Source organism: Castor canadensis, chromosome 5, assembly GCF_047511655.1.
Source record: "Castor canadensis chromosome 5, mCasCan1.hap1v2, whole genome shotgun sequence".
In the NCBI taxonomy this organism is placed as follows: domain Eukaryota; kingdom Metazoa; phylum Chordata; class Mammalia; order Rodentia; family Castoridae; genus Castor; species Castor canadensis.
The window spans coordinates 66,079,814-66,151,902 of NC_133390.1; positions in this window are offsets into that span (position 1 = coordinate 66,079,814).

The following is a 72,089-nucleotide window of genomic DNA, read 5'->3' on the forward strand; positions in this document are numbered from 1 at the left end:
ACCATGAAAAATTCTAAGAAAATATGAATGGAACATTCAAAAACTCTGGGACACCATCCAAAGGCCAAATATATGAATCATGGGTATAGAATAAGGAAAAGAGATACAAACTAATGGCATAGATAACTTATTCAATAACATAATACCTGAAATTTCCCTAACCTTGAGAAAAAGATGGACATCCAAGTTCAGGAGGTTTACAGTACACCAAACTGTCAGAAAAAGAAAAGAAACACTGCAATCATAATCAAAACACTCAATATACAGAACAAAGAAAGAATTGTGAAAGCTGCAAAAGAGAAAAGACTGGTCACATACAAAGGCAAACTCATCAGAACAGCAATAGATTTCTCAACACAAACTCCAAATGCAAGAAGGTCAGGGAAAGACATATTTCAAGCCCTGAAAGAAAATAACTGTCAACCATACCTAGTCCATCCGGCAAAACTATACTTCCTAATTGAAGGAGAACTGAAAACCTTCCACAACAAGCAAAAAACTAAAGGAATTCATGACCACCAAACCACCATTGCAGAAAATACTAAAAGGAATTTACACACAGAAGAAGAAATTACAGCAAACAGGAAGATGCAATAAAGAATAAACCCTTTTGACCAAGTAGACTAGTAAATAATGATTAGAGGAAAAGTAAGCATCAGCAAAATAAAAATGACTGGAAATACTATACGCCTCTTAATACTAATACTGAGTATTAATGCTTCAATGGCCAAATCAAAAGACATAGAATAGCAGACTGGGTTAAACAGTAAGAACTCACCATATGTTGCTTATAAGAGACTTATCTCACCAAAATAAACAACAACAACAAAAAAAAAACCACTGGCTTATAATTAAAGAGTGGAAAAAGGTTTTTCAAAAAAACGGACCATTTAAACAAGCAGGGGTAGCTTTACTCATATATGACAAAGTACCCTTCAGACTAAAATCAGTCAGAAAAGACAATGAAGATAATTTCATATTAATTAAAGGAACAATTCATCAAGAGGAAATATCAGTTCTTAACATATACATACCAAATATAGGGGCACTCAACTACATTACAAACATTAAAAAAAACTAACAGACTTTAAAAAGAGATAGAACCCCGCACAGTGATTGAGGGAGACCTGAATACCCCACTGTCACCAATAGATAGGTGATCCAGGCAAAAAAATCAACAAATAAACGTCAAAACTATTCCACACATTTAGAACAAATGCACATAATAGACATATACAGAGTATTTAATCTAACCACCAGGGAATACACTTTCTTTTAACCACCTCATGGAACTTTCTCCAAAACAGATCATATTTTAGGACACAAAGTAAATCTGAACAAATTTAAGAAAACTGAAATAACTCCCTGTAGCATATCAGATCACAATGGAATAAAACCAGAACTCAATAACAAAAAAAAAAACACAGAAAATATTCAAACACATGAAAACTGAACAACGTATTGCTGAATGACCAGAGGGTGACCAAAGAAATAAGGGAAGAAATTAAAAAGTTCCCAGAATCTTATGAAAATGAAAATACACTTACCAGAATCTGTGTGACGTAGCAAAGGTTATGCTAAGGAGAAAGTTTATAGCTATAAGTGCCTACATTTAAGAAAAAACAAAACAAAAACAGAGACTTCTCAAATAAACAACCTCATGATACACCTTATGCTTCTAGAAAAACAAGGACAAACAAAACCCCAAACTAGCAGATGGAGAGAAATGATGAAGATCAGGGCCAAGATCAATGAGATCAAGACCAAAAACAAAAACACTATACAAAAAATCAATGAAACAAAAAGATGGTTCTTCGAAAAGATTGACAAGATCACAAACCCTTAGCCAGCATGACAAAACAGAGGAGGGAAAATACCCAAATTAATAAAATAAAAGATGAAAAAGAGGACATAACCACAAATATTAAGGAAATTCAGAGGACCATTATAAAATACTTTGAAAACTTGTATTCAAATAATCTGAAAAATTTAGAAGTGGATAAATTTCTAGATGCATATAACCAACCAAAATTGAACCAAGGAGATATTAACCACCTAAATAGACCAAAACAAGCAATGAAAGTGAAGCAGTAATGAAGAGCCTCTCTAAAAAGAAGAGCCCAGTACTTGATGGATTCATGGCGGAATTCTACCAGACCTTTAAAGAAGAACTAGTACTAATACTCCTCAAACTTTTTCAAGAAATAGGAAAGGAAGGAACACAATCAAATTCATTCTATGAAGCCAGTATTACACTCATTCCAAAACTCATTAAAAATGCAACAAAAAGGAGAATTACAGAACAATATCTATAATGACTATAGATGCAAAGATTTTCATCAAACACTGGCAAACAGAATTTAACAACATATCAAAAGGATCATACACTATGACCAATTTGGTTTCAGTTTGGGGATGCAAGAATGGTTCAACATATGCAAATCTATAAATGTAATACAACAAACAGAGGCAAGGTCAAAAACCACAAAGATCCTCTCAATAGATGTAGAAAAGCTTTTGACAAAATTCAGCAACCTTTCTTGATAAAAGCTCTGAGGAAACTAGAAATAGAAGGAATGTTTCTCAATGTAATAAAGACTATACTTTATTGCCAACATTATACTAAATGGATAACAACTGAAACCATCTCCAGTAAAGTCAGGAATGAGACAGGGATGCCCACTTTCCTCACTCCTATTAAATATAGTTTTGGAATTCCCAGCCAGAGCAATAAAACAAGAGTAAGAAATAAATGTATTTGAATGAGGAAGGAAGAAGCCAAACTATCTCTATTGGCAGATGACATGATCCCATACCTTAAAAAGCCTAAAAACTACACTAGAAAACTATTAGAAATCATAAACTCTTTTTTCAAAATAGCAGGATACAAAATTAATATATAGAAATCAGTTACCTTCCTATATAACAATAATGAACAGACTGAGAAAGAAATCGGAGAAACAATTCCATTTATAATAGCCTCAAAAAACAGAATACCTTGGAACAAATTTAATGACTGAAACCAAACACCTTTTCATTGAAAACTAGAAACCACTGAAAGGACAAACTGAAGAAGACACCAGAAGATGGAAAGATCTCCCATGCTCATGGATTGGAAGAATCAACATTGTGAAAATGACTATACTACCAAAAGCAATCTACCTAGTCAATGCTATCCTTTTCAAAATCCCAGTGACATTCTTCACAGAGATAGAAAAATCATTCCTAAAATACATATGGAAACACAAAGACCCTGAATAGCTAAATAATTTTGAGAAAAAAAAAGTCCAATGCTGCAGGTTTCACAATTGTTGACTTCAAACTATGCTTATAGAGCCATAACAATAAAAACAGCATGGTACTGGCAGAAAAACAGACATGAAAGTCCAATGGATTAGGTAGAAGACTCAGACATAAACCCAAGCAGCTACAGCCAAATGATCTTTGATACAGAAGACCGAAACACATGATAGAGAAAAGAGAGCCTCCTCAAAAAATGTTGCTGGAAAACTGGATAACTACATGTAGAAAATTGAAACTAGATCCCTATACCAATATCAGCTCAAAGTGGATCAAACTTTCACATACGGCCTAAAACTTTGAAACAACTATAGGAAGTAGTAGGAAATACACTGGAATATACAGGCATAGGGAATGACTTCCTAAATAGAATTCATACCTGAATAGAATTCAAAATGATCAGCATGTAATAGAAATAATGAACAAATAGGACTACATCAAACTAAAAAGTTCCTGCACAGCAAAAAACAAAAAAAAATACTCGCTAGACTTAAGAGACTGCCCACAGAATGGGATAAAGTTTTTGCCAGTAATTCTTCCAATAAAGGACTAGTACCAGAATCTACAGGGAACTCAAAAAACTCAATCCCTAGATAATCAACATAATAAATAAATGGGCACAAGAATTATACAGGGAATTCTCAAAGGAAGAGGTACAAATGGCCAATAAATACATGAAGAAGTGTTCAACTTCCCTGGCTATAAAAGAGATGTAAATCAAAACTGCACTAAGATTTCATCTCACCCCAGTTAGAATGGCCATATTCAGGGGCAAACACAACAACAAATGCTGGTGAGGATGCAGCAAAACAGGCACCCTTATGCATTATTGGCAGGAAAACAAATTAGTAGAACCATAATAGAAAGCCATATGGAGATTCCTCCAAAAGCTAAAGATAGAACTACCCTATGACCTGTGATACTGCTCATGGGCCCATACCCAAATGAACATAAGTCAAGATACAATAGAGACACTTGTATACCAATGTTCATCACAGCACTATTCACAATAGCTGTGGAAACAACACAGATGTCCTACAAGATGCCTTGATGAATAGATCATGCGAATGAATTGTGGAATGTATACACAATGGAGTTTTACTCAGTCACAAGGAATAATGACACCATGTGGTTTGAAGGTAAATGGATGCTATTGGAAGACATCATGTTAAGCGAAGTATCCCAGGCTCAGAAAGACAAAGGCCATATCTTTTCTCTCATATGTGGAAAACAGATCCAAAAGATAAACATATACAAAAAACAAATGTGATCATGTACAAACTCATATGTAAAATATGTTTGTAATAGTGGACCTTAGGGAAGGAAGGAAAGGAAAAGAGAGTGATGGAGCATCAACAATGTACCCAATATACATAACAACATTCAACAATATATATAACATCTGTGAAGGTAGAGGATATAAGGATATGTATTGAAAGCTGTTGGAAAATGGGGATGGGAGGTAAAGAGATGATGGAGAGTAATGGAAGGGGTTGAACAGACCAAAGTAAAGTATATCCACAGTGGGGATACATTGAGAAACCCCTTTGAACATCAACTTAGATATTAATAATGAAAGACAGGACTATAAAAGAGGTACAGTGTGTGGAGGGGGTATTTGCAAGAGGGTGAGGGTGAATGAAGGAGATTAAGGTGAGGGAATATAGTTGATGGCTTCAAATAAGAAATAGAACAGCAAAACCTCTTAAAATAGTTTTTTTGTTGGGTGGGGAGGAGGTCAAGGGGGAGAGACTGTGGGGTGATCTAACCAATGTTCAATATAAGCCTATTTGGAATTGTCACAATGAGTCCCCCTATACAATGACTATATCCTAATAAAAATTAATAAAAACAAGAATAAAGAGCTAATTGAAAATTTTTGCATATCTTTAAGAACTAATGATCTAATGGAAAGATAGACTTATGAAAGAGGGAAATACTGTGACATTAAGTTCCATTAGGTATTTTAACATCATGTTGAGCAAGCACAGAGGACAAACTAATTTCTTAGAAGCCACTTCACAGTTTTATTGGGAGATAATATTTGATTCAAATCCAGACATCCTGGCCTTGATGTAAACAAGAGGCAATGTGCTTATTTGGTCAAAATATTAGAACATACATCTCATGTTAGCCTAATCCATGTAATTGGACTGCTTCTTTGGCTTTCTGGAGGAACTGAAGATACAACTGGAACCCAGATGAACTATATGGCTCCCCTGATACCTTTCCTCTCCCTTATATCCACCTTATTCTGTTATTTTAGTTCTTGGCTAGGTTCTTCCATTGAGATAATGACTCTCTTGTCCTTCTTTGGAAAAAAAAATATTTTCCAGTTGTCATCAGTATGACTTCAGTAGTGATTAGAATGTGTTCTGTGTTTCTCCCATGGATGAACAGCCAGATTGACCTTTCTTAAAAGACATATATAGACGCTGACTCCAAGGCATGTATACTGGCTATATGACCTGGCTTGAATTCATTATCCATTTTCCATGTTCTATATATCATATTGCAAAGTACCTTAATACCCACTCTGACTTTCACCATGGGAAATATCTACATATTCTATTTAGTTTTCTATTGGGTTCCATATGATCTAAGTTCCTTCATTCCACCCTGGTAGTCGCACTCTTAAGATACAGCACTTTTGATTGATCACACATGATGCAAAATATACCTAAAATATCATGAACACCTATTTATAAAGGAACACCACACATAAAACATCAAGGTGGGAAAAAGGCTTAGGAAACAACAGAGGCCCAGACAGAGTGTTCCTTTTCCAAGTTTGCACACATATCTTGATATGTTGCAATCCATATCTTCTAATGCAAAATTTGGCTGTCTTTTCTTTCCTGACAGTGGTTGTAGGATATGAAGCAGGAAGAGAGGCCAAATTTTAGGATGTGTAATGGAGTTCAGCTTGTTCACATTATAATCCTAGATTATAAAACAAAAATTTAACAATAGAAAGCAACATAATAATCAAGAACAAAATTAAAAGCAAAGGCAAAAAGCAGAATTTAAGATCAGAAACCAGAATAAGCAAGAGAACAATTTAGAAGTAAAGAACATAGCACATGATGAAAATCACAGTACTGAAGACCAAATGTTTAAAGCAGCCCTAAAAGGTCAACTAACAGTCCCACCTGAGAGTATCAAATACTAAGCTATGCTTGACCACCCCTCTAAAAGTGACCATTCTAACCAGATACAGATGAGATAAAATGATAGAATTTCTACTTACTAGCCATGAATAAAGGTGGTCAAGAACTCAAAGCAAAAAACTATGTGTGTGTTAGAAATTTAGTACATGAAATAATAGAATCTATGATTGGTTTGAATTTCATTTTAATTTGCATAAGCAGAAACAATAAATAGCATTTCATATGTAGGGAAATAAATGGACAAAGCTCTGTTTTGTAACAGTTAAATATAATAGAGTATAATTATATATGCAGGTGCCTATCCCAGTCTGGGATAATATCCCCTAAGTCAGAAATAATTATTAGTATATTTGTGAAATATGCCTCCATTGTCAACTAAAAACATCTGTTTATTAAAATGACGTAGCATTTGTTTATTAAAGTCATCACTGACTATCCAAAAGGAAATATGACACTTGAACATACTCGAATATCTACAAATTGTATATATATTACCTAGCAGAAATTCACCTTTAATTAATATTTTCTCAGAATGCTATTTCTTAGGAAGGAAGCAAGTCTTAGTTAAGATAACAAATTACTATACTTCTCAAGAGAACTTTAGACAGGACCCTTATTAATGAATTGGGTAATAGCAGTTCTTTGGTTGTAAGTCACAGCATCCATACAGTTACAAACAGTAGGAAACAGTCATTCAAGGAACAGCCTTAGGAAGTGGGTGTAAAGACAAGAGAGTAAAAAATGAAGCTAGACAAAAGGGAATAGTTATATCAAAGTTATGGCAAGGAAACAGCCCAAGAGGCTTGATGTCATATGGTAGGGCTGTGCTCACACTGTATAAAAGGAAAGCAATTCAAAGAAAAGAAAACCTTTTTTCTTGTAATCATGAATACCATTTTTGGCTGCTTTGATTCATTTCATGGTCTTAAGGACAATTATTTGGCTTTCATTGCTAAAGGTTCTCCTTAAGACAAAATACTTAAGAGTAAAGAATTCATTTATTTCCTAGCAACACTATATATTAATTTGGAGTGTGCTTTGTTCTGTTAGGTGTAATTTCAAATTACTTCCAATCCACAATAATGCCATTTTTGCAATTGATAATGCAAGTTTCAATTCATTTTTTGCTACTTTGCCAAATAAATTCATCATTGCTATGTCTTGGTCATATATAATGATAGTGCTGCTTGGGAAAATAATTAAATGATACCATAGCTACTATTTAATTATACTGGCTCTGCTAGACTTATTAAGATTAAGTTACTTTCCTTTTTCACAATTCATTTCTGTATTGCTGTCATTAATTCCATCAGTTCAGGTTTTTTCACAACACTTTGTATTCTCTTTCTCTATACCCCATAGAGAAAGCATTTGACTACAATTGATAGCCAGTTTCCAAGAATTATAGACTAAAAAAATAATGAAAACTATACACTCTGACTTGGACCATTTGGATATAGCATCTGATGCTAATATTAGTGATTATAGGTTATGGGATATTACTTATTTATTTACTAAATTAGGAAAGAGCAAAAATAGTCTCTGAATTTTGTCTGAATTTAGCCAGTGATTCTCTCAGACAGACACAACCTTTCTCTTGCCTGAATTTAAGTGATTTTGAGAAACTCATGGAGTTGTATAGGAAGGCCTTTCCAAATGGCACAAAGACCAGGTCAAAGAAATCACCATTTTAAATGTTAATGTCAAATTCCACTCTCCACTCCGTATTCAATTATATTTCTAGAGGATCTTAGTTTCTCTTTAAGATTTGAAGTTAAGAAAGGTCCATATATTGCTTCAAATCTTGGAGAAACTACATTGTGGAAGATTAGGAGATTATAAATATTCACCATGACTAGCTATTGATCATTTAATTCACCCACGTCACCCATAAGTATTTTGGAGCAGGTACTTTTTTTTCTGAATTTCTTTTCTATAAGTCACATTGATCAAAGAATTGGAACAGGTTATCTTAGTTACCAATTCCAGTTTATATCGAAAAATAGACAACGGAATGGCTCAGATATACTTAGTATCAGCTATTATAGAAATACCTAGGATAATATATGTATAACATATATGTTTTTAAGTATATACAACATGTAATAGTACAGTTAAATCACTAAGTGTATATGATTTATGAGAAAACACTTTAGATCTAACTTCTTGTTGCACTGGCTCTAGATAAAATATTCTTTCAGATGGACCTTTCACAAGAAAGAACACAACTTCTGGAAAATAACTTGTTACTAAAATAAACTCTAAAAATTTATTCTGTGCATACGTGTGTTAAGGGGTAGGGAAGAAGTAGAAAGATGGGAGTTTTCTACCTCACATGCTCTCAAAATATTTTGTATTCCTACTGGCACCAATATTACAAGAAAACTCTATGATAGAAATATTGGCAACTGGTGATGCTGAATTTATAGCAACTGTCTAGTAGAAAGAGTTCCTTTGTATTCTTTGGTGTTCTTCTGAGACCAGTCAATAGAGCATAGTCTCTTTATGTACACAGAAGTTTACCTGAAAATGATTCAGCTTCCTAATTTCTGCTTAAATAAAATTCATTATCAAACTTAGCAAATAATTTTAATACAGGAGTATTAGTTTCAGCAAGCCTACTTCAATTCTATTTCAGGCTTCTATGAACCTAAACTGTAAGAGTTCTGTTATCAGAGTTCTTTCTAATTCAAATGAGCTCTTTGGTGGATTATTGCTAAATATTACCCCAGTTCACTCACTGTAGCTCTTCTTTTATCTTCATATAACTTTGAAGTTCTTTTTGGAAATAAAAGTTTATCTTCTCATGAAACTCAGAAAGATTTTTTTTATAGATGTGAAACAAAGAACTTGAGATTTTAACCATTTATTTTAGAACCTCTAAATTTCTATTCAGAAAGCTCTCCCTGACTTTTTAAAAATGAAAGTGATAAGGTTATATCTTGTACAGAATAAACAATAAATATTTATTGAAAAAGTGAAAGAAAAATGATTGGATGAAAAAATAAGGAATTTTTAACTCTCAGTATGTTTGTTTTTGATAAGTTCCTGGGTTTGAGAAGCCCATTCATATTATTTATTTCAAAAGTACAAAATTTGATATATGTTATAGAGTAGGGTTTTCTCAGACAACATTTTTCAGGACCATATTCTGCAATAGCTAAGCGGAAAATTTTTTCCTAGTTAAATATCTAGGAAACTGTTTAGCATGTATTTGCCTACTTCTCTTTAATTTTTTTTCTCTTCTTTCTTTTTTTTTTTTTCTAGTACTGGGGTTTGAACTTAGAGCCTATACCTTAAACCAACCTACCAGCCCTTTTTTGTGTTTATTTATTTTTTTTTTTCAAAATAGGATATCTTGAACTATTTGCTTGGGCTGGCTTCCAACTGTGATCCTCCTGATGTCTGCCTCCTAAGTACCTAGGATTACAAGTGTGAGTCACTGGTGCCTGGCCCATTTTTAGTTTCTAAAATAAGGAAACCCATTTAATTTTATTTTACACATCATTTCTCAAAAAAAAATCTTACTAACTAAATCCTATTCATATCCTTTAATATATAGTCATCCATACAATGTTGCCTAGGAAAAAATTCTATATGAGATTTACTCCAATCATAAGCATTGAGCTTTTCTAAATAATGTACCTTACCCCAATTGTTTAAAGAATGTTTTAAGGAAGGTTCTTTAGAAAATTTCTTTTTTTTTTTTTTTCATTTTTCTTTTATTAGTCATATGTGCATACAAGGCTTGGTTCATTTCTCCCCCCTGCCCCCACCCCCTCCCTTACCACCCACTCCACCCCCTCCCGCTCCCCCCCTCAATACCCAGCAGAAACTATTTTGCCCTTATCTCTAATTTTGTTGTAGAGAGAGTATAAGCAATAATAGGAAGGAACAAGGGGTTTTGCTGGTTGAGATAAGGATAGCTATACAGGGCATTGACTCACATTGATTTCCTGTGCGTGGGTGTTACCTTCTAGGTTAATTCTTTTTGATCTAACCTTTTCTCTAGTTCCTGGTCCCCTTCTCCTATTGGCCTCAGTTGCTTTAAGGTACCTGCTTTAGTTTCTCTGCATTAAGGGCAACGAATGCTAGCTAGTTTTTTAGGTGTCTTACCTATCCTCACCCCTCCCTTGTGTGCTCTCGCTTTTATCATGTGCTCATAGTCCAATCCCCTTGTTGTGTTTGCCCTTGATCTAATGTCCACATATGAGGGAGAACATACGATTTTTGGTCTTTTGAGCCAGGCTAACCTCACTCAGAATGATGTTCTCCAATTCCATCCATTTACCAGCGAATGATAACATTTCGTTCTTCTTCATGGCTGCATAAAATTCCATTGTGTATAGATACCACATTTTCTTAATCCATTCGTCAGTGCTGGGGCATCTTGGCTGTTTCCATAACTTGGCTATTGTGAATAGTGCCGCAATAAACATGGATGTGCAGGTGCCTCTGGAGTAACAGTCTTTTGGGTATATCCCCAAGAGTGGTATTGCTGGATCAAATGGTAGATCGATGTCCAGCTTTTTAAGTAGCCTCCAAATTTTTTTCCAGAGTGGTTGTACTAGTCTACATTCCCACCAACAGTGTAAGAGGGTTCCTTTTTCCCCCGCATCCTCGCCAACACCTGTTGTTGGTGGTGTTGCTGATGATGGCTATTCTAACAGGGGTGAGGTGGAATCTTAGTGTGGTTTTAATTTGCATTTCCTTTATTGCTAGAGATGGTGAACATTTTTTCATGTGTTTTCTGGCCATTTGAATTTCTTCTTTTGAGAAAGTTCTGTTTAGTTCACATGCCCATTTCTTTATTGGTTCATTAGTTTTGGGAGAATTTAGTTTTTTAAGTTCCCTGTATATTCTGGTTATCAGTCCTTTGTCTGATGTATAATTGGCAAATATTTTCTCCCACTCTGTGGGTGTTCTCTTCAGTTTAGAGAGCATTTCTTTTGATGAACAGAAGCTTTTTAGTTTTATGAGGTCCCATTTCTCTATGCTATCTCTTAGTTGCTGTGCTGCTGGGGTTTCATTGAGAAAGTTCTTACCTATACCTACTAACTCCAGAGTATTTCCTACTCTTTCTTGTATCAGCTTAAGTGTTTGGGGTCTGATATTAAGATCCTTGATCCATTTTGAGTTAATCTTGGTATAGGGTGATATACATGGATCTAGTTTCAGTTTTTTGCAGACTGCTAACCAGTTTTCCCAGCAGTTTTTGTTGAAGAGGCTGCTATTTCTCCATCGTATATTTTTAGCTCCTTTGTCAAAGATAAGTTGCTCATAGTTGTGTGGCTTCATATCTGGATCCTCTATTCTGTTCCACTGGTCTTCATGTCTGTTTTTGTGCCAGTACCATGCTGTTTTTATTGTTATTGCTTTGTAATATAGTTTGAAGTCAGGTATTGTGATACCTTAAAGACCCAAAAAACTCTACTCAGAAGCTTCTAGACATCATCAATAGCTATAGCAAGGTAGCAGGATATAAAATCAACATAGAAAAATCATTAGCATTTCTATACACTAACAATGAGCAAACGGAAAAAGAATGTATGAAAACAATTCCATTTACAATAGCCTCAAACAAAATCAAATACCTAGGTGTAAACCTAACAAAAGATGTGAAAGACCTCTACAAGGAAAACTATACACTTCTGAAGAAAGAGATTGAGGAAGAATATAGAAAGTGGAGAGATCTCCCATGCTCATGGATTGGTAGAATCAACATAGTAAAAATGTCGATACTCCCAAAAGTAATCTACATGTTTAATGCAATTCCCATCAAAATTCCAATGACATTCATTAAAGAGATTGAAAAATCTACTGTGAAATTTATATGGAAACACAAGAGGCCACGAATAGCCAAGGCAATACTCAGTCAATAGAAAATTTCTAATTGTGTAAGTAGCATTACCTTTTATATCTGGGATATTAATAGGAGATGTTAAATGATTTTGTGAATAAGCAGATGATATGTGAGTTGTAAAGCATTCAGTGGTGAGGTTGAGAGGATAACACTCACCCAGCCATGTTCGTTCCTTGATTTCTTGACTGATTGATTGACTCAACACATTTGTTCAATATTTCCTATGCAATATAAGTTGTTCCAGGTAATTTTCTATATCTAGTTTGTTTATGAGCACTGTCAGTGTACTCTGTTGCTTTGGATGATGGGTTGGCTAAGTATCACCAATAAGGAAAACATGCACAATCATCTGTTCTTATAAAGTTTTATTGTAATACACCCATGGAAGTTTACATATTGCTTATGACTGTTCTTGCCCTATAATGGCAGGATTGAATATTTGCAACAAAAACCATCTAGCTTATAAAACCCAAAACATTTACTATTTGGCTTTTTATGTAAAAGGTTTACTGATTTCTGTTCAAGACAATCTGCATATTATTAAATCATAGAATCTTTACAACAAATCTTGAAGCATATTCTGTTCTTTTTATTGCATAAATTTGGAAGTTAAATTTTAGCCTTGGTGGATAAGTGGTTAGCTTTGTGTTACTGATGCAATAAGTAGTGCACTTGGGATTCAATTCTACTTGATCAACAATGAATTCCATGAAGTTTCATCTATACCATAGGCATCATATGGCACTAAGCCCATTAACTTTGTTGAGAGTAGAATTAAAACATTTTAAATATCTATTATCTATTTGATAGCCAAGGTGAATTATATTTACAAATTGCATAGTCTTCTATTTGCATGTATTTTATTGTCATATTTCAAAAGAACATTCTGTGTTCACTCTTGAACATCTGTCTCTCCATCACAGGCATTGCTGTAGGTAAGTAGCACCTCTGCTTCAAAGCACACTGACACGCTTGCTCTCCCTCTCTTGATTCTTTCTCATGCAGACAACATTTCAGAAATCTTGTCATGCTATGCAAAAATAAAACATCTCTATTTTTCACATATGGTTCAATTTTTCATTCTTGTTAAAGATCTGAAAAACTGCTTCTCTTTGATGGCCTTTCATTTAACTTAGCACTTGATTTATTTATTTGATTAAATATCTTGGTCTTTAGAGTACTGTTTTTGTTGATTCATCTAAAAAGAGATATTTCATTTTTTCATCTTTATAGATTTGGTTCATTTTAATTTGTTTATATTCCTATTTTTCAATATTAAAGGTAGAAAATGTGTTTTTGAAACATTGGGTATACATTTTAGTCTCTGGAGAGCATAAAAGATTTAGCCATTTCTAAAATGGAACAAAGAATCGAGTCAATACCAAGAGGTTCATAGAAACTTCCCAATTCTAATCAATGCACTTCAACAAAAATCTATTGAACATCTAAGTGCTGTGGAATTATATGTGCAATACAAATCAGCACCTGCCTGAAGGAGGCAATGCTCCCTTGTAGCAAGACATAGTTCACTCCAGGGAAGGTCACAGAGATGAGGAAAGCAACTTCTGCAGAAGAACAGGGGTATCAGTGGGCTATTCACCTATTTATTCTGGAGCCCAAAGACTTCTTGTTACTTTTCACCTACAGTAGAATTCCACAAGTTTTACTAGAAGTATACACAGAGATGAAGGCATCCTCATCTCATTACATTAAGTAGTAATTTAGTTTTCTTGGATCAAAAGATGGTTTAAAATCTCTCAAAAAGAAATGACTGAGAAAGTCATGAAGAGCCTTGGATTACTCATGGTGGAATTTGGACTTTTCTATAAATAATCAGACTTTCTAGCAGGAAGTGATAACGATCAGGGTTGTAGAAAAATCTCATCTAACAGTAACAGTTCATAATAGATAGAGGATTGTAGGACACCAAATGAGAAAGAATAATGTTCAAAATGATGGTAGGTATACCTGGAATGGAATATCATATTGGATGCAAGAGATAAAATGAAGAGAACAGTGGACTTAATTTTGTGAAATATACAATGTGTGACTATTCTGCTGTAATTTGGCCAATTTCCTATTGTGTAAAGTTCTTTGGGAACAACGACTCCCTCTCCCATTATGGAACTTCATTCCTTTCTTCTTCCAGGTTCAGAGCAAAGGTAGTAACCTAGATTCAACTAATACATTGCTTTTACTGATAGCCTTAAACTAGACTCTATATCACAAAGAAAGACAATGAGAAAAAAATCTGTGATGGTGACAGTAGTATCCAGCATGATTGACTTAGCAATATTTCCTGAAAGAGTTTAGTACTCTTTATATTTCCACATTATCATCTCTATTTTCTCCTCAACCACCTTAATTTGGGTTGTTATCACTTAACTGAAAGAGCAGTTTACAAAGACAATAGTTCATTTAATACATTTGAATCACTTTCTTCCTAAGCTTCCACATTCCCTCTTATGGTTTCATCCTATATCATGGGTGTCCCATTCTCAATTTATTTCAATAAGTATTTGAGTACTCCAGGATTAAGGCCTTGGCCCTCTTCTCTTCTGTTTGTGTTCACAATTTGAATGATCTAATTACATTTTATGATTTTAAATACTATGCAAAATGTTTATAAAACTCAAAATTATATTTTTAGTACCTTCCTTTCCTCTGACATTTCTATGTGGTTGTATACTAATCACTTCAGATTCAGTATATCCAAAGTAGCATTATTGATTCTCACTCTTCTGTGTGGTCCCCCAAAATTTAGTATCTATGCTGTCCAATTCAAATTCTATGAAAATGGGGACTTGTTGCAGGTTGCCTGCTATTGCTACCTAATGCCTACAATACTGTTTAGTATGAAGAAGTGAAAAAGGTATAAAATAAATATTTGATGAATATATGAATGCTTACATGATCATATCTAACAGGAAATTAGAAAGTCTTCTCCATATGTTATTGGTGAAGATAATAAGGATTATTGAAATGAAACAAATACTCTATAGTCAGAGTTCCATCAGTGGTTGACCCACTCTTAGCCAAGATCAAGCAGTTTGTTATTGCCATTGCCACTTGTCCCCATACTTCAAATCTGTCAACATTTCTTTAAGAGTCGCTGGTTTGCTAAACACCTAAGCTGTTCTTAGACCGAATGTCAGTTTTCTCATCTGCCCCTGTATTTGGTCAACATATGGGAGAGAAACACATTTGGAATTTCAAGATGAACAAAAAGCTTCCCCACTCTAGTAGATGTCTATGGTATTTTTCTGCTATTTCTTTTACAAGGGCATGTCTCAAGGTAAACATTTTAGTCAAGACACTTAGGACACTTCTCAGTACATAAGCCAAAAGGTTTCCAAGCATTGCTTCCCTTTTCCTCTGGCATCCAAGTTACTCCATCAACCAGAGATGGCTGGCTAGGACCACTGTGATTCTGAAGATAGTGAAACAGAAGTCCAAGAATTTCACAGAACTTGAATTCCAAGTGCTGGTGGTAAGCATAATATAGTGAATGGGAAGACATACAGACAGTCAAGGGCTCAGATATCAATGGTAGCATTCTAAACAGTTGTTTTGAGGGCAAGACCTTAGCTGGACTCTCTGTAAAGGCACAGCTTCTGTTATTACTATCTGAGACTGGTTGCTGTTGATTCTATATAAATTATCCAGTATTCTCTCCTTCTTTATTTTGCAACATAAAGTACTGAGTGATTCATCAATGACCTTCAACCTTCCCTCAGTGTCGTGTACTGACTAACCAGCACTCATGCTTGCCCACTCCTTGTCCTGAAATCCATGTTGCTTATTCCATACTATCAAAGAAACCAGTTTAGTGATTGTTTTCTTAATCCACTAACTTAATTCAAATTAAATGACTAGTATCTTTAAATAATCTATCAATCTCAGTTTTTCTAAGATTAAAACTGCATCCTATGTATAAAGGAATGCATAGGTAAAATATTTTCATCACCACTTGTAGAAGACTCACTTGGTGGCAGGGGCACCATTACTACCAACTTTTCTCCAAAAACGTTCTCTGCCACTGTTTTTGATCCAACTTATTAATGATTTAAGTCTCAGCTTGTATGAATATTTCCTGATCATGAACCACTTTGCTTATACCCGATCATCAAAAAGAAAAGGATCTCCCACACAATTCTTTCCAACAATAAAGGAGGAAGAGTGCTTAATTTAAACAGAATTTTCATTGTTTGGCCATCTTTACCAACGGGATGACTCATGGTATGACTGGATCTTATGGGGAAAAATCTTGCCTTGGATTTGGTTCTGAATCAAGAATTTGATCAGTTTTTACCAGATAGCCATGCATTAGGGCCCACAAATAATTTTGTCCTTCATATGCACAGTTCTCTCGGCAATTTCATGAGAGGAAAGCAATTGAAACAATGCAGTATTTATAAGTTTTTGAGTCTCTGCCAATAAGGCTTTATTAATATCTTTCTAATTGCTACAACACATTATTATAATGGGACTTTCACTTTCATTAAAAAGTATGCACACATAACACATATGTATACATGCATACACATGGTCTTGCATAATATATTATGGAGTTCACAGATTAATTCCTAGGCACATTCATTATAACGAATAAACTGTTTATACAGTTATTTATTACAATACTTGGAACACTGTACTGTTCTTAATTGTTTAAATGATTCCTGCTATAAATCTTTGAGCTCTATGAGAGTATGGTATCTTATTATCTTATTTATCTTTTAATCCACAACACCTTGAACAGTGTCTGGCATATATCGGGCACTTAATAAATGTACGTTCAAGGAATGAAGGTCTTAGTCTTTTAAATTGTTCCATACCCACATGGATGACACTATCCAGGTGCCTCATTATCCACCTATTCATATTTAATCACCCTGTACTTCAGAGATCTTACTGGTGAAGAGGGTGTACAAGCCTCCTCTTATTTACTAGGAAGTTGTGAGCATTCCATCTGAAAAACACTACTAAAGGGCACTCTACAAATGTCAAGAGGAACAACTGTGTTGATGAAATAATAACAATTTATATAATTTGGGTAAATACATATTCACTTGTCTCCCTGGGCATTTCAAGGAGGGAAAAAATAAGCATGGAAACATTCCAGACAAATCCCATTCCTCCAATAAAGCAAGAACATTGTCAGTGAGGACAAACACCATGTCTAATCTCTTTTTAAATAACATTTCCTTCTACTTGTTCTCCAGATCTTGAGAAAGTCACTTAATCCTTACATAAAGACTGAGACAAACCAGGCAGACAAGAGTAAAACTCTCACTTCACTGGATATGAGAGGAGTTTAGAACAAAGTATGGCTTGACACCTGTGACATCTACACTAAGCTCATAAAGGTAATATTCTACATAAAGTTGAATGTAGTATTTCACACCTGTTGAGAAAATTCTAAAACCAGACATCACTCCTTCCATGCGAAAGATCTCACAGTGGGTCCAGTGCATTTGTATATTACACCACTCAGATGAGACTAATTCCCAGCCCAAGGTACTGGACAGCAGATTCCAGAAACATCAGCCTGATGATTCATGGGACCCCGAATCTTTTGAACCAAGGAACACATAGGCCAAAATAACTTCTTTGTCTTCCATCTTTCCAGCCACATGAGACTTTCCTGGCATTTCTGCACTTTACACAGGTTGCCAATTTTCTAATCTCAAGAAGATAAATCCAGGAAATGGTAAGTGTTCAGAATATATCTGCCCTCTGTGCCTACCAAAACACACCTGGGAGCACTAATTTTAGGTTCTCATCAGCTGTGACAGCAAAGATGTTGCATCCGTTAAGTCATAATCAGTGAAGGGTGAGAGTGTTTATAGATTGTATGTTAAGAAGTCAAGGAGAATCTTGTGTAGCTTTTCACTTAAGTGTCATCAATGGGTTGGGGGGATAGTTTCAGGTGAAATAAACTTAAGTATTCAGTTCTAGAGAAAACTAAATGTCTCATCAAGTCCTGGAAGAAATGAAGTACCACCTTGGTGTATATCTAGGGCCCTCTATTATAGGCATGTAAAAATTTTCCATTTCCTTTTATGAGATTATATTATCCAATCATATCTGGAGAAATAAACTTGAATACATTTACATTATAGACTGTAACAGAGAGCAAAGGGAAAACAGATTGAACTTTCTCATTCCCATTTGTCTGAACTCTAGTAAGTTTCTTGGCCCTACTAAGCTTTAATTGTCTCATCTTTTAAATTAAGATAAAAATAACTAATTGCTCAGTTATTTTAATGAGCACATTGTATGCATACAAAAAATCCTATGTTCAGTTTTCTACTAACAAGTCTAAAAATGTGTTCCTTTAAACTAAAGCCCACTACCTTCAGTTTACAACCCATGACTTTCAATGGCATATTTGACTTTTATAAATTCACAAATATTTCATATAATTTACATCTCAATGAATGGATCTGAAGTGCAGTGAATGTATTCAGTACTAAACATTGCAATCAAGGCAAGGCAGCTTACTTAAGCTAACAAATGATTACCCTTCACTGCAGACCTATAATTCATCAATTTGTTCGTCACTGAGTCAGAAAGGGAAAAACTAAAGCAACTGAGGGCACAAGGACTCAGAAAGCTCTCCTCAGATGCTTCCTTGGTTGCTCTAAGAGACACATTACCTGTCTTACCCAGGTTAGAGCCTATTGATCTAAAATTCTATGTGAACAACATTTAAATATTTCTCTATATACATTTTATAGGGAAGAGGGGTTACAGAAATATTCAGATTCCTAACAGTCTATGACCCAGAAAATATTAAGAACTATGGTATTATGCAAATCAGTTAATCTATGTCCCTCTTGATTTGCCTATCTATATAATGGGGATATCAACATCTAACAAATTTTAATCATTTTGAGTTGTTAAAAAGTATACTACAGAGAAAAAAGACTTTGAAATGTTTCTGTATTATCTAAATATGATTTAATCTTATTGCTTTTATACATTTGCTAATAAATTAAGTACGGGAAAGGAGTTTTCTCTGAATTCATCAGATGTGACAACTCAAACTTTGGTATTCTTCTACCTGTATGAGATAAATATGAGAGTTTTTAGGGAGTGGACCAGTAAGAGAAGAAATACCTTCAGAGGATACAACTAGCTCTTTTAAGGTGTCATTATTAAAGATTAGTAATATGGTCCAGCCAATAGTCAGGGAAGAACTTAAAGGAATCTCTTATTTAAGGTTGTATAGATCACTGCACATGGATGACAAGGAACATGACAAACATAAGCCAAGAAATAAGACATTTTTATGATACTACTGTACAAAGCACTGCAACTAATTAAGCTGACCAAAATTGTGGTCAAAGGTGATTTTCAAAGCCCTTCAGGCACGACTGTGCATATTCAGGCCTTCAAAATCTGATGGGCAAGCCTGTGCTTTTAGTTGCTACGGTTTACTAAGAGTTGATAAGGGAAACAGTTGATAAACCCCCTCATTAATGGATTGTGTTTTCTTTTCTCTCTGAGACAAACTTCTAGAAATCTGCTGTGCATATCTCATTAATAGAAATAGAGAAAGGAGGATAATTAGTTTGTGTTATCAATAAGTGTTCTACTTCTACACCCCAGTTAATGTTCTCAACACTCTCAGTATTTAAAGCAAAGGAAAGCAAAAGGAACATAAGCTTTTGAAACCTCACAAGTATGTGTTGTAAATAAACTTGCTTGAAAACCACCAATTCTGACAACATGACTTAGGCATCAGTAAATTTTTTTGCAAATCCTCTGACAATTGACCAAAAATATACTATTGATTTGGAATTTCTAATTATAATTCCATGAACTTCTTAACATAAATAGAAAATCCTATGTAAGCTTTATAGCTCATAAAAATGATATAGAGTGTGCTAATTCATTGTCTGACAACTGAATGCTTCATTTGTAATTTGTTTTCCAGGTACAGGCATATGAAAGTTACACATATGTACAACAAGCTAGAATTCCAGAGATAAGAGACAAATATGAGGGTGGTAGTCAGGCTCTCACTTAAGTATCAGGCTCTGACTATACCCAAAAGATCTGGTCTAAAACAAAACAAAACAAAAACTGTATATTTCTAGGATCCATTTAATAGCATATTAGGGACAAATGTGGGATTTTTTTTCAAATTAAAATGTGAGATATTAAAATTAAACACAAAGCATAGAGAAAAATAGTAAGCGTCTCTCACTGGGTGAAGAAAACGCTAGGTAATTATGAAATACATTTTAGGGAAAACAGAAATGCTGAAATTAGGGATAAAGTGGCTGGCCCTCTCACCTTGGATCAATGGATTATGGGTTTGTTAATTTTCCTGAAAGAAAGCTGAGAAATTTGAAAATTATATTATCATTTACAACTTCTAGGAAGTTTCTCCAAGCAGCTTTGAAGTCTTTATTTCTTAAATATGTCTTGCACCATTACTTTTTTATTTTTTAAATTAATTAATTAATTTCTTATTGTTGTACTGAGGGTACATTGTGGCATTTACAAAATTTCTTATAATACAGCATACTTGAATTCACCCCCTCCATCATTTTCCTTTGTCTGCTTTCCCCCTACAACTGGAGTAGTTTCAACAGGTATCATTGATCCATTTACATACACATGTGTACAGTATTTGCACTATATTCACCCTCCTACACTCTTTCCCCACTTCTTCCTCCATCCCACTGGTACTAATCCCTCAGACAGGCCCTGTTCTGCCCTCTGTTCTCCTGTTTTGTAAAAGAAAAAAGAAATGACATTTTTGTTTGTTTAAGATAGTTATACCGGAGTTTCCTTGCATCATTTTCACACTATATGTGTCATAATCCAAATTGGTTCATCTCCTTTATTTTTCTCCTGTCTACCTTAGTCCCCTTCTTATGGTGATTTCAACAGGTTTAAAAATTCTATATTCATTCTTGTACAGAAAGTACATCAACCATATTCAACTTCTTAACTTCTTAATTTTACCCTCCCTCTCTGGTATGTGACCTCCCCTTTGTGTGACCTGTTTTTCATAATATTACAGCATCACTCAATCTTCATAGCTGTCTGAAGAAGTACAGTGGTGGGTAAGGGGTACTAGTTTTACAAGTTGGCTCTATCAGACTGAGCCAGATCTGTCAGACACTGATTCAAGACCCCTCTTTTTAAGGAAAAACAACATATAGCATGGTATAAGGATACATGGTTTGAAGGATAGTGCTTTAGTCACTGACTTCCTTCAACATTTTTGCTGATTTTGTATAGTTTTTACTTAACCTGATTAAACTTAAGTTACTACCCTAGACTTAAAGATGAAAAATATATTTCTTCACTGGCAGTCTAAGAAGTTATTTAGTAATTGTCTACGAAGTTCTGATGGCAATCTAGTTTATTACTTAGGTCTGTTTTTCCAAAGAGTCATATATTTAGCAAAAGAGAAGCTTGTAACAAAAGGTTTCCAATTCACAATGTAGGACAAGAACTTGAATCAGGAGTTTAAGGATAAGGTTGGATATGAAAGAAAGTTATGAAAGAATGAGAAGTTCTGAGCTCAGTATGTGTGACTTCATCCTACTAAAACCTGAGAGTTTACAGCTGAGAACAGTGAGGCTTGGAAAGGCTAAAACATAATCCTCTTTAATTTCAGAAGTCATGGACTAAGTTTGCTGATATTTACACTCTACATACTCATTCATAAATATGTCAACTACAAACATTCAAATTACAATTCTCAGGGAGATTAGAGTTTAATTTCTTGCAAAAGAAAAACAGACATAAAACAGAATTTGAAAACAGAAACATCTACTGTTGAATTGGATGTGCTCAAACATTAAATTGTGTAAGTGACCCTTGTTCTAGCTTTGTTGGGAATCTCTTTAGGGAGAAACTGGCACTTGGTTGGGCTTCCTAAAAAAATATAACAGTCCTGCATTCTTTGAGACAACAAAATTAGAAGACAGTCTTTTGGACCAGGAATAAGATTAAGAAAAATAGATGGAAGACTGCCCACATTTTACTTTAAACCATCTACAAGTCTTCCTACCTAAAGGGATGGAGAAAGAGAGAGAGAGAGAGAAAGAGAGAGAGAACAAGAAAACTTGGTTCCTTATTCTTTCACTTCTAGCTTGCTGGCTGAAAGATCCAAGCTCTTTGACAAAAAGAAAACCGGCAAATATCTCCTATGTATATCATAGATTCTTTCTTTTCTATTTTAAAGCTGCCAAAGAACTGACTGTTTGAAATCAATTTGTAATTAGGTTTATCTTTTTTCCAATAAAAAAATACAATTTTAGGAAAAACAAAAATTTGGTAATTTAGATTTTCTATTTTGCCTTTTCTTACAGTTTCTCTCTTAAAAGCAAGAAAATAGGCAGAAACCATAAAAATAAAAGCACAGAAAAATACAGACAACTGATAAATATATCTTTAAATATTTAGCCTACTAAATATCCAATCAATGAAAATAATCATAAGACTATAAAACTAACAAATAGTGAAACTATAATGTTTAGCTTTTGAATGAACTTAGATAACATTATCATATATTCTTGATGTGAATATAAACTAAAATAAGTTTTGGGGAAAAAATTGTCAGTAATATTTGTATTAAGATCTATGAAAAGGTTTATATTAGAAACAATATTTTATATCAAAGATTCTATCTTAAGAACGGATTTAAATATGTACGGGCTGGTATATAGCTCACTTGTAGAGTGCCTAACCTACAGGGCCCTAGGTTTAAATCCCCTACACTTCAAAAAAAAAAAAGTCAAGGTTACAGAAAAGTATTTAATGCACATTTAAGTATATTTAGATATCTAATAGAGAGAAAATTAGGTATTATACTTTCAATTGACAAAGTACTGCTTTCGTAAATTAAATATGATAGAATGTTACTGAAGAACTTAAAGTTTTAAAACCAGCTAATAATATGGAACAGTGACTACCAATAAAAAGGTACCAAACATTCTACCTAATAGATTCCATTTTGTAAAAATACATGTGCATAATTGAAGAAAATATACAAAAATGATTATAGAAATGTTTGCTGTGGTTATCTGGTTTTTGAGATTATGGTGATTATCTTTAATAATTCTTTATACTTCTATTTTTTAAGTGTCAAAATATTTGTAAATTACTTGATTCAAATTTGCAGATCAGAGTTGAAAAGAAATCCTGGAACAACCAAACACTTAAGCAATGTGAACAAGTAAAGATGTGCATGCTGTAAAGACTGAGAATGTGACCACAGTAAAAAGTCTGTGTTGAGGGATTTGGAAATATGACTGGACAGATAGAACATGAACCTATTTCAGGAAGCCTTGAAAGTCAGTATGAACCAGTAATAATATGATGAATGCAAAGTTCCCCTTAGCTTAAGAGATGGCAGAGTAGCAGATGGACTGGGCGGAGTGAAGGAGTGGAGGTACAGAAAAGAGCTATTAATTCAAATCTATTAAATGCTTCTGGGAACAAAATGACTATCAGAAATATTCTGAGTTCTTCCACTTGACAAAAGACATCATCAGAGAATCTGCACAAATTCCCAAAGGAAGCTTAGAAGAGATTTAATCAAAAACCTGTCAAGATGGTCCAACCAAGAAAAGGTGTTATCCACAACAGAAATTTAGAGATTTTTTCCTCTAATTTATACTCTTTTGGTATAATGCCCACGCTTCAGTATTCTTCTCCATTCTATCATGTTACTCTGGTTCTCTGATGCTGTGCGTTTGTCCCCTTAGAATGAATGATGTGCTTTACCCTAGATGTTCACATTTTCAAGTTTTTAACCTGTCCCAATTTAGAATGCTTACAAGTATTATCTGAACTTCAGACAGACCTGATTTGAAGCCTAGATTGCCATCATTAAGTTATGTAACAGTCAATACGTTATTTAGTTTCACTTTAACCTTTTTTTCCTTGCTGTGATAGCAATGCTAGTGATACAACCAGGGCCTCACACATATAAGTCAATTGTTCTATCACTGAGTCACACTCTTAGTTTTAATTTCTTTATGAATAAAATGAGAATAATCCCATTTTGGAAGAGAGTTGTGAGAATTAAACTACCTCAGATTACGAGATGTGTCTTACATGTAACAGGCACATAAATTAGCGCCTCCGTCAGTCATGTTATCTTCTGATACCAGAACAATGAAAATCTGTAGCACAGTCAAGAGGAAAAGTGGGCAGAGCTAATGCAATTAGAGACCAGAGTTGTCACTGCTGCTGTTCCTATGCACTTTTTGCTTGCTTTGTTTTAATGGTCATTGTGCCACATTGTCATCCCAGGAGATATAATTCAAATATTCAGTTGCAAAACAGCTTTGCTATTAGAAAACCAGTTCTTGTAACTTTGCCCACTGGTTAAAACAAGTTATTGTTAAAGAACTTTTAAATGTGAATATCCATAATGAGCATTTTATTCTGTCATTTCTTAGAATTAAGGCATAATGACCCACAGAGGTGAGGCATTTTCCTAGCTTCCTTTTATTTATTCATGTTTCCTTGTTTGTTTTGTTTTCAGTAATAATAAATAAACATGACTCTATCCACCTTGCCTGGCTTACTTCTTACTGTGACAACTAACTGCCTCTGTTCCTTGCTGAATCACCTTCCTCCCCCTGCCAAAATAAACCTGTGGCCATAGAATATCGCGAATCAAATAATATGAAAAGAAATAAAATGTCTCTTCTTGGCCTCAGTGGCACCACATGTTAATTGAGTTCAACCAGTCTCAGTGAGACCAAATGATGGAGAAGGCTCCAACTGCTTCAGTACCACTGAGAGTTTAAAAATGGTGAAACATCAAAGATGCTGCAGGACAGCATAGTGTGTTTTATCATATTTATTTTTCATGAGTTTTCCTCTTGCCTAGCTTTGTAAAACATTCATCCCAATAAATGATTTACTACAGAGAAAAGATGCAGGAAATTGATCTGAGCTCACCTTCGCACATTATGAAGGCCCTGAAGTCTAATCAGGTTCCAGGCAGGACTCTGAGGTGGCAGACATTCACGAATAGGAATGGAAAAACATACTAGGAAAACATTGCAGAGACTAATCTGTCTTTCATTTCATTTGACAATGCCCATTTTCAATGTGCCTTCTTTGAAGGAAGGCCGTTCACTTGAATTTATTTTTAGTTAATGAAGGTAACCTTTTAAACTCCATTAGCAGCTTCTTTCTCAGTCTAAGTGTAGAGATGCCTGTGGGATTCAAGAGATATACAGTTTCTCTCTGGGAAGTGTGTTTTTAAAAGTGACCCATGTCTCTGCTTAAAGAAGAGTAAGATTCAGAATACTCTAGAAAGCTAACACTGAACTCCCCACTGGCAAAAGTCGTAAGTTTACAAAATTCTTTGATCGTTGGAAAAATAAAAGTAGACCAGTATCCCTGAGCCCCTGACTTTCTTCCCCTTTTACCAGGGAAACCCATCGCAAGAGAGCATGGTGTTCTCAGGGAGAAGCAGGAACTAATTCTTGGAGGAACTAACTAAATACTCTTTAACACCTCTGGAGCTTATATACAGAGAAATAAGCTAGGTTTTAGGACTTGAGATGGAGGGAGAACCAAACTCCTAAGCAAGGTATGTATGATGCATAGTGTACTAGGAGTGATGTGTTTATGCCATGGCTTGAATATGAAATGCTCCCCACAGGCTCATGTGTTGAATCCTTGGGTTCCAAGCTGTTAGACGTCTTCCTCTAACTAGGCAGGTCACTAGGGGCATGTCTTTGAAGGTTATACCTGGTCCCTTGTCTCCTCCTCATGAGTCTTCTTGCTTCCTGTCCACTAGGAGATGAGCAGCCTCCTGTTCACACAATCCTGCCACCATGATGCTCTGTCTGTCAGTGGGCCCAGAAACACAGAGCCAAATAACCATGGACTAAACCCTCTGGAAGTGAGAGCAAAATAAATCTTTCCCCCCTTAAGTTGTTTCTATCAGGTATTTGGCCAAAGTGACAAGAAAAGTGACTAATACAGTCCAGAAGTCAAATATAGACTTAAATTGCAACTTCTCTACTTACCAAAGATATTGATATCCACCTGCTATTTTGGATTATGTCCTAAGAAAAAATTTCTGGGAATAGAGGAAAGTAAGGAGTTGAGATAAGGATACGGAAGTCATTAGGTTAAAAAAAGAAATCACCCTTGATGTTCTCTTTAGTTATTTTTGAGAGCTTCCTTTATTCCAAAATTCTTGAATATTAGATTATTTTCCTTATTAAAGGTAAAGTGACCCTTTCAGACTCTCAGTGGGTGTTTTGGAGTTCCTGGAAATGAATATCCCTGAAGAATTCTTGCTGAATTGTGGTTTTGGAGTGATGGGCTAGTGATTGGCTTCCATATACCTAGCTCCCACCATGTGCTTCAAATCCTATACCTGGCAAAATAATGTACTTCTCTTTGAAATGGGATTTTGGGTTGTTTGTAAATTTTAAAATCTCAGACTGTTAAATCCTAAAATTCTAAGTATTTCTTATACTTCAGGAGAAACATGCAGTGTTATAAATTGGTCTGTCTTCCTATTTAGAATTAATCCCACAATTGCATTCTGTCAGGATTTAGGCAAAAAAGTCTTAAGTCCTTTGGGAAAAATTATTTTGGAGAAGGAATTAATGAGTCTTTATAGAAGAGTAATCCGCTCACCATTCATTTTGCTAACAGACATTTGGGATTTTCCATATGTGATTCTGAAGAGTTAATTTAGATTAGATCAGCAAATGTGGTAATCCCAATAGTAGATGTGTTATCCCCATAAGGGCAACATAATGTCATCGTGAACATATATTTCCTTAGTATCCACCAAAGGTGTGAAATCATAGCAAAGAAATTAAACTTCTTAAAGTCACCTGTTTTATTCATTTACTTGAGGGCGAATGTAAGAAAAAAAAGCTTTGTACTTCTAAAATAATTATTCACTAAAAGTAAAACCTGGCATTTAATTATTTTGTAATTTTAGGAAATTGTGGGTGAATTTACCCAACAGTTATCAGAAAAATAGAGCCCAGTTTCTTTACAGTTTCACAAAATGCTTTAGCTTTTTTACTACGGACTGAAAACACATTAATCAAACATCCTCTTATATATCTAGTTCTCTCTCCATTATTCAGCTAGGTGTATGTGAATTTCCCTTACCTCTCTGTAATAAATTATCTTAAAAGTAAGCAGTGAAATAAGCCAAACATCCTTCCTTTTCCTCCAACCTAAATACTGAAAACAAACAATATTTCTAATGTCTTGCATAGGCCAGCTCTTGCACAACCAAATAATTCAATTGCTTTGGCCTTTGCCTTTGATGTGAATGCAAGAGCTCAGCTACTGATGAGCAGAGGTCTTTCTTTCTTTTCAGGGACATATAAACAGAGGTAGAACAATGTGGCAAAGACAAGAACCATCTGCCAGATCCTTTGGAGGCTTATGATGATAACACCATTGGCCAAGGGTATTCTACCGCAAGAGTTAGGGCTATGAGATCTGAGCACTGCACTGAGATAACAGCCTGGAGTCTGTTCTATTCCTCCAGGAAGAGCTTTGGGAAAAGTCCTTGCTTTTATTCTGCTGTGGCATCAACATGATCTTTGGGAACTTGCATTATTAAGGACAAACATTTTATAGTTCTTTTCACAGAAATAGCTAAAATGTTGGCAGTGCAATTGTCCAAATGGATTGGACTTGTTAAAAGTAAGCATGCCCCGTTGTTTCACTCCATGATCTTTCTATCCTCCCTCTTTATTTCTATTCCCATTGCATGTATAACTGTTTTATTTTCTTGTAAAGCCACAGCTTTTTTTCTCTTTTACTTCACTATATTTTCTCACTCCCAAGCCTTCAACTCCAATTGCTCACTATGCATTGCACTTCTTTCTCTCACTTCTCAATATCTGCCCAATTTTGGTCCTATGTGCATTTTAAGAGATGAAGAGTTTTCCCTGACTCATGCCTATCCCAAAACTCATGTACAATGCTTCACAGATTTCAAAGCACTTTCTCTTACTCTAATGACCATGATAATTGCAAGAATGCTTTGATGTTGGTAGCGTGAGATGTTTTCTTTTTTGTAGATAAGGACTTAGGTTCACACCAAGTATGCCTAAGTTTACTCATTGTGGAAGACTGATCTGGAATTAGAACTCATTTGTGTTTGTACATTGTTAAAGCTGCCTACCTCCTCCATCTCTGCCTGCTAAGTGCAACATCTTCTGAAATATAAGAAAATGTACACAATAACAAAAACAGACTCTGTCTTTAAGAGAGTTTGGCCTGCTAATGGCAGAGCCACCGAAAACTATCGACTAACCTTTTGAGCCTTGGAATCCATGGGCTGCACTGCAAAATACATCTTAATTAACCACAGAATCAAGAGATCAATTGAACCATTACAAGCGCAGCAATGCACCAAGCACAGCACATTCAGGAAAGCTGGGAAATCCATAGAGCACTTCCAAAAATACAGAGTATGCGCCAGCATGCCTAGCAAGCCTGGGGGCCACACATGTGACAAGCTGAGTCAAGCACTTCAACAGCAAAGGAGACTTGACACTCAGTTAAAAAAAAAAGCTATTGAAAAAACTTCAATGCCCACATGTTATTTAACAAAGATGTATTGGATATGATAATGAACCTGAATTAAATCAACAATTACCTGCTTGATCTCTTATAAAAACTGTCCCTCCCTAGAATTACCCTTACATTTTTTAAGGTTTAGCTAATCTCTGAAGTGCCCAGCAGTTGCATCTGATATATACAGGTATATATATATATATATATATATATATATATATATATATATGGATATATATACATAAATAAGTGTATAATCACCTTGTGTCATATATTAGAACTCTATTCACATGTTTGTGATTCTTTTCAATACTCCAGATTTATTTCACAAAAATAGGCTTTAGTGGTAGGTCTTCAAAATCACTGCTTAAATACTTTATAGATATTTACTTATTTAACACAACCCTATAAAGTGAGCACTTTATAATTCAATAAGAGAGCTGCTTAATTTACTCATTTTATATGCTGCAGAAATTGATGAGAAAATTCATCATCAAGGCAAAATATAAGGTCAGATAATATCAAAAGGAAATACAATGCTATAATCCATTTCACACAGAATATACAATGAAGTTCTTAAAAATAAGCTATCTTACTTACTTGTCCAACAATGATTTTGAATGTGTTCTCACCTTTCTATTATGTACTAAACTGCATCTATACCAACTGATACATTTTAAGAAAATATTTTAAATCAGAAAACCTCTCTTTTCTATTAGAATAAAAAAATATAAACAAATTCTCTTCTCAGCATAACCATGTAGGAGACATGAGTTACAGGTTTCAGTTCATATAATTTTTACACTTTAGCTTTTCTAAAACTTTTAGATGGGTTGAAAGATAATTATAAGAATTAATATTTCTGAGCATTAAGTTGATGTATATATTGATGATTTCAGGAGGCTAAGCCCCCTGGGACTAACAGAAGAATCTCTATAAAGTAAACTAGTTTTTCACAGACCTCAGAAAAATGAGTAGGTGCAGGATAATAGTCATAATGATTTGGAGTCTGGGCTGTTTATCTAGACAAAGCATTGCAAAAAAAAAAAACAGGAGCAGATGAAGACGTAGATAGAAGTGTTTGTTTATTGGTTATCTATACCATCTTGTATCACATGGTGGGTTTAGTTGTTGACTTATTGATTAGTCCCTGCATTTCCTTTTAGCACTTAAATGAAATTCCTTGATCTATAAAATCAGGTTACAAATCTTCCAAGAGAATTCATTTACTTATTTCAAAGTTGTTTCTAAAAATGTGTGAAGCTAAACTATACTGTTTATTAAAACAACAGAAATGAATAGTTGGAAATACCCTTTTTTATAGACAAAACACAACCCTCATAATGACAGCTACTTTTTATTGAATCTTTATCAAGTATCATCTGATTCTGTAAGTGTTTTACATACATTAATTCACTTAATCTTCTTAACAACTCTATTAGGAAGATATTATTGTTATTATATCAAATGTACAAACGAGGAAATAGCCTCAGAAAGGTTAATTTCCTTTTGTTTATGCAGCTTTCAATGACAGAAATACCTTTTAATTCAAGCAATCCAGTTCCAGAGTTGGCTTGGATCACCAAATAGTATGGCTTTTCCTTTACCCAGTTTTCAGAATTCCTACTACCCATTTCCCAGGCAAAAGTACATGATCCTATCTGAAAAAGAACTAAAGCAACAAGGGGTGTGCCTCAATTTGTAGAGCACTTGCTTAGCAAGTGTGAGGCCCTGGGTTCAAACTTCCGTTTTGCCAAAAAGTACCATTGGTGCCATTGTAAATTTGTGATCATCAATCTTAGTGGAACACCTGGAACACTTGTTTGTCCTTCTCTGGCCAAATATTTCCACTTATGTACTTAACTCTGCTGCTCTAAACCACACTGTCACAGATCTCTTATACTTTTCAGGCAAATTGATTCTCTCCAAAATGAACAATCTCAATTACTAACTAGCAACATCTGTAACTTACTTCATATCTCTGCAGAAACTCACCTCAGAAGAAGAGGAAACTTTTATTTAGCATAAGTAGAGCTCTCACTCTACTTTAACTTGGTGTAAACATCTTTCTCCTTTAGGATGTTCTTCTTCATCTTCCAGTTACTCCATGTCCTAAATATTTCATCTTTCTCTCCCTATCCTCAGTTTTCTCCCCTCACGTACATGATTATCTCCCATATTCCTCTGTTTATTTTAGCCCTCTTTTTTTAGTTACATCTCTGAAGGTATAATTACTACTTATTGCCTATATTTCTTCACTTTCTTTTCATGTTCTGTATTGTTGGATCTTTAACTCTTCTAATTCACTGGTAAATGTTATTTTCATAATTACCATACATGATACATTCTTCTCATTCTTAGGTTGCACAATGTGAAGTTCCCCACTTTTGCTTTCAGGCTGCATTTCTCTTTTGCCTACTATCCTTACTGCCTGATCTTCCCTTCTCAGACTATTTAATATAGTCTTTCACTCTATTTTATCAGCATACATTAATAGTGAAAGGGAATTTCATTGTGATAATCCTGTAGGTATGTATTTATATAAGATGTCCTTTCTATGTTATGTTTTTACTTTATCTATCATCCTTCTAAACATCTTTTTTCAAGATGGAACTCTCCTCCAGTATTCTATAGAGTCCCATATACCCAACTGCTTACTACTTACTGAACTTGCTAGTTTTTGACCTTTAAACTCAATATGCCTTATGGTAGCTAACCCAAAAGAAAGCCTTAAACCACACCTCCTGGTATTAAAATGTCTTTTTGAGATAACTCTCCCACATTGTATTGTGCTGACTGTATAATCACCAGTCAGCACTATTATAAATGTGATATGTGTGACTTACAGGGCTACATCACAAAAGACATTGTGGCTTCTTCCTTGATTATCTTAGATCACTGACTCTGGGAAAATCCAACAATACCTCCATGAGGTTACTCAAGCAGATTTATGGAAAAACCTATGTAATAAGGAACTAGCCTCCAGCCAATAGCAACACGAGTAAACCATTCTGGAAACAGATCCTCCAGCCTTAGTTAAGACTTCAACTGCTTGCAATGTGGCCAACATCTGAACTACAACCTCATGAGGGACCCTAAGCCATAATCACTCATCTAAGCTACCCCCAAAGTACTGACTCAAATTAGTGAGGTAATATATGCATATTATTTTAACTGCTCAGTTTGGGGATTTGATATTCTATAAAATGATTTTTCCTCAAAAGTTGTTTTCTTGTAGCTATCTTTTCAATATGTCAGTATCTCAAATTTATTTTCACTATTTCTAAAACTGATCTTTAAATATGACCACCAGATCATATTCTCTGGTCTGACCCTTTGACGGAACCTCTTACTTTCTAATGCTGCATATTAACACATCACCACTTGCCACAATATGCTAAAACTTGATTTTCCAAGTCTTATACTTTATGTCTTTAAAACTAGTTCTGCTAGAGGACATTATTCTCCTTTTCTATCTCTTCCTAGGTAGACAATCTTAACTTTAATAATTAAATTTACGAATTGCTTCTTTAAATGATCCTTCCATATATAATTGACACCTCCTTCCTTAAAACCGCTATGGTGCTCCTCTTTACAGCTTCATTGGGGCATTTAGCAATGCTTTGACATTTATTTGTTAGCTTATACATCTGCATTCCACTACACTTAGATCTCATAGAAGACACAGGTTATTTCTTTCTGGCCTCTGTATCTCCAGAACATGGGAGAGGGCTTGTCATACACTTGCTCCTCAAAATTGCTTGAATAAATAAGTAAATTTTGACCAATTTATATCATTTAAAATTAGATGATTAGCACTCTAACAGATATAAAACAACACATATAATAGATATAAAAGAATACTTAAATATGTACTCACCAGGTAAGATCATCACCCTAACACAATGAGAAAGTTTTAGTCAGTCTGTGTAAGAATAAGTAAAGCTGCACATTTTCATCTAATTACCATGTGAAAGGGTATCCACATGCCCTATATGTTCATACTGTGAGATAATCTGGCAAAAGTAAAACATGGGAGAAAGTTCAGTTTGGTTATGCTGTATGAATTGGTCAAAGTTAATACAAAGCAGGGAGGAATGCTGAAAAAAAGAGTAACCTGAGTCTTTTCAGACATTTTACTTTCAATATGATCCCACAAATTTATGTTTAAACATTCATCCTTTTTTCAAAAAAAAAGATTGCTGCCAGATAGAGGAATTTTCAATCATTGATCCCTAGAAGTACGATCCCTTTTTAAGAGCACTTCCAGGCTTCATATAAATGTAATGTTGGCACTGTCTCTTGTATGATTTTGAGATTAACACTAATAAAATTAATCAATTATACCAGTAAAAAGACATATGCTACCATTGGTAAAAATTCATTTGAAAAATAATATTTGTTATATTTATATATTGAAAGTAAAAATATTAAAATTGTTATTAAATATACTTTTTATAAATGAACTGGAAATGGCATATCACATATATTTTTCTTTAAGAGAAAAATGCATTTGAACAGAGCTACCTGAGTCAATGAGAACAGGAGATTCATATAACTCTTAATTGAAATTTTTTTCAGTTTCATACTTTTGTTTTTGGGGGGGAATCCATTGACCTTTATTAAACTTTATACTGGGGAATCTGGAATTTACTAGATCACGCAAGAAGGGAAAATAAACATGGAAAAACCCCAAACTATAGACTAAATGGATTTAGGAAAATGATACCTTTAATGAAGTAATACATTCTAATAGCAATAGTTGACTATTTACCAGAAAGAATAAATAGAAGTTTGATCTAAGCTTGCGGTTTTCTATGAGATGAGCTTAAAAGTGGACTTGCACAATAATATGGAGATTGTATTTCAACTTGAATTTGAATATGCTCTTGAGTTTGTGTTAAGGTCCACGCATATGAGCTGTTCACAAAGTAATTTAAAATATATCTGCTACCATGTGCATACTCAAAACACTTTCGTGCCTTTGGGAAAGGAAGTCTCACATACTGAGTCTAATTTTTTTTTTTTCAAATTTGGTAGCAACACCATGGACTGGGTTCTTTCCATAATTTCTTCACCCTTTAAATATTGATCATGGGAGTCAAAGCACATAAAGTTCAAAACCTAACTGGAATCTATACCAAATGCCAGTTGGCCAGGTGAGAATCTGACCTGCATTGACACCCCACTGAGTTCTGTGGAAGTTGCTGGGGGGTCTTTAAATGAGTTCTCATCACTCTCACTGATTGGTCTCATTTTTATCCCTAAAGGACAGTACTTCTTTCATTCCTTACCCCACAGGACAACCCTCACAGAGTATGCTACAGCTCAGAATATGTGAACTGAATTTTTTTAAGCTTTTGAAGAGTGAGCCAGAGGGATCCAAATGTCAATAAAAGAAACTTAGAAAAAACAGTGCCCTGTGCCTTGTAAAGGTTGGCTGAGAAAAATTTTTCTGGATCCCTTGTAAACTTTCCCTCCCCTTTTCTTTTTTTTTAATTTATTTTTTATTTATATGTGCATACAATGTTTGGATCATTTCTCCCCCCTCCCCCACCCCCTCCCTCACCCCCCCACCCCCTCCCTATCCCCCCCACCCCTTCTATACCCAGCAGAAACTATTTTGCCCTTATCTCTAATTTTGTTGAAGAGATAGTATAAGTAATAATAGGAAGGAACAAGGGCTTTTGCTAGTTGAGATAAGGATAGCTATACAGGGAGTTGACTTGCATTAATTTCCTGTGTGTGTGTGTTACCTTCTAAGTTAATTCTTCTTGACCTAACCTTTTCTCTAGTTCCTGGTCCCCTTCTCCTATTGGCCTCAATTATTTTAAAGTATCTGCTTTAGTTTCTCTGTGTTGAGGACAACAAATGCTAACTAATTTTTTAGGTGTCTTACCTATCCTCATACCTCCCTTGTGTGCTCTCGCTTTATCATGTGATCAAAGTCCAGTCCCCTTGTTGTGTTTGCCCTTGATCTAATGTCCGAATATGAGGGAGAACATATGATTTTTCGTCTTTTGGGCCAAGCTAACCTCACTCAGAATGATGTTCTCCAATTCCATCCATTTACCAGCGAATGATAACATTTCATTCTTCTTCATGGCTGCATAAAATTCCATTGTGTATAGATACCACATTTTCTTAATCCATTTGTCAGTAGTGGTGCATCTTGGCTGTTTCTATAACTTGGCTATTGTGAATAGTGCTGCAATAAACATGGGTGTGCAGGTGCCTCTGGAGTAACCTGTGTCACCTCCAAATTTTTTTCCAGAGTGATTGTACTAGTTTACATTCCCACCAGCAGTGTAAGAGGGTTCCTTTTTCCCCCGCATAGTCTCCAATACCTGTTGTTAGTGGTGTTGCTAATGATGGCTATTCTAACAAGGGTGAGGTGGAATCTTAGTGTGGTTTTAATTTGCATTTCTTTTATTGCTAGAGATGGTGAGCATTTTTTCATGTGTTTTTTGGCCATTTGAATTTCTTCTTTTGAGAAATTTCTGTTTAGTTCACTTGCCCATTTCTTTATTTGTACAGAGCTACCTGAGTCAATGAGAACAAGAGATTCATATAACTCTTAATTGAAATTTTTTTCAGTTTTATACATTTTATAATGATTAATATGAAATTAAGTAAAAGGGTAAACCAAGCTATAAAATACTGAGGAAAAAAGGGCAGAGGCATAAAGTGACAAGGCTTTGTAAAAAATGAAAGGAAGGAAAATGAAATTATTTTATAAGGAGTGAGAGGGAAGAATGGGCTCAGGAGCTGAAAAAAGCAAGGTGGTATGGGAAAGAAAGTAGTAAAAAGTAACCAAACCAGATGAGGGATACTCATTTAATCCTCACTAAGAACTATTGTTATCCTTATTTATAGAGGAGGAAACTGAGACATGGATCTAGCAAGTAGCCAAGCATCCATCTGTGGATTTCAACAGCGTTCCATTGCTACTGGCTGGCTTTGGTTGTACATGTGGATGAAAGCTGCAAGTAGATATATGCATATTGTGTTGTGATGTTGTATTAACCATGCAAGGAAATCCCCCCCACACCAAAAAACTGCATGTCTTCTTCCAAGAAACTTAGAATAAGCATAGCAAATCTTCCTCATCTGTTGTTAAATTCATCACCATTGCTGTTTTTAACTTCCTGTCTCAGTAGAGCAACAGTGAATATTTATAGGGCAAGTCAAGAGAAGCCAACTTAGAGAAGGTGCTGAAATTTGTTCTTATTCTCTGGCCCCATGCAAGCAGCTTCATATGTACATGTGTTAATGATTGCCTGAGGATCAGGACTAACTTCACAATGAGAGAATGAGTAGAACTTATGGAGGGAAAAGCAAGCCCAGTCTGGCTAATGCCTGTCAAAATGAAGATCATATATATATCATACACATATATATATATCATATATATGTGTATATATATCATATATACACATCTTTTACACTGTATGTGTGTTTTTAAGTTTTGTTTATGGCTTCTGATTCTTTAAGAGGTAAATGCTATGTAATATTTGATTTAACTCTATTTTTTCCATAAATATTTCAGTGCTATCCCTTATCAATGCTCATACCACACAGTTTTCCTGAAGGCAGAGCACTTCTTGGATAAAGGTTTCTCTTTAAGAGTCTTGAACACGCCTATGGCTACAGATAATTTGAGTTGGACAGAAGGGTTGGCAGATTGTTAACAGATATTTTACTGTTAAAGTAACAAGTGCTCAATTTAATAATCTTAGGACTAAAAGGTAACATGGATTATAAAGTGCAAACAAAATACAGATTTCTTGTTTTTTACCATTCTACCCACCTCCCGATCCCAAGAGGATTCTGGGAACTACTGAATGAAATATTCTTGGGGGAAACTCATAAAAGGGGAGAGAGTAAGGAACTCAAAAAGATATTTCCTCTTAGGTAACATTTGATATTGTATTTCCTCTAGTGCAATATTTTTAATCAATTTTTTAAGGACTTGAGAGGCTGTTTGGGAGACAGATGTTAAGACTGAACATGCCAAAGGAAGTTAAACTCTTCTGTGTATAAACTTTGCTTGTGTAAAAGCCCACAAGCAGAGGGATGAAGGAATAAGTGTCTTTCCTTTGCCCCCCCAAAAGAGGCCATGTCAGTGAAACCCTGAGAGGGGTAAAAGAAAGAATGAAAAATGTGCTAAAAACATAATATTTCATAGTATGGCTATACATTGGGAGGGAAATATCAGAGGCTTTGATTTCAGTAAACATATGTCATTAAGATAGTATTTATGTAATGACTATTCCAGGGGGCATTCAAAGAGTTGAAAGATACACAATCTGTCCTCAGAGAACTTACAGTGCAGTTTAGTCTTACATTGAAGAGTGTCTACATTTATTGAATGGAAATCTGTTGGGAAAGTTTATTGAGGTACTCTGTACTCAGAAAGTTTGGTAAGTACCACGCAAATTCCTTTCCAATTCAAAGACTCCATATCATATTTTATTCCTCAATATAAAAAATGCTTTATTGTTATCGTATTATAAAATAATATTCCTACTTAATGTAACAGGACAGGAATAAGATAAAAGAACATTGCTACATTTGGTAAGCCTTCTTCCATATTTGTCTCATTATACTCAGAGTAATAGTTAAATTATGTGCATGCTTATCATAAACTAGACATGATAGTAAATATTTTATATATGATCTCTTTTAATGTGCATGATAATTCTATGAGGTATATTGTATAATTATTCCATTTTACAAGTCAGGAAATGAAGCCACAGAAAAATCAAGTAAGATTTACTTGTAGTTACAAAACTAATAGGAAAAGTATGTAGGCCTTAAATGCTGGTGGTCTGATTCCAAGCACACATACTCAACTGCTATGCTCTATGGACTCCAGATTGTTCAGTTACAGAGAGTTATAAATATGCAGTATTCTAATTAGACAACACAAATGGAATCTTAGTATATGCTACATTTTGGAACTTTCCTTTTTTCATCCAAGTAGTTCACTATGAACATTACTCTCAGTCAATAAATAAGGATCTAAATCAATATTTTAAAATCACAATAGTAACAGTCTCTAACTTTATACATACAGTATAAGACATTTTATTGTTTCTTTGTTAATGAAATTTAATTCAATGCAATAAACACTTAAAACTGGCTCGTTAGGCGTGGTGCTAGAAGAAATTATCTGACCTAGAAGCTTTCAAATAGTTTATAATCTAGGGATTTCAAATCTTCTGTTTTTACTGGATACACCTCTCATTCCCCAGATTTTCTAATCAACAAGATTTTGTACATATTGTGAGGATTTGGGATAACAACTATCCCTGGAGATTATAGGAAAAGTTTAGGGATTATCTATAACCTAGTTCATCTCACCTCTGAGTGAGTGATTGACAGTGTATCACAGGAGCTTCTAACTCTAGGGCTATTCAGTCTCTTGCAGGCCAGCATAATCAAGCTGCATCAGAGAGAAAGGGACAAGCCTGTCAGTGAAAGATTGGGTGGTTAGGAAATCCATCACATTTTATCATCCCATTGAATTATGATGTGTCATCCTTCATCTCTTTGTAAAGCTTGCACGTTGGCCCACATTATTCTCTGTGTTTACTCCATCTATTGTTTAACTCATTCTCCTGATCTTGCTGAATGTAGAAAAATTAATGTTCTCTGCAAAAAAGGAGTATACCACAATCACAGGGACAGTTTGAGGGCTGTCAGAAAAGCTTAATGTAAAAAAACACATTAATATCAAGGAATCTAAATACTGTAGTGGTTGAAATGTTTGATTGGGGTACAAACCAAGGTCTGTTGCTGAATTCTGGGTAAATGAAGCCCAGGGGCTTAAGCAACTAACAATACTATCTTTTTAGGATAATGACTTGTTGCCTTTCAACCTCTTTAAACTCTACCTGAAACAGAGTAAGTGCTCACTTAATGCTATTGTTACCATCTTAAACAATTTTAAACTCTCTGCCTGTATTGATTGATTATCATATGTCATAGTGTCCACGTCCTTTGAAAGATGCTAAAAATTGAATGGAAAGTCATCAGAGTTATGAGCATTATAAAATGTTTGGAATAATTACATTCAAACATGTTCATTTGCTCACTCAGTAGTTTCACTTGGATATCCAGTAACTGTAGCCAAAACAAATATCTTTAAGGTTGAAAAAATCATTTTCAACTCCCCTTGCAGCATTTTCCCTAATTCCTATTATCTCTTTCACTTTTTTTATATTATAAATTTTTTACCTTATTCAGATCAGTTCCATTCCTCCTAGAATATTTTCTTCCAAAACTGACTCGATGTGTGCCTTTTATTTGAAATATTTATTCTGTACTGAACAAATTCCCTTATATTTTTAATTAGAACTATTTCTTTCACTTGTTAAATAGGAGTTAACCACAATTGCTATGCGGCATCCAATCTTTTAAAACTCTGCTAACTATCCCTTCCCTGTGTCCCACCACCTGTAACAACTCAGGAGACCAGAATGAGGGATGCACTTATTTTTTACTCACTCATAGATTTTCTGCTTTTATAACCTTTGAGTTTTCTCTCTGTGTGTGTGTGTGTGTGTATGTGCTTGATGAAACTGTCTCCTCCAGACAATACTCTGGCTTCAGAATTTCTCAACGTCCAGGTGATGCTCTCCTGTCTTATTTCTTCAAACCCTCAAATTTAGCACCCACCAGGGGTACCACCACTTATCTTTTACCATTGTTTGAAATTACTCCACTTCCAGAATCTCAAATCTGATATTCTCTCTCAAGCAGTCTCTCAGCAGGATTTTATTTTTTAACTACTATATTGCAGGTACTGCATTCAGTTCTTAGGACACAATGAAAACTTTAGTGTGCTCTCTGTCTTATGGTTTTATCCTTCCCTCTATCTTGCTTTTCCTCTTTCATAAAATGTACCTTTCATTCTCATCTTATCCTCTAATCTCTTAACCTTCATTATTCTCCCAGTTCACTGGCATCATTCAGCCTTTGTTGAGATTAACTACAATCAAACATTTCAAAAATAAACTAAACCACCAACAAAGGCTCAAGGCCTTCCCATCTATCTGTCTGCTAATCTATTAGCCTCAGTTATCTTCATTGAACTGTTATATCTATGTGCTAGTGGCAAATTCTCCAAAAACATGCTGATTTAAAACACTGCAGTTCATTCCTTAGCTTGTTATTTCTATTGTACATCCCTTGTCTGAATATCAAATGCATAAAAGCAGACAAGAAAAAGATATGACCATGACTTTATCCTATGTACACCTCAAGGGCCCAAGCCCTAGAACAGATGCACAGTAAATAACTGGTCTAGCACCCAGACTGATGTAATTCTCAAAACTTCATAGTGGAAGAATTATCCTGGAACTTGAGCAGGACACAATTTCAGGTGGGTAATTCTTAAGCCTTCTTGACTATCTAATTCCTCCAGCCTATAAGACCACACATAGTGCATTTATTATTGCTAATATTGCCTTAAATACATACCACCCCTTGCCACTACACACTGTTTCAAGATGAATGTGACTTGTATTTTATATTTAATGTGTTATTTTTTTCCCCTCTACAACCCCATCTTTACAGGCTATGAGATCAATAGATTTATGCTGAGTGATAGAATAAACAGGATTGGCAGAATAGACAACTCTAAATATCATTCCATTTGATTCCATTTAGACAAGTCCCTATATTATTTCTCTCTTTTTAGAGAACCTATGGATTTCTGTTCATAATGTATTTGAAAATGAGCCATTCATAGAGAAGAAAGAATACTTATGAAATGACAGATGTTGAGCCATAGTAAACATCAAAAAAAAATACAAAATAGCCAAGATTGCTTTTGAGGAAATTGAGAAAATGATTGAAAAACAATTAGCAAAATTCTCCATAATACATGGAGATATTATCTGCATGGTGCTATTTCTGAGTTCATTATTCTCCAACATTTAGGATTCATAAAGCACTGCTTTCTCCTAATGCTTCCTTCCTCACTGTCCACTCAAGTCTAGGGACCATTAACTATCTCTAATGATTCTCTGCAGGAAAAGACTATGTTTGATTTCCTAGCCATCTTTTCATTTTCATCTTGCACATTTTATCTTGCAAGCAGGTGAAGCACTAAAATAACATTTTGAAACTTATAGAATATTTTCTTCTCTGTCTTCTTTCATTACCATATGTCTCTGTCACCTGGACTCCAACATAGTCATGGAACACAATCAAGTATCCCTCCCAACTAACACAACACTCCAATCCAAGAGTTCAGTTAGTACCTACAGTGCGTTAGATAATTTTGCAATAACATTTAAATGAGCTAAATATGACCAAATGTGATACTCTATAAAAGGAACAAGAAACAATTTAAATTCAATTTTGACTACAGTATACCATCTGAAAACCAAATGGCAGCCAATGCATTTTCCATATGGGCATAGCTTTGTGTAATTCTTAACATATTTTAATGAATTTTGGTAGATCTGCAGCTTCTGTGGGAATTCCATACACTGGGAAGCATCAAAATCACAAAACCACTAGATTATTGCATTACATAGGCACATCAGGCAAAGGAATAACCAAGGATTCATCAATTGATACCATCTTCTATATTTTTAGAAACACTTAACAATTGATGTTCCATGATGAGTTAGTCTTGGAGGCTAGACCATTTTATTGATTATCTAGATGGGATAGAGAGATCATTATTAACTCTTCAGATTACATAAAATTTAAGGCAATTAAGAAATCAGATTAGAATTAGGGCACCTCAAGAAACTAGAAAAAAACCTTCATGCAATTAAAAGTTCTCAGAACAAAAATGAATGATGCTATGGTTTCAAAGAAAAAAATACTAAAGAATAGGAAGAACAAATAAATAAAAGCATATAGAATTGAAGATGTATTACCAAATAAATATCAATACAGTTAAACTTATCTATAAGAAATATGTACTTGAAACCCACTTGATTTAACTGGTAGATATAGGAAAAGGGAATGTGTGATTAGAATACTCAAGCTTAGGAAGCTTGACTGGTATAATGCCTAAATTTCCAGTCAGTGTCATAAAGAACAGACAGTGAGAATATAAAAGTAATTTAGGAAATGATGTATCTATAAGGATAATACTGGTTGAAAATGTTCGAAGAAAATCTTAAAAGATTTGCATTTTTATTCTGCAATTAAATACATAAACATGTAGGATTCTAATTTTTTGCAAAAATAGTAAGGAACAATTGTTTTACATTTCCATAAAGAAAGAAAGTAAGAAAATATGCTGAAATTTAAGTAGGAATGATTTAAGACAAAAGTAAATATTTTACAGAAATATTGGTGTATGTAACTTGAGGCTTTATTATTTTTGGATAGAAATCTTACTTACATAGGTTAAAGGGAGCAGAAATTTTCATTTCTCCAAGACTGATAAGAGTAACCCTGCTTAAATATTTCAGTGTTTATGAATCTCTCAACATAATGAGGACTCTAGAGAAATATGTTGTAGTTCTCTCAAAAAGATGTGATCAAATTAATGAGCAAAAGCTGAAGGAAAACTTACCTACTTTGGACAGGAAGCTATCAGAGAAACAAGGTGTCCTTGACATGTTCACCTTTAGATCACCAAGACATGAAGTATGTGATATGCTTAGGTGCAAACAGTAAATTTGTAATTGCTAAGTGTTCATGAAGACAAGATTAAAGAGCCTTCTCACAATAGGAGCAGCCTTAGACCATTTGGACTACAATGATAAAATGCTATAGACAGGTGACTTATGAATGATAGAAATTTACTTCTCACATTTCTAATAATTGGGAAGTTAAGTAAGGGCCCACCTCTCCATTGAGGGATGTCTTCTACATGTTGACTTCACATGGTAAAAGGGGATTGGGAGCTCTCTCAGATCTCTTTTATAAGGGCACCAATCCCAATCCTGAAGGCTCTGTCCTCATGCCCTCCAAAAGACCTCACCTCTTCATACCATCGTCTTTGGGTTAGGATTTCTACATATGAATTTTTAATGGACCCAAATATTCATGGTTGGTCATAGTTGACAGCTCCTGAATGAACTGGCATCTTGTCTGCTGTTACTGACAGCTTTTGCTCTCTAAGGAATCTTCACTAAGGTTTGTAATTTAAATGGCTGAAAGCAATGAAACATGTAAGATCCTCTTCCCTAATTCTACCTCCCTCATCTTCCTTAGGGTTTTTGAAACATTCTTACATAACAAGAGAAGTGCACTATGCACAAACATAGCATACTTGCTAGCATTAAAGCTTAAACTTCACTACTTTTCTGAACTTTATCAGAAGGTAATATACCATCAGGTCATATCCACACTATCCTCTAAGGAGGGGGACCTGTTAGATCATATCTACACTATCCTATAAAGAGGGCACCCCAATTTGGAGGTACATGAAAGTCTAAAGTTTTCCAAATGGGAAGTGCAACCTATTGATTCTATGGGCAATGGAATTAATATAGCTATTCACTTTCTAAAATAATTGAATGGAATGGAATTAATAGAAAATAAAATCAATCGTATAGAAAAGTTGTTTATTATTTTATGAAATTTTGCTTCATTTATGTCTGTGTGAGATGCTATGATTTGAATGTGTCCCCCAAACTTCATGTTTTGGAAATTTAATCTCCAGTGCAGCAGTGCTGGTGGAGTCTAACAAGAGGTCATAATGATTTGCCCTCATGAACTGATTAGGTTTGTTATCATGAGTTTGCACATGTTATGAAGTGAGATTTTAGCTCCCTGTGTTCTCCTGCTCTCTTCAGCTCTCTTGGCCTTCTACTTTCCATGTGGCAATGCAGCAAGAAGGCCCTCACCAGATCCCAAAACCTCGACACTAGATTATCTAGCTTCCTGAACTACAAGAAATAAGTCTCTGTACTTTATAAATTATTATTTTTGGTATTCTCTTATAATTACAGAAAATGAGCTAGATATATACCTTAGGTATTATGGATATGGTAATGAATAGGCATATGTGTAGTTTGTGATGATACAAATACACATTTCTTACTATAGAATCTGGTAGGCAATTTGAAATCCATTGCTCAAAGAGACCACCAGGGTCTTCAAATTAAGGGGACATCTCTGAGTCTACCGAATAACTAAATAACCATGGGAATACACAAAAACATCAAATGCCAGATGTTTCTAAGCCATCTGGACACTTAACAGCATGTTGGTAAAATATATAAAAGTTTGATTGTCTATTGTTCCTCTCTTCTAGATACGTACTTAAACAAAGCATGGTATTGAGTCTTGGCTTAGCGGTGTCAATTCCAGCAATAATCTCATCTATTACAAAGTAGGCAAACTAAGTCTTCTAAACTCCTACACTACTTACTTTCTGAGACTAAAAAATTAAACATACAAATTTAAAAGAAAATCTATTTGAGTTTATTAAAGTTAAAGAGAAGTTCAGAAAATGCACAAATAGCTACAAGTTGTTACATATGCAGCAGGATATTGTTTATAAATGAAAATGATACTGTGATATTCAATATACAGAAAGCAAGAAGAAATTGGAATTAACAGCATTTTTAATGTAGCATGGTCCCCTTATGGTCTTTCCACATCCTTTTATATGAGAATACATGTAAGATCAGCCTGTACCACACAGAAGAGCTGACTGAGAAGTAAAGTTCTTACTAACAACACTGATCTGACAAACCACCAATGGAGCACTATTTTCCTATTTGAAAATTTCTTTAGGTATATAGTAATTTCAATAAAGAGAAAGGGAAAATATTCTTAAGAAACCATTGTCCAGATTTTAATGGTACTTTTCATCGGAGTTCCTGAGAAAATTTGGAGAATCATTAAAATAAGGACTACCTTTTTCTACTGATTCCAATAACTTTGTTTTGTAATTTGTTATAATTCTAATTTATAAGGTCAGGCATCATAAATAATTTATGAAGAGTGTTTCTATGAGAGAATAACTTCTTTGCTTAGGCCTTGAAGTACATTTTCCTGCATTTTTCCCCTCATGGTTCCAGGTGTTTGTGCGCTGAATTAAATTTTCCTAGAAATTCCACTACCACTCTAGGCAAGGCAGCCATCCCAGCCCCCACCACCACTCTAGAATAAATAAATCAGTAGTGCAAGCAAGGTGCTCAGCAAGGAATGAATGTGTCCAATGTAGAAGCTGTGTTTCAGAGCCTCTTGTTAAACTGCATCTCCTGGTAGACAGTGAAATGCCAGAACTAAATAAATACAAAAACAAGAGCAACAAAATTTGAACCAGTCACAGTTGCTCAGACATGAGTTTCACACACAAATATAAAGATGATACTAAACAATTTTTGATGAATCATAAGACCTCTGTCTAAATTTTCTGGATTAGCAATAAAGTTAATCTAAAATATCCTAGGTTGTTGAGTATTTTGTGAAACTTTATGCTCTCCTGTTGTCAAGATCCAGCCTCCTAGGTCTTGAGATGCAGCATGCTTCCTGACCATGGTCAATGTTTAATGTGAGTTGACTCACCAGTTTTCATGCAGAAACTATTCTAGAGCTTCTGGTTTGTCCTTCTAGTTACCAATATATAAAAAAAAAAAAGTATGTTTCATCTGGGAAAACCCTTTCCTGAATTAGTTTTCAACATCAAAGGAAATATATGAGTGCTTTAAAAAAATAACAACCTGTGGATAGAATTTCTACTAAGATGGGAGAACAAACTGATTCCTGGCTCAGGCAAAGCAAGTGTAGTATAAAGATTTCCAAGGAAAAAACAAAAACAGCTGTAGAAAAACATTGTTCCTAATGACAGCTCAAACTCCCCTCTCTATGTGCCTGGGAGCATTCTCTGCAGCCTAGCCACAAGTTTATCCACGCCTTGGGGCCATTGTTATGAGGAGGGTTTTATTGTGATTTCTTAGTAAATAAAATAAATATACTAAACTTGTGTTCTAATGAGTGTTTATGTCAATTTTTATTCAGTCTGGACTGGTTCTTCCATTTCTTCAGCAGAAATCAAAGAGAAGAAAAAGAAAAAAAATTAACTGAGGAGAAAAACACTTGGGATAGAGAAAGCTTGGCTGTATCCCAACTGGTAGTATTTTCTATAGAACAATTCTATCTCATGTGATACTCTCCAAGCTATTTTATTATCTTCACTAAAAAGCCAGCAAAGGCAGCTGCTGCTTCTCAGGCCCTGTAATTCTCTGTTCAGCCCCAAGCTCCACACTACCCTGATGCAGGCCACAGACAGAGCTGAGTATTTTCAGCAATATCCTACTAACCTGGGACATATTTTGAATCTCAGAGGGAAGCTCACTCTTCATACACAATACGGCACAGTCTCGGGGTACACCCCTATTAATCTCCTCCAGGGAAAGTTGAGCAATTACTATTGCATCATGGCTTGTTTGATCAAATTTGTTCCTAGATTAATCTGAAAATGCATATGTTGCAAATTTTCTCTCCAAATGTTATTTATAGTATATTAATAAGCAAACAGGGAGATTCCTAAGAAGCTCAGATTATATATAGGCAGAGCAGAAAAGTTTAGTAACTTAAAAACTCAAATTTTCAAGGTATGTCCACATACCATTGCCATGCAAAGAGATCTAGTCTGACATTGTTGATATTAAAATCGTTAAAAACAGAAGCATGACTAGTCCGATTCAGGGACATAGGCAACTGACCACCAGCAGGGATGGCTTCAAAGAAGACTTGTGATTTGTATTAGTCTTCTAAATACATTTTCTACAGGAAACGGACACTTGGCATGCTTGAGGAAAAGTTAATTCCTCATGAAGAAAAGAAATGAAAATAAGGAACTACTTCATAGATGAGGACCAGGCGTGAACCCCAGTGGACACTGGACCATTGTAAAGATAACAGTTTCCTCCTGGCATTCTGTTTCTCTTTCAGTTCTTCAGCTCTTCCACCACACTTCAGCAGTTAAAACCCAGAGGCATCGTGACAAAGGTTCACGCCAGGAAGAACAACAGCAAAACTATGTTAATGATGTCCTCAACTCTGCCAGTTCTTCAATTCCATTCAATTATCTGTACCTTTTCTTCTGATTTCCATGACTTCAGGACACTATCAAGTGCTCCAAAATTAATCAGGCACCAAACCCGCTCATGCTAATGAGACTCTATTTCCAGCACACCTTACCCAAGCTGTTCTCCATCCTTCACCCTCATTCCTACTATGTAATACCTCCTTCTCTTTTCCTTCCTGCATTGGCCTTGGGGCTTTTGAAATGATCCCAACACCTAAAAGAACTCCTCCTGACAGTTTTAAGCATAATCAGCATATAAGTAAGGCCAGTTCTGAACTAGTTATCCATCATTACCCACTTACAGACAGGGACATGCTCTGTTCATGATGAGTGACTCAGAAACCCATCGTCTCCCACTCTTCTCTTTCCGACTTCTCAAGCCTCTTCACCTTAGGCTGTCTTTAATTCACAGACTCCTGACTATTCCCCTTATTTTTATTCATCTTCAGGCAATGTTTATTTTCTTTACCAGTTTCCCAGGCTCACACAGTCATGCTTATTCATTTCATCCTCCCTTCCTTTTAATCCAATTATCCAGTATTTTCCATTCTAGGTAAATGAAATTTTTTGAGGCTATGTATTTCTTCTTTATCAGCTTTTGGTAGAACTTTTCCAGCATTTAGTGTTTTTTTATTTAATATTCTTGTTAGTTTCTCTCTGTATTTTATTTTCCATCTTTAAAATTCTGTCTGCTAAGGATTCTTACCTCTCATTCCTTCTCCTGGATCAAGTAGCTGTGAATGGAGGGAGCTGTTTAAGCAAAGCTGTCCACTACATCATTGTCAGATTCCTCCTGTGAGTCACTGCCTCTGCTTCTGTCTTTGAACAAGGAATACCCAATTGAATATATAACCCTCAAGAAGCCTAATAAAAATTAAAGGACCCTCCTGTTTACCATTCCTTTTCCAGATGCTCTCAGAATGGATACAAACTGATTTGTAATTTTTTTTTAAAGGCAATTCAAATACAGTTCTTTATCCAGGGGAAATATGTTTCAAGACCCTCAATGGATGCCCAAAACTGCAGATAGCACCAGTTTCTATTTATGGCATTTTCTCCCAAAACAATACCATAACAAAAGTGATGTGAATACTGTCTCTCTCAATGTGTCTTATTTACTCTATTGATGGTGGATGACCACAGGTAAGAGAAACTGCAAAGTGAAACTGTGGATTAAGAGGAACTATTGTATTGCTTTTCTACTCTGTCTTTATCATAGAGTTTTTTAAACGCCATTATCTCTTACCATAATAATATACCTAAAATTCAGAAAATGACTCAGTATAATTATCTCATTATAAGGATAAGGAAACTGAAACAAACGGAAAGTAGTGTGGCCAGTTTAAAGTCACCTGGTTTTTAAATGACATAGATAAGACTTCAATCACATTCTCTTGAATCTTATATCAGGGCTTTTTAATTACATTTTACAGTTCCACTTCTTGGATAGGAAAATTGACCTCAAAGTCTTATTTTGGCCCTTAGCTTTCTCTGTTCTTTGTCAGTTATAAATGGCAGTTATCTCTACCAATACACATTATAAAAATGGCTAAAAATATGGTCACTAGTCTCTAACTTAACCATACCCCACCAAATAAAAACTATATGTGAAAAACCTAACATATTTGTGACTTCCAGAGTCTAGGTAACTCTTACACTGAAACCAGCTTTTGATTTATATGGAAAGACAAAACAGAGAAATAATTCTCAGATTGACATTTTTATATTTTAATTAGAATATGGCTTAGTGATGAGTTTAGTATGAGTCTGGATACTGGTTGTTTTTAACCTTACCAACAATTTTCTTAAGATTGGAATTTCCTCAAGCATGAACCTAGAGAAAACTAAAAATAAAATATAACCCTTAATAATTGCATTTCCACTTTTGTGTTCAGTAAGACAACTTTCTATGGCTATAGGCAGATAACAGAAGTGTCTTGGGAAGAGAAAGACTTTGGTCAATTCTCCTGGATGAAAGTAATTATAGATTGCTGAACAGAAATAGAAGATTTTCATTTTGGAGTGAAATGGACTCTCCATCAACCTCAGTTCTGGAGTGTTTGCAATGTACAGAGTACCCCAACCTCTAACCAATGTTGGACATTTGGCAAGAGCACAATATAAAGTTTCATTGTGTTAATGACAATGAACACATAATCCATAATGACAATGTAGGATTATTTGTGTACACAGTCTAACTGAGGCAAACTTGACTAATAATACAAGGATATTTCTAGAAACAAGGAAAAGTCAGTGATAGCATATATTGCATAGAAGTCTAAAAGACTAGGGTTGTAGGGGGAGGATATTTGATGTATAAGATATTTGGTACTGATCTGAAAGGAAATGGTTATACATGAGGATAGGGAAAGAAATACAGATGTTAGGAACCAAGGAGAATATGAGTACTAAGTAGGCAAATGAGGCAACTATAGAGCATTCGTATAAAAAATGTAACAATTAAAGGAATATCAGGAGTTAAAGAGAAAGAATCCTCCCCCCTCCACACACACACCTGTCTTATGGACCAAACCTGCATTTAAAGCAAAAAGCAACACTAAAATTCAATCTTTTTCTGTTCCTACAGTCAGATGGCTAAGCACTGCTGGCAAAAATCTGTAAAATCAGTAAAGTCTCAGCAATCCTTTTCATCTGAATTCATCTTCCTCGCTCATATCCACAGCTCCTCCAAACTTTAGTTTTCCTCCTCCAGCTTCCTGCTGAATTCAGCTGCAATTGTTTCAGCAGAGCCCCTTGAATCCTCAAGGATTCAAGCTGTTCTTACTTCTTAGGCATTCCCTTTACCTGACCCATTTGGCGCTTGGGACTTTGACCATTGTATAGTCCTCTCTTTCAATTACTTACCATTTCTTATTCTCTACTGGTTCCTTCTCCTTTTGTTCTATGAATGTGGCATAAACTTTGCCTTGAAATTAAATCTCCCAATAGCTACCATCTAATTTTCATCCTATTCACAGAAGAGAAGCTGTAGGGTGACTACTAAACTTGCTACAGTCTTTTATGTATCATCGCACAACAAATTATTCTTATTAGGATCTCTTAATACTAAAAAATCTCCAATTAGATGTACATTATTAACCCTTTATGCTATTGTTGGCTGTAATTAAAATTGATGACTCCTTTTCTTTGAAACTCTCTGATCTCTTGGTGTGTCTATGACTCTTCATTCTCCTCATCTCTTCCTGTCTTTGTCATAATCTCTCTTTTTCCCAACACCATTGAAACAGTGATGATTGCAATAGTCTCTCTGTGGCACATTGTTCTTCCTGAACAATCTACCTGAGTGATATCATTAGCCTGCATTATTTGAACATTACCTATATGCTGCTGACTTCAAACATAACTCTCTTGACCACATCTCTTTCTTAAGCTCAAAATTTATAGTTACCTATAGGAATTTCAAATCTAGTATGTTCAGAATTTGAATTCAGTTTTTCTTCCTAAATCCATTGCTTTGCCTTTATTTTCACATTTAATGGAATTAATATCTAGCCATTTACCCAACACAAAAATCTGGGAGTGGTCCCAGTTTAGGTTTGTATGGTTGTCCTGCTTTTCATTCCTAGGGCCGTATCAGTTCAGTGCATGCTGGCCTGACTTGCTACTGCCAGTTTCTGCATTATTCTGCATAGCAGAGAAAGAAATACAGGAACTAACATCATCTGCTTTCAACCAATGACAGATGAAGTATTTACTAAATGTCCTACCTGCATTCTTCTTGGGTGGGATACATTCATATGGCATATGTTCTATATTGTCTTCTGAAGTTTTTCAGCAGGAATAAGTGCCAATTGCCCATGGTAGCAATTTGCATGAAAATATGCCCTTATTCATGAAATTTTTTTTCCTGTTTAACTTCCTTATTTTCCTACTGGCATTTTCTTCATTTCCAAATTAAACTACTATCACTCAAATTCAAATTCTCAGTTCAGAGTCTGCTTCAAAGAAGAAAAAAAAAAAACTCAAGACATTAGACTTCATGTGAACATAGAATCAAACACTTTATTAACCATGTCCAGATTCTGTCCACATTATTTTTACTCTGTTGTATATTTTCCATGATTTTTCCTAGGATATTCCAAATGGTTCCTATACGTCTACTTTTATAAGCCTGCCTTACTCAAATTCATTCTCTACATTGCTGGGAAAGTGTGGACTGTTTTTAAAAGTTTCTTTTCACTTTTGATTGATACATAATCACTTTAATAGTTATGTGGTACAATGTAATATTTCAATACAGAAGATCTTCCTATGTCACCTGTCTGGCTGAAATCTCTCAGTGCCTCCCATCACCTACAAGGCAGAAACCAAGCTTCTGATCATGGAATATAATCTCTACCATCATCTGGTCCCACCTACATTTTTAGCTTCATTTGTCCTACTCCTGGTAATTCATTTTAACAACACCAACTGAATTGGTATCTTACTCTCTCACCTTGTCCAATCCATCTTTTTAGATCATCAAATCTCACCCCTGTGATATCCTATCTAGAATGTTTTCTTCCTCCCTTTAATCTATACTTCAGGTCAGATCCATCACACTTCAGCACAACATCTGCTTTTCCAAAAGTGTTTTTAACCTTTTAACATAAAGCTAAACTTTAGATGTTTTCCCATATTATTGTCTATGTATTTCTATCATCACATCAGACTACTATTTCCTATTTTTAACTGTATTATTATAATTTCCTCTCATGCCATAAATTTCTGCCTCTATTCAATCCAAATAACACATTTCTACCAATGTTAATTTTTAACATTTGGGGACATTAAAGTCCTTAAACTCCATATCTAATCCCTCCATCAGTCACTCCACTCTGACCTTCTGTTCAAGACATATCAAATGAAATTACTTTTCTCACTCAGTGACATTGCACAAGGCTCTTTTATTCATCTATGTATTTGTTCATGCCTCTGACTGGAATGGAACTGTCCATTCACTAATCCATCAAGCTTTATCTCAAACATCACTGCTCCATGGTTAATTCTCCAGTGTCTCTTCCTCCCTACCTGTTAGGAATTTCTTCTAATGGTCTGTAGGTGCTTAGAAAATATTCCCTTCTCAACACTCACTACACTGCCTAGTAATTATTTGTAGGTGCCTAAAGGTTGTTCTTTCTCAACTTAACATCTGATACACAGTAAGTACTCAAGAAAGAATTGTTGAGAATGTATATGTAAATGTATTCATTAGTGGAAAAGATAACTAGTGTTTAATCAAGATGAAGACAATCACAGAGGAGCAAACAATTCCTTGATCACAGTGTAGTGAAGCTTAGAAGCATTTCTTTCTTAAAACACAATTCTCACCCTCAAAACTTGAAAGTAATCTGGAAATAAAACAGAAAAGGAGAAACTAAAGCTAGTAATGAAGAAATGTAACAGGAAATGCAAATAAAATAGACAGGAGAGATTGATCCAGAGAGAAGACATAGCGTATGGCGTCCTCACCAATTCCTGTCTTCTAGATCTGAGAAAGATTGCTACAATAATAGCATAATTTACTCCTGTAACATGGTCCACATACTCAGTCTCAACTCAGGACATGCATGATCACAATAACCCAAGTAATGGGGGATTAATCCCATTTCCCTTGGAAGCACTTTGGTAGCACACCATGCCTTCCCAACTGCTACCACGGACTTAAACTTCTAGCCAGGAGAAGCTGCACAGTGAGTTAAATCACAGAAAGAAAAAAAGGCAAAGGAAATAATGGAATTAAGCCTGCAGGATCTCAGATGGGAGAGGTATTATCCAAAATACAGCTAATTATTTAATGGATGGCAGTCACTAGCTGGCCAGATAGATGTTAATACATCATCCCAACTCTTTTGGGTGGGGTTTCATGTTCTGAACATCTGACTACTGTAAGCAAAAATATATTCTGCTTCCATTGGATCTGAGAAGTGTGGAATATGCACAAGTCTAACCAAAGTCAGAAATTTTGTAATGCAAGCCAATCATTTTGGCTTTGCAACTAGGAATGTGGGGGGTTAAGGAAAATAGATCACTCAAGAAAGCAAAATAAGATGCATATTTAAGTCAAGTACAGATATTTGGCTTAAATCTGAAGCTGAATAGTGGATAGTTGTGAAATCGTTGACTATGCTAATAACTTCACAAAAGTGGATGCTTCCCACTATGTTCCATCGTCTCTTCATTTCATTCTTCTCTATCCCAATAAGAATGCCAAAAATATCTCACTATAGCTAAACACTGGAAGTTTCTTACTCTTCCCTGGCAAGTTCAGAGGATCTCCTCTGTCACAGATTTCCCATTAAATATAGGTCAGTAGATGAGTCTTAGAAGTCAGAAAATCTGTCTAGCAACTTTCATTAATCAAAAAGTAAGAACGTAATTTACCCATTCCCTTGAGAGACATGTTTTTGCTCCATTCCAGGGTTCACTACCTCTCCTCTCTTTCTGTAATGGTTTTCTCTCTCCATCGTACTATTATAAGGAGAACAATTTCCTCAGAGCCATCAAACACATCACACCTTGGTAGCAGCCTGTACAAGGATGTTTTTTAAAAGGCAATGTCTGAATATGACAAATGACATTAGCCCTGTGTTTGGCAGGGTCACAGCCAAAGCTGAGCCTGATATTTACAGTATGCTTTATAAAACCACAAACATCTTCCTAAGTCCTATGGGATGTCATGTCACACAGAACATATGCAATTAATCTCCCATTGTGACATTTATCACCTCTTTCCTCAGGCAGGCCTCTCTCAGAGACAGTTAAGTAGCCACTGCTTGAGCTGCTACCTATCATATAAGGGTGTTGCAAGGCTTGGAAATAATGCAACACTCGACTCAAGTCAGTAGTGCCAGAAACTAGTCAGCCTTGAAAAAAGGCTCAAACTCAACAAATCATGTAACAAAGTCTTCCCCCACTGGAATCAAACATGCAAAGCTTGTAAGAGATGCTGTCCTTGAGGCTGCCATCAGTTTTAAGCATTATATAAATTTGCCTTGATTTAGCTCTAAAATGGCCATTTATTTCAAGACTTGAATACACTGAAATTGCAGAAGCAGAATTTTCAATACTTGAAACCAAGGATTTTAATCTCTACAATTACCCAAATCAAGGCAGTGCTAACTAAATGATCTGAATGGCTAACTAAAGTTTATTGAAAAATGTTAAAAGCTAGATGTCTATAATCAGTTTATATTTATATACTATACCAAACTTCCAATTCCAAGTCTTACCCTTCTTCTATAGTCAGTGTCCAAGAAAATACACCAGACACCTGAATGCTCTAAGCTTCTTTGTTCAGTGTTGGGAAGAGCACATAGCTGAGGACTTGCTTCCATACCTCAGCATCATCATGGTACTGAGAACTGTTAGACTAGGTCAGCAAGGCAAGTAGTTTTTAATTCCAGATGAAGCAATTCCTGTGGTTTCCCAACAGTGACCCACATTAAGATTGACATTTGGGACCAGGGTTAGTGGTACACATCTTTAATCCCAGCTACACTCACTATGTTCCCAAACCCTTCACTTCAGTCTTCTCTATCCCAATAGAAATACCCAAAACACTTCACTATAGCTGAACATTAGAAGTACTTTAGTATTCCCTGGCAAGTTCTCAGGTTCACAAAACTTGGAGATTGGGAAGATCATGGCTCAAGATCAGCCAGGACAAAACATTAGCTAGACTCCATCTCAACAAACAAGCTGGACATGGTGGTTTACTATCCCAGCTACACAAGAAGTATGGGGAGGAGGATCAAGGCCCTCAAGAACAAAGCACAAGAACCTTTCTAAAAATTAAAAAAGCAAAAGAAGGCTGGGGCCTCTCTTGAATTGTAGAGTGGCTGACTAGCAAACATGAGGCCCCAAGTTCTGCAAAAACCCTAGTACTGCAAAAAGAAATCAACAAACAAAAAGATTGACATTTGTTTATGATATTCCTCCATGAACACATATAGCATTCTCAATTTTCATATGCTGGCTTTAATTTCATCTTTCTAATAATCAAGAAACTATATCAGTGAGTTAGACTGTCTTTATTGGAAATACGGTTGACACTTTCTACTGAATATAAACTTAGATCATTCATACATGTTACTATTTCATAGAACTAAAAAAAAAATATTTGCAACAAAATCCACAACTCATGGGCAGATGCTAGACTGGACTTGTTGACTGATAGCTCAGTCTAAGGACCAAGAAAGTAGTGTTTGTTCTGTGATGTTTGTTGATTCACTTTACTTCTCTATTCTCCATCACCCATGTTTTTAAAATGAGATTATTGCTCCCCCAATATGTTTCTGCTTTAAACATTTATTGTAATTCTGTGATACAGGCATTGTGCCATACAACTCTTTCAATGTGCATTTACATATTACACTGTCCTACGTACATCTCACATTTAATCATAATCATAGATAAAACTATCAGATTACCTGCCCAAGGTCACACTAATCAACTCTCAGATTTCCTGCTCAAACAAGTTTGAGGTATAGGATTTGAATCCAGTTCTGTCCTTTATCACAAACCATTCTAAAATACTGTCACATTTATAATTATACCCTCCCCTATTCACCACCTCCAAACTTTACCAAGATCATGGTCCTTTAAAATATAATTGAAAATGTATTTCTAACCTTGCTTACTCTCAATATTTGAATACCAAGGTTAAATGAACCCCTATGATTAGTCTCCTCTGAAAATTTGACAGAAGTTATTGCCTGACTCTAGCGCAGTGCTTCTCAATTGTACTACAGAAAAGACTACAGATTCTGCTAAACTATCATGCATACAACAGTTTCTCACAACAAAGAATTATCCTCCTTTCTCAAAATGTCAAAAACAGAAGATTGAAAAACCCTAATATAAATGGTGACACTATTCATAACTTTCTTATGGAATGTAACACTATCTTCTTTGCATTATATGATATATTGACTATTCCCAGAGGACACAGACTATGGTTTATAGAATTTTATGTTCTACATCCCTTTTTCCAAGAGTGACTAACAGTTCCAAATAACTAATAGGTGCTCAGCAAGTGTTTGGCTTTGAATGTTAACACTTGACTATTCAGGATAAATCCTGGGACATACATTGAGAGATTTGTGTGGAACACTGTCTGTACCATAGTAGAATCCAATAAACTTTTAAGGTGAAGAACATATCAGGGAAGCAACAATCTCATTTTTAAAACATGGGTAATGAAACCAGAAAGAAAAGGGAACTGGTTAAGGTCACAGAGCAAGTCCTATTCTCTTGGTCTTAGACTGGGCTATCTCTTAAGCCAAAACTATATAAGGAAGTATCAAAATAGAAAGTATTTCTTTACAAAGCAAAACTTGTCTTTTCTCAGGAGAATGAAAATCTCTTTGTGATATATGCTAAGTGCGTGAGCTTTGTTTTCTTTTCAAAATCATAAACATGCTATGCATCAGTGCTTCCTCTAATCATACTGACAGTGGAGATCAATGCCTTTTACAGAGATTTGTGGAAACCACAAAGAGTCAAATGTTGCTACTATGGAGATAAATGTCCTTGAAGTCTCTCAGCCTTAGCTCACCACTAAATGCCTCCTTGGAGGATGCTTTATTTTATCCCCATGTTATTACTGGAACAGGGCAGTGGCTCAGTACTGATTTAGAAAGGTGTCCACAGGGCCATGTCAGGACCTCAGTTTACAGCTCATGTGAAAGACAACTCCTTCCTGAGTTATCTTTTTATCATCTCTTCTGCCAGTCCTAACTATTCTTTATCAAATTAGCTCACTCTTAAGTGATGCAATGCAAAATTCTTTAATTGTTTGGAAATAAGAACAAGAAAACACAATGATTTGAGTTTGATTCATTCTGTGCTTTGTGTATAAATTAAGATGGGTGCTTCCTTTGGCTGACCCATTCACTCACCTTGTTACTGACCAGTTTAAATCTACTCGTAATTGTACTCCTGAATGGCATGAAATTCTCAAAATGTTCCTGGATGGGAATTCCAACAAAATAGACTAAAATGCTTAAAGTGCCTCACTTAGAAAAGGATTGTCTGCTGCTGAATCTTCAACAGCTGTGCTCAGCTGAGAGAAACCAAACAGAAGAGAAGGACACAGTGGTCTAAGATTAAGGCAAGGTGAATACTGTGCTGATAAATAAGCACAGTCACAAAAAATGGAACAAGAATAAACCTGCTGTTTTCACACAGTTATCCCAAGTTTCCAGATCTTTCTGTAGATAACGAGTGCATCAGAGTCTTCCTGAGTTACTGAAGAGACAGTCTTCCATTAGTAAACTCACCACTGTGGACAAAAAATTGTAAATTCTATGTTTTTCTACTGAAGGGAGAACTTTCCTCCTCTCCCCCACCCAGCTACTAATCTCTATGTCAGAGTACTGAGTTGCATGCCACATTTCCAGATATACCTGTACCCATCACAGGAGCTTCTACTCAACCCCACTCTCACCCACACAAAATAAAATACTTACATAAATATTAATAAGTGTTAGACCCATGAGCATAAAAGCAAGAGTCTCTCAGCATTCACAATGATTTCACTTCTCTCTTTCTTCACAAGCCACAATTAAATCCCTAAGGGAAGATTATTTTCTGTGGATAATGCAAATAGTGGTTTCTTAAAGATATGCACAGACTCATAATGATATTACTATTATTAATAGTGACAATAATGAATAAATTTGCTACTAGAAAATAAGTAGGTAGCTGAGATTTTACAACCCTATTAAAAAATCTCTGTATTTTATATGTTGCATATTATTTTTTTCTTTATGAGATGACCTGAGTCACATATGCACTTTTATAGCTTTCTAGAGATACAAGAAAATGGAGCTATAACTTTTCATTTTCTAGCATGTGTGATGGATAGAAGAGTATGGATATGTATCAAAAATTTTTTTACTATATTTATTCTTTTACTTTGACCTGGGTAGTAGAGATTACTGACTATACACTTTTATTGAAAAGAGCCATTTTCATTCCAGAGATACTTAAATAAAAAGGAAAGATATTAGTCACCAAAATTGTCCACTAAGATAAAGCTATACAGTAATGGTATATTGTTTTTTAAGTGGCTTTAATCACTGACCTCTCCAAATAAAAGAATCTAAAAGTAACAATAAGCAATGTTTCAAGACTACAGAGTTGATACTAAAATGATAGTTTAAGTATGAACAGTCAACATTTTGAATGAATTCCAAAGAGATGGATATGGACATATCTTTAATAATTGACTAACTTTCCTTGCAATATGAGAAATCATCAGAGAGATGAGAACAAGAAGAAATAGTTTAACAAAACAAAACAAATGTATAGGAATAAGAAAAATGCAAACAAACATGGTTATACAGATATCTGACATTTTTAAAGGGCAGATATACATTCTCCCAAAAACACTGAAAAATCTATCTCATTGCCCTGGTTGACATTATACTCAAACATAAAATTATCAACTATCCAATTGTTGTATTTTTTCCATGTATTCATACAGCATGGAAGAATGGAAACTACATTTATGACCATCCTCAGCTTTATAAAAAATCTTACCATACACATTTCTATTCTTAGTTATGCAAGGTGAAATGTTAGGTGGGATTTGGCCTTTTGCCACCCATGGAAAACAGTTCTTGGTGTTTTCTACTGGTATGAAGATGTGGACTTTGAGCCCTCTACAACAGATCAGGTCAGGTACCAGCACTGGAAAGAGAACATGGAAATGCCCAGCAGAGTTGGAGAGAGCTCAGATCCTAGGGAATGCTCAAGGCTAGACAAACCTGAGATCTTCAAGTGCTAACATGTCAGCTCTGAACTTCCTAGAGGTGCTCTGAAATACATATTCCAATGAGTTTCAAATTTTATCTTGTATCACCTGGAAGGCTTGTTAAAGCACAGATTTCTGGGCCTCACACCCAGAGTTTCTGACTTAGTAAGTCCAGGGTGTCCTGAAAATTTGAATTTCTAACAAATTCTTAAATAATGACCAAACTTCTGATCCAAGAACTGCATTTTGTAAGTCACTGTTCTATTCAAGCATGTACAGATTTCCAAGACAATCTTGCCCTGGATCCCGTAATAATCAAATCACATTATATTAAAATATAATATCACCACAATCTGAAATTAAAACTTGAATATTTAATGAGTTACCTTTTCTCTGCTTGATATCAAACATCCCCATTTTTAAAGCTATCTTAATTCATTGATATGGGTACCCACAGCTAGAGATGCCTATGGACTTTTGTTGAAGAACATTTAATTCCACTGAGAGAAAAATGGAAATAGTGAGTATAGCCTCATCCTTTATAATGTCAGTTCTGTTATATACTGAAGAAATATTATGACTAGTGAGCAGAAAGAAAAGGTTACAGATTTGACATTATTTTGTTTTAAATTTTAACCCTTTCACAGAGCCTCTCTTCTAAGGTTTTTTCATCTAATAAATATTTTTATTAAATTTTAACCTACAAAATGCCTACGATATACAAGGAACTCTGATAGGTCCTGTGAGAGATTAAAATGATGTAAAGAATATAGTCTCTGACTTAGCAAAAATTCACAAACACACACCTTACGTGTGTCTTCACATAGTGGAAGAGACATGTCATCTCTCTAGGCCCATTTATAAAGGTACTAATCCCATTCACAAAAGCTCTGCCCTAACAATCTAATCACCTCCCAAAGGTTCTACCTCCAAATATTACATTGATGACTAGATTTCAATTTATGAACTTTGGGGGCACACAATACCACTTTCTAATAAAATTTTCCCAATTTACTTGACATTTCCACACAACCAATATTTAGTGATCATCTTTAGATGACATCCATTTTACCAGGCAATGAGGAGCACAAATATATCAGACAACAAGGCCTCTCCCTAAAGCTGTTTACAGTCTAATAGGACAGATGAAGAAATTAAAAGGCATTGGTGCTATGTGCCATAAGGGTTAAGACTAGAGAAGGGCCTTTGAATCAGATATACCAGGGTTTTCTGGGTGCCCTAATACTTGAGATCAATCTTGAATTGAAAGTAGGAGAGGCCAAAGAGCATGTTAGGAATTAGCTGAATGATCTCAAGTCATGGAAAATCATTTTGTGTTCTTCCATGTGTAGAAATTCAAGTTGGGGCTGGCAGAGTGGCTCAAAAAGCAAGAGCGCCTACCTAGAAATTCAAGTTGTTCAGTAGCCTATTGGAGGAAAAAATGTGAAGAAATAATGAAAAATCTACTTTATTAGGATTTCAGTCCACAAAAGAGAGACAACAATCTAATGGAGGTTGGGTTTTACACAAAGAATTGAAATCTACTCAAGTATTTTAAGAAGAAAATGTCAGAATGAGTTTTGTTTTAGTGGGAACAAGTTGGCATTTTCTAAACTAACTATTGATTAGTTTTTGGTGCCATACCTTCTCTGGGTTCCAACCTGAGCAAGCAAACTAAAAATGGTGAAAATAATTGAAAACTTAAACTCGTTATCCACATATGACTTACATAGTCAGGTGTAAAGAGGCTCAGAGCCCACTGTTTGCCTGGTTTTGTTTTTCTACTTCTGTTGGGGTGTTTACAAATCCTAGACCCAGACACACTATTCTGATCAAGACCTCAGTCATGATGACTATTTCCAAAGGGCTATTCTCATTCATTCTCACAATTACACATTTGCTTTTTACCAGTCCAAAGGGGAAAGAAAATTCTGACTAGTGGCCTAGTTGTCACCCACAATGACCATTATAGATTTTTCTACTGAAGCTGTACAAAACTGTTACAGTCTCACTCTGTCTTATAGCCATATACTCAGAGTTCCCTGGTCTGTGCTTTTTTTTCTTTCTGCATATTTTCTGCTGGTGTCTTACTATTGTCTAAATTCTTGATCATATAGAATCTCATCCTTTGCTTTCAGATATAGCTCATCTGTTTCTTACTGTACAGTACTCTCTTCTTTTCATGGTTGTTCAGTACTCTCATTTTCACCAAATTAAATCCCACAAAGGTATTTTCTTAATGTTTGGAGCATTGCACTAAAAACACGATACAGGTATTTTGAGTGTAGACCTTAAGAGTAAAGCAAAAAAGGAATCAAAGTTTTCTAAACTTTAATGCTTTTTCTTTTTTTATGAAGAAATTTTTAAAATGAATGCCTGGAATGTTCTATAATATCTTTGAAAGAAGCAATTTAATAAAAAATCAGAGAGCTTCTAGTTAATTTAATTCCCTCCAGACCCACATTCCTTCCAAATTGCACTCTTCAAAACTACAGAACCAAAGAATGTTAGATGCCCCCTGAGAATGCCTGAAGAGAAGGGGGAAAAGGTCCATGAAAGAAAATGAAAGTAAAAGCTAATTTATGGAGAGAAAAGAGAAAATGTAAGGAAATTTCAATTAATCTGTGATTGATTTAACACTTAAGAACAATTGTTAAGAAGAAAAGCAATATTAGCATTTAATTAATTATTTAGGAGCTATTGAATGAAATATATTGTATAGTATATCAAACCTATAGCCTACATGAAGAATGTACTGAACTCCACTAGGAGGTTACTAGCTTGAAAAACTAAAGTATGGTGTTCCAAAGTGCACTGTATTTCCAAGGTAAAAGAGGTGGGGGATGAAAATACATGAGGGAGAAATGGTTACAGATTTTAAGCTGTACAAAATTTTAGGTACCTGGATAGTCTGAAGTCATTGACAACTGGGTTTTGAGAATCTAAGAATCTAAAGTGGCCACTACTTACCTCATAAAATAATAGAATTTCCAAATAAAAAGGGGACTCCATTCTGTGTAGACTTTGTGATATTTAAATAAATCTAACACAAGTTGTGGTTTCATGGGAACCAAAGTGATTAGGGAAATTATTTGTCAAAGATATGTTCTGTAAAATATTCTGCCAGAGAAAGTGACAGGCAAAATGATGAAGTGAATCTAAGTCAGGATGACAATGATCTCTTGCAAATAAATGGGGCATTATTCTAACAGTAGTGGCTATTGTCAGCTTTGCTTCTGATTAGGAAACCTTGCTCTGTGCCATACGCAGGTGATTGTGGTAAAGTCTCTTATGCTTCCTTCTCTAGTGTACATACATACACACACACACATATACCACATGCCCATACACACATTCTCTGCCTGCTAGACTCTGTGACTCCCTGTCACTCTCAGGCCATACAATGTATGTGCTTTGAATGATATATCTGAGAAAATACATTTTGCAGCTTTGCTCCAGCTTCTTCATTTTGAACTTATTTCTGTGCCTCTGATACAGAAGATAGTACTTTTCCTTTCCTGCTGTATTAAGTCACTAATCATCTACCATCTATGCTCTCAAGAGCAACAATATTCTCCAACCACATAAGATCCAGGATATGCTTCTATTAAGAACGTAACATGCAGTTTCATTTGTTACAACTTACACTCACCATCGATTATAAGGTTGGATTATAAATCATTATAAATTGGTGCTACTTTTCCATTTCTCAGATGAGGAAACAGATGCTGAGGTATGTTAAGTAATTTACCAGAATCCCAATATTTCCTAAAGTCTTGCAACCAGAACTAGAATATAGAAGTCTGCTTCCAGAATTCAATAAACTTCTGCTTCACCTTCTAGCTCTACTCATTGGACTAGTATTAGTGTATTTATCACTGGTTAAGAATTAAAACTACACCCAAACTCACCTGCTCATGTTGTTCACATGAAATATTCACAGTTTTATTTTCTTTTCCTTTTTTATTTTTTCTTGACAGTATAGGGGTTTGAGCTTAGTTCACTTGAACTATAACCCCGGCAGTTTTTGCTTTAGTTTTGACATATGGTCTTATGCTTTTGCTTTGGACCAATTTGGACTGCCGTCCTCCTTCTTCCGCCTTCCACATAACTGGATTTATAGGAATGCACCAACACCCAGTTTGTTTTATGAGATAGGGCTTTCCTGACATTTTTGTATGGGCTGGCCTTGGACTGTGATCCTCATATTATCACCTCCACCTCTCACATAGCTGCAATTACAGGCATGTACCACCATACCTGCTCCATTCTTTCTTTTCATATACCAGTGGATATTTTTTACTATAAAGTATCTGCCATGAAAATTATATAAAGGAGCAGAAGACAAGCTCTTGGGTCTACAGTTATCATTTTGTACATAAATGTAAAAGAACTGAAGAAAATATACAAAGGAATATGAAATGCTTTCTTATTTCATATGACTTTATATAGGTGCATGCATGAACTTTAGACTTATATATTAAAAATATATTAAGATTTAAGGATTAAACAACTAGAGATGTAAGCTATATTAAATTGTAAACCAAAAAGAGCTTCAACTTTTCCAAGATAAAGGTGATGAACAGTTAAAAGGGCATTTTGCTGGAAGTTGGTAGCAAAAATTATAGCTGCCAGTGGACTTTTTCCAGGCTGACCCTCTTCTGCCTCCTGGGGGATAGATTAGCATGTCTAGAAAGTGCATTAACTTGGGTATTCCCATCCCCATGCAACACCTGAAATTTTCCAAACTATAGAAAGCTTATCCAAAGGTACATATTGCTACCCCTGCTGCTATCAATTAAAATTTAGTCAATGAAAACCACATGGACAACTTTTCCCAAAACCAAAAATGACATGCTGAGGTCCCATCTACAAATATCTCCCTCATTCTTGATGGCCATTTAATACAAAAATGTGGCAATCTCTTTTATTTCCATGTCTGATAACCCACTGCACAAATGAATTGCACAAAGTGTGCCACAATGGTAGTATTTGAGCTTTGAGGTCTCGTTCAAATGCTGGTCTCATACACATGAATAGTGTATATTTAACCTCCTTGATTTTTCATCTCTCAGCTAAGGTTATTGTGAAGATTATAAATGTGATAACACATAAAATATACTTAGTGCATCACTTAGTGCATTGTGAGCTCTTAACAAAATGATGGCAGGGTATCATTATCATATGCATATCCTATCTTAGAGATGATATTCAATTAATTCCTTTTCAGTATTATTACAATGACTACATTCACCTACCTCACAGAAGGCCTATGTATATCCAATTCATTTTGTGTTTGTCTTTGTGCCCTTAACATCTAACCTCTGGCCAAAGAATTTATTCCATACACTACTACAAAAATTTTTTCTCAGTGACTTCCTATTTAAGACCCCTGAGTGACTCATGAACATCTTAGAACTCCATATGACCTTTCAAACTAAATATAAATGATTCTGCTATTCACTAATGCACTTCACTGCCTTTCCTACCAAACTCTTATCATTCACAGTTATTTTATTATAAGAGAGCCAAGTTATGCACTAATCAAAGAAAAAAATTACCTATAAATTTTTCATTGTGGCTCACCACACCCAGAAAAAGTAAACTCTATTGTGTTACTCTCCATTCATGTTTCCCTCTCATTTTATGAGACCATCACCCTTTCCCTGAAGATTTCCAAATTATCGCCACTCAGTGCTGATGAGTTATTTTAAAATTATATGCATCCAAAGTGTTTTCTTTTAGTTTTTGTTTTACTTGTGCACTATACATCACTTTGCCTGGATTTTTTTTTTTTTAGTATTTGTTTACCCTTTATGCTAACAACCTCTTTGAAGCAAACTCTACCATTTATATGAAACACTGTTGCTACAGCTGAGTAAGTGTTTCCCAAAGGCCCATGTGTTACAGGCTTGGCCTTTAGCTTGCAAAGCTATTGAGAGGTGGTGGGAACTATAAGAGGTTGGGCCTTGTGGAAGGATATTAAGTCACAGTAGGCATTCCCTTGAAAAGGACCTTTGGACCTCTGGATTCTTCTTGTCTCTCTCTGTTCCTCCCTCCCTCTTTTCTGCTTGACCCCACAAGGTGAGCAGCTTTGCTCTACCACAAATTTCCCCAAGATGTTCTAGGCCACTATCAGCCCAAAGCAATAGGGGCAAGTGAGTGTGGCCTAAAATCTTTGAAACCATGAGTGAAACCATGAGATAACCTTCTTTTGGTTATCTCAGGCACTTTGTTACAATATCAGAAAGTTCAGTAATACATCTTTCTTCCCCAAAGTTAGTGAAGATAGGAGGATACTGGGATGAACAGCAGAGACTGTACTGTTTGATAGTGTGACCAAATCAGAGCAAGGGAGTTTTTGTATGACTGTGTTTTCCTTCATCTAGGCCTCATGCTCTTCATGTTTTCACTTCTTACTGGAAGAAACTAAAATTGAAGGAATTCTGATTCTATCTCTACTTTTCTTATATAAGAAACCCTGGGAGTGACTGCCTAAAACATCCAGCCAGCTCATTCACTAGTATTCAGAACCCCTTCCCCTCTTTCATTCCTTTCTTTCTAAAATTGTTGCCATGGAAACCATACTGAATTTTTGTTCTCTGTGTTCATCGTGTTTTTGCTCAGAAGCCAGAGAGGCGACATTGATCAGTGGTGCAACAAGAGCCTCCGGGGAGAGGAAGGCCATGGAGGAATGTGTATTCTCAGGACACTGGATCACAACCATTTTTTCAGCAAAGACAGGTTGATTTGACCATCCTTTAGGGGGATTTAATTAAAAGCCAGTCTGGACCAGCCCTTGTACAGAATGGTGCAACATGGATCACCAGCATCTAATAGTGGCATGTCAAAGACGGCAAGGGTGACTCAGAAATGGCCCCACACATAATAAAGGTTTAGGCTGTGTGCTGCTGTCAGGCAAAAGACTCATTTAGTTTTCATCCTTTTAGCCAGGGAGATTTACTGACCACAGGGTGAATTCACTGTTCATGTTATTAGGTCACTGGGGCCAAGAAGGTGTCACTTGCCTCCCTTCTATGGCTTTCTCTATGGCAGGGACTTCTAGGTTTAAAGGAAGAACATGGGCTGAAAGAATTATAAACTGTGCTTCTAGTTATTCTCACTCCAATTGTAGTAGTGACTTCTGATGTATTTGCTGTGATATCAGTTTATATTTGACTTTACGGATACCATTTTATTTTAAATTTTTCTACCCATTTTCATTCCCTCATACATTTGGAGAAGTAAGGTGCCTGAAGGCAAGGCATCCAAAAACAAAAACCATCTTGAACACCTGACAAGTGTTAACTGTGGATTTCAGATTTCCAACTTGGAAAATCCTCTGGTCCATTTACCAGAATTCTAATGCTTCTTGGAATGAACTTCACCAGTTTCAAGGTACCTGGAAAATGGGGAAGATGCTCTGGGAACATAGAATTTGATGACAATATATAGTTCTCTCTCATCTATACTGTCAAAGTCTTTCTAGCCTAGTATCTTCTGGCCCTCCCTCACACCTGAGAGTTAGCATTTTCTTTACATCCTTCCTTCCTCCTTCCTTCTTGCCTATACATTTTATTTAATCCCTCCATCCAGGGGTTTTTTCAGGTTTCAGGCCACACAATAACATATTGATCAATGCACCCTATCCTTGCCAGATCCTACTTGTGAAACTTTTACATGTTATTAAGCCTCTTTGGATTTTGATTTTTCTTATTGATAAATGTGAATAGTATAGTACCTTGTTGCAGCAAAGACTGCTGCTATTATGCATGACAAAGAATGAAAGTGTTCAGTAAAAATTTTATTTAATTCAATTAGATCCAGATAGCTGGATCTAAGTTTTCCTATCTTGTATTTCCCTTCATCTCTTTAGTCTGTGATCACACTGGTCAATGTGATTTATTTGAATTTCATTTAATATGAAAAATTTAAAATGACACATTAGGGCAACTGTCACTGAATGGAAACATTCATATTTACTTTAGGATTCAGACAATTGGTCACCTAACTCCTTATCCTGCCCCTTTCCGAGAGACGCATAATACTGTATGCTCTGAGTACTCCAGTCCAGAAGTTAGATGTCCCAGAACTTGAATTTCTACCTTTTCTATTTCTTGTCTCTTCTCCCAACCATCCCCACCCTGCGAATTCAAAATTATGTATTTAACAAGCCACTCTAGATAAATTGAACAATATATATATTCCAATGATTATAGATAAATTTAGCACTTGGAAATCTATACCTTTCTCTTCAAGGAATGTTCATTCAGATTCCACAGCCAGCCTTATAAAAATAATTCCCAAATCTATATCTCCAACCTAACTTCTCTCATCCTTCACTCTTAACCTCCTAAAAGTTTCTATGAGGATGTACATATGATCTCAAGTTTATCATGAGCCCCTTATAGGTTATAAGTGTTTTAATCTAAACAATCCCTAATAACCCTGTCAGTCTGCCAATCTATGAATTTTTGTATTACCCTAAAATAATTTGCTTTATTCTATCCTAGTTTCCTTTCTATTGCAATATCCCACTATTAACATTAATATTTGCAAATTGTTCATTTTCTCATTGTTGAGAAAAACAATGCTTGAAAGCTTTTAATTATTTTTGACTCACTGCTAACTGATTACCTAGGAATCTTTCCATTCTACCATAGTTCTGAATCTCATTATCATAAACTATATCCTTCCCTTCTCTCTCTCCAGTACAACAGACACAAAACTGATGGTCTTATATTTCAAATATGCTATGTTTATAGCCTCTTGTTCATTAGTCACTATAGTTAGAGAAAATATTAGGCTCTGGAACCCCACAACCACAACCCCCTATAGTATCCCTTTGCCTTTTCAATCTTCTCACCTGCTTTTTCTCAGGTACAGTTTTTTCCCCTAAACAAAATATATGATCAATGCTTGGCATGGTAGCACACATCAGTAATCCCGGCACTTGGGAAGCTGAGGCAGGAGGATCATAACTTTGAGGCCAGTGTAGACTATATAATGAATTCAAGGTCAGCCTGGGCTACATAGTGGCATCTTATCTCAAAAACAGTCAAAATTTTGATTTCATGTAAGTATAATTTATTCATCACAAAATCCAAGTACATTGTACATTCAAAGGAGTAAAAGAAACTAAAGATGGTTTAACTATATCCAGACACTACAGGACTATATAAACCATAATAAGAATCAATAAATTTTGTCTGACAATGAGTGTTTTCAAGCATAGGAATAAACTGTTCAAATTCTTAAAATATAGTACTCTAAGAAGAACATAGTGGTTCCTTAAATTCTGGCTCATATTAGGATGGACAGAGCTGAATGGACGCAGGACATTCTGAAAGGTTAAAATTAACAGGACTTGGTGGTAGATTCCTAAGGGTAGGAACTGTACATTTCTGTGTATCCTTCATAGTGACTGCCATGATATTTTAGTGCAGAAGGGACTCGATAAATATTTGTTGAATGAATGAATAAATGAAGCCTCTAAAGCTTCTCTCCCTAGAAGAAATATGAATTACATTCATGTTTCATTTATAAGGAAAGTAATGAATGCTGAAAGCAGAAGCAAAGCCCTTTCAGTATCAGTCTTGTTGAAGGAACTAGTAAGTAGGAATTTTAGAGTACTGCTGTGTGCAGCCCCAAGGGACCATGGCTGGTTTGAGGCCAAGGATTCAGGGCCTCTATCACAAAGACAGCTGTGGCAATACAGGCTGTTGAAGGGGTGAAAGAGCAGCAAGAAATCTAATTTCAGAGTTTTGCAAACATAATACAGATTCCTGGAAACAAAGCTTCTGAAATATTACAATTACCCATATCAGAAGAGGGAATATGTCACATATTAATTGACATGCTTATGCAAAATGTTGAGTTGGACTTGGGAAAAGATAATGATGTGGGTATTTTATTCAACACCATCTTCTGAAAGCCTAGTTCTACCCCAACTATCTTGGCAAGTCATAAAGGAGTAATGAGCAGACTGCTTCATTTTATTCTGTACCATCTTTTCTTCCTTCTTTCCATTCTACTTTACTCACTCCTTCAGGCCTTTCTTTCTCCCCCTACACATTTGTGTCTCTTTTGTCACTCTCAAACTCTGCTTCTTCTTAGCTCCATTTCCTCCAATGTGGTATCAATGTTCAGGTCAGAAAATGAGCCAATCTTTCATTTAAATACTATTTAAAGTGAGATGGGGGGAATTAAACACATTCTTCAGCTCAAACTGCCTAACAACAACACACATAACACACACACACACACACACACACACACACACACACACACACACACACAAACTGCCAACAAGAATGGTTAGTTGATCACATAAAATCTGATGTCTCACCCTTAATATTCATTAATAAAGTATTAAGAATATAATAGAACTTTAAGACACATGACCATGTAGCCATCAAAATTCTGTTCATAAAGGAACTTAAATAAGAAATGTTCTTTTTATGTTAGCATAGAAGAAATTCAGGAAACAATATTATATTTCAATATCATTTTATCTAGGTACAACATGAGTTTAAGTACTAGAAATTCATACACTGATGTGGTAGGTGATTGTGTACAAAGCTCATTTCTTTTAGTTGTTTAAAATCATTTGACTATACCTAGTTTTTAGTTGTATATGCACACACATTGTTTGAAGTTACAATGCATTCAAATTTGTTTTGGTAAAAAGAGGTTGTACTAATAACACATGAATAAAGATATTCACAATAGCCAAGCTATGGAAACAGCCAAGATGTCCCACTACCAATGCATGTATTTTAAAAATGTGGTATTTATACACAATGTAATTTTATTCAGCCACCAAGAGGAGTGAAATTTTGTCATTTGCAAGTAAATAGATGGAACTGGAGAGCATCATCTCAAGCGAAGTTAGCCAGGCTCAGAAGGCCAAAAATCACATGTTCTCCCTCATATGAGGATTATAGACCTGAAACAAATGCAATATATTGGAGATGGATCACACACTAAGGGAAGATTGCACACAGGAAGAATAGGGAAAGAGAAGGAAACTAAAAACTTGAATGTGGTTGATGTGTTCACTGTATAGGAGTGAATACAGTAATCTTAAACTGGTAGAGGCCACTATGGGGAAGGGGACCAGGAAGTAGTGAGGAGTTCTGGTAGAGATGAACAAATGTGGGTTGTAATACACATGTGCACAGAAGCATGGAATCTCTCTGTATAGCTATTTTTATCCCAAAATAGCAAAAACGCTATGTTTTTCTTATTACCTCTTATGTTTTCTCTTCAACAAAATTGGAGCAGCAAAGGGGGAGGTGGCCCAAATCATGTATACACATGTAAGCAAATGTAAAAACAATAATTTTTTTTAAAAGACCAGAAAACTTTGTGATCAAGTGATCTTTAAACAGTCTTCAAGTTGATAATTCTGCAGGGAGAATAAGTGCTCGAAAGTTCTACTCTGCCATCTTTCAGACATTTGACTTCTTGGTCATGCTTTAACAAATCCATGGAACTCCATGATTTCAACTTGAGGAGCCAAACTATTTCAGGCAAGGAAAATCCCCATCCATCTGGTAAGCTCAAAGACAATTCCTTGAAGAAGAGTTAAAGAACACACTCTATTTTTCTTCATAAATCCATGATCTTTAATCTTTGATCACATTGCACACCAGTTTTTCTACCTGATTATACTGGTATGTATCCTAAGACAGAGAACATACATGCTTCTGGGTATCACATATATATCTTGAACTAAAATTGTAGTGATGATCAAGTATATTTGGTGTTCCACACATGTAAGTACACACACACACACATACACACATGCACACACACGCACACACACACAATGCTACATCCTGCACTAGATACTGGTAATGCCTCTTTTTTTTTCCATTCATGGAGAAGATAATTTGACAGAAATACATATTTACCTATTTATCTCCTCCTCCTCAGCTCCTATTCCTTCTTTCAACTTCACCCATCAGGCTGCTACTCCACACATCCATATAAACTGTGTTGGAAATGTTCTCAGTAGCCAAATTCTATGGAATCTTGTAAATTTTTGCCCTGTTTTGCTTCTATGCTGCATTTAGCATGTTGACTGCTTGTTCGTACCTTCACTTTAAGCCCATTCTCTCTCTATTCCTTTTTTAATCTCCGTGTTTACCACCTAAATGTTGCATTTTCTACTGTTCTGTTCACCTACTTTCTTCTTTTGCCTTTCTCTTCTCACTTTCACTATACATATATACTCTTCTCACTTTCCATTTATGTGCTTCCATATATCATTTCTTAGAAGCCCAAAAGTCACCTCCATCTAAATCTTTCCAAAACATAGCTTATTATCTTTTATCCCAAACTCATCTCATCCTCCTGAATTGATCCCATCATCTCTTGCCTAAACTATTGCAAAGTCTTCCAAATAATCTCCTTGCTGCCAAATTCCCACCCCATAATCTGTCCACTATAATTCTGTCAGTGAAATTTCAAAAATGTAAATTGCATCTTGCCAATTCTTTGCTTAAAACCCATTCTTAACTCTAAATGTACAGATGACAAAATCAAAATTCCTTGATATGACATGCATAGCTTCCCTGACAATATCTTTACCTACAGATGTATGGCTCTGTCTCATATAAATTATTTTTAATTTTCAAAAAACTCACACTAGCATTCCATTTTCTAATGGATTCTCCTGGATCTTCACAGGAAGACTCTGGTCTTCCTGTGCAGGAAATCCTACCTTGCCATTTGTCAACCTGATAAATTTATGCACATCTTCTAAAATTGCTGAGTGTCTCTAATGAAGAATTCCATCATTCCCTTTTATATCCAAATAGGTAAAAAAGCTCTCTCAATCTTCTGTGATTCTATTGTGGCCAATACATACTTCCAACATCTTATTTTTCACTGTTAGAATACTTACATGTATTTTTTGAAATTATGGCAAGAGTATTCAGCACAAGATCTACCCTTGAGAAAATTTTAGGCATACTAAACATATCATACAGATGATATTATATTCTAGATGATCTCTAGAATTTAATCATCTTACATAACTGAAACTTCATGCCATGCTAGCCAAATTTTTTTTACATCCAGTGTGTCCCCTTGATGTCCAGGAACTGAGGCACAGATGCTTTCACATGATGCTAATAATATCACTCATCTTAGCACATCGTTACATTAATGTTTCACCCTTATCAAGAGAAGAATGGACAAAGTTTTCAAAAGAAAAAAATGCTTCTGGAAATGAAATCTCAGGGCCACTGATAGATAAAAATTGCTTAGGAATAAAACAGCTATCTTGTGATTTTGCAAATTCTACTATAAAGGTAATCAGCTTCTCCCCTGTTTGAAAAGCCAACTTGCATGATGCTAGACATTACACAGAGAGGAAAGACAGAATCACCAATGAAT